Here is a 72,089-nt window from a genome sequence, read left to right as displayed (position 1 = left end):
AAGAAACTGACTTGGTGAGAAGAGCTCAGGGTCAGATCCAGGCCTGGGCTTTACCCAGCCCTTATCTCATCTGTGGGGGCACTGAGATTGCCCACTCCAAGCTCCTCACCAGAGTGTCTCACATCAGTGCCTCCCCCAGAGCTTAAAAATCAGTTCAGAGCACGGACATATGAGGATTGAGATGCACTGTGGACTTCCTCTCCTGACAGCTTTCATTTTCACTGATGCTCCTACCATCAGACCTCAGAGCCAATGTGGTGCGCAGATCCTCTCCTCCTCCCCTCTGGGGACAGCCCGGACTGACTAGCCTCTCTCTGTTCATCAAACAGTACTTGACTGACAGCTACTACCGCACAGACTCCCCACACGGTGCTTTTAGAATCACTCTTGCTGGGGTTGCGGTGCTTCCTATCTTCCTATTGCTCCTTACCACGCGGTTTTCTGGCTGGCTTGTTACTGGCAAGAGTCCTCACAGAAAGGGAAATGCCTATGTCACATTACTCCTTCTAGGAAAGGATGGCATTCAGGAAGCAGGGCCACTGCATGCTGACTCACCAGCTTCACGTCACTTCGGAGCACCTGGCACTGCCTCCTATGATCATAACCCACCTTTTCAGACCAAGTGGTGGACATGGCGACAATTGCAAAGGACTCTAGAAATCGGGATAACTACTGCCAGCCTTGCTCTTCCCTACACAGAGTTTGAACCTTGTTTCCTGTGGTAGTTACATGCAAGGGTCCCAAAAATCCCTGAAGGAGGACCCCAGAATCAATAGTACGTAAAAACAGAGTGTTTATTCTGCGGAAGCAGCCTGCACGCAGGGGTCAACCATCCATACAAAATGGCGGCCACCCTGAGGAAGAGCTCTCAGGCTCTTTTAAAGGCTTCTGGGGAATCTTATCTGAGGCTACGTGACTCCAGTTGGGATTGGCCGGTGGTCATGGAGCCTATGTGACTCGAGCCATGGACCTTTTAGCAACGTCAGATCATCTCAACATGACCCGTGAGGTCATTCGGTGGCCCCCTAAGATGCTTGCAGGCCATTAATGTCATCTGCAGTAGGGACTTCTGCATGCTGATGAGGTGACCTGACCTGAAGTAAGTCCAGGGAAGGGGGGAAAGTTTGGACACTTCAGTAGTTTGGCAAGCTTAGCATGAGGACTTCTAAGTGGGGTCTCTGTTGAGAGCAAAACAAGCTGTGGGAACTAACTACAGTAAAATGAAATGGTAGAAATCCAATAACTTCCTTCCATCCACTGGCACGCTCCCGCATTAAATGTGTGTGGGGGAGGGGGAGCTTAATATTGATTTGAAATATTATGCTTTATCTACAAAAGGTTTAAAAATATAATACTCTAAAATCATTTATCATCAGTCTGCATGACTTTACTAGAGACCATTTCCAGTTAAAAGAAAAATATTCAGGAGTTAAATTTTAGAATTGTGTGTGCATGTGTGGTGTGTGTGTGTGTGTGTGTGTGTGTGTGTGTGTGTGAACTGTGTGTGGTGCGTACCTGTGTGTACATGCCGTGGCGTGCATGTGGAGGCCAAATGATAATTTGGTGAAGTTGGTTCTCTCCATCTGCAATGTGGGTTTCAGGAACTGAATTCAGGTAAGCAGCCTTGAGGTGGGTTTTCTTACAATGCTAAGTCATCTCAGAAGCAAGAGTTTTTTAAAGGATTCTAAGGATTAGTTTCACCCTATGATGTTTCATTTTTATCTCAGTTTGATGGCACAGGGAGCATGGATTAAACTTTTTTTCTGAATGTGTTGTGAATGTTCCTGGATCAGATTAGTGTTGGAATATGAGGAGTCAGCAAGACGCATGACACCCCACAGAGTGACTGTCACCTTCCTTTGAAAGTCTATAGAGGACAAAAGATGGAGGAAGCTGAGGTTTAGCCCCACAGTTTCCTGACTGACAGCTGGAGTTGGGGCACCTATTCTTACAAACACTCAGACTGGACTTCTACTGTCACATTCTTTGACTCTTGGGTTGGAACTGAACTACACCACTGGCTTTGCTGGGCCACCATCCTGTACCCTGGCATCATAGGAACTTTCAGTTCCAAAATCACAAAAGGCAGTGTATATGTCTATGATATATACGTTTCTGTAGCATTTTTGTTTGACTCTGGAGAGCCCTGATGGATACTAATTTTTTTTTAATTGAAAATATAATCTAGCTTAGAAGAAGTTTTTAAAAGAAAAGATCATCCTTCATAGTTTCCTAACTTTGTAACAACTTGCTTCCAAGTTTGAAAATCTCTTCCAAATCTTTGTTTATAAGGCAGTAAGTGGACTGGTCCAGCATCCGGCTTCATAGCCAGACAGGCCTCGGTTCGAATCTCTACTCTTACATTGAGCAATCGTGCCACCTTCCACAAACTGTGTAATTGTTTTAGGCTATGCTTTCATCTCGAGTGGCAGGGTTAGACTGCAGAACCACATCACAGAGATGTTAGGAAAACACAAGGACACTCATTGGAGTAAGATGCCAGACATAGTGTTGGGCATGCGGGAGCCATTTTACATTTGATGTTCGGTTGATTTGTTGTTTTCTAGAAGAGGGCATGAGGGATTACCACGCTTCTCAACTTGGAGCAGACAGGAAGAGTCAGATCTCGGGAGATGAATTGACGTCTTTGCTGTAACTGACTCCAGAATCCCACTTCTCATCTGGCTTTTTTTTTTTTTTTTTTTTTTTTTGCCCCACAGACAGTGATAGGTTTCCCAGCAACTCCCGCAATAAACTTCCTGCAAACTGTCGTGTCCGTCCAAAAGAAGCCCCAGAAACAAATGGCTAATTGTAGGATCTATTAACATTCCAAAGTTCACACTATGTTAGTTCATTAAGTTAATTCATTAGCTAATTAAAACTACTAGATACTAGATAAATAGGCTTCAGATACCTTTTCAGTCCTCTTTATATGCAGGGGAGCAGGCCTTAAGCGTCACTCCTAGAGCTGCTACTGTCAGGTCCAAGTACAGTCTACCTTACTACCAGACTTTAAAAAGCAGGTCTCAGAAGCAAACTTTTATCATTCTTTTTTTTTTAGTATTTTATTAATTTATTCATATTACATCTCAATTGTTATCCCATCCCTTGTATCCTCCCATTCCTCTCTCTCCCACTTTCACCCTACTCCCATCCCCTATGTCTGTGACTGAGAGGGACCTCCTCCCCCTGTATATGTTCATAGGGTATCAAGTCTCTTCTTGGTAACCTGTTATCCTTCCTCTGAGTGCCACCATGCCTCCCCATCAAAGGGACGTGGTCAAAAATGGGACACCAGAGTTGGCATGAAAGTCAGACCCCACTCCACTCAACAGTGGAGACTGTCCTGTCCATCAGCTAGATCTGGGTAGGCATTTGAAGTTTGCTGCCTATATTGTCCTTGGCTGGTGCCAAAGTTTGAGCAGGACCTCTGGACCCAGATCTGTGTGTCATAATGTTCTTCTTGTAGGTTTCTAGGACCCTCTGGATCCTTCTATTTCCCCATTCTCCCATGCTTCTCTCACCTAAAGTCACAATAGGCTGTCCTCCCCTCTGACCCACTTTCCTGGTAAGTGAAGACTTTCATGGGACATGCCCCTTGGCCTAGTGTCTTGATATAAGTGAGTATATACCATTTGACTCTTTTTGCTTCTGGGTGAACTCACTCATTATGATAATTTCTAGTTGTATACATTTGTCCACAAATTTCAGGAATTCCTTGTTTTTAATAGCTGAGTAGTATTCCATAGTGTAAATGTACCACAGTTTCTTTATCCATTCTTCCACTGAGAGACACTTAGGCTGTTTCCATATTCTGGCTATTATGAATAAGGCAGTTATGAACATGGTTGAGCATATGTCCCTGTTGTGTGGTGGAGCATTTTCTAGGTATATTCCAAGGAGTGGAATAGCTGGGTCTTGAGGAAGCCCTATTCCCATTTCTGAGAAAGCACCAGATAGATTTCCAAAGTGGTTGTACTAGTTTGCATTCCCACCAGCAATGAAGGAGTGTTCCTTTCTCTCCACATCCTCGCCAGCATGTGGTGTCACTTGAAGTTTTCATCTTAGCCATTCTGATGGGTTCTTTTACCATTCTTTTAGCTAAAAGACGGTGACTTCTCACAGCAATTTCACCTATGTCTGGTGATAAATAATTAGATAAGGATACAGAAGTTTAAGTTAAAAAGAGGAAAGCTCCTAAGAAAGTACTTAAGGTTGGTACATGCAAATTATGAATGTTTGAGGGTCTAAGATGTTAGAGAGTCTAAGAAGATGTTTTATCTTTTTCTGTTGCTATGCTATTGCTGCACTGAGACTATTAATATTAATCACTGGAGCTCTGAATTAATACTCTAAATCTGGTAAAAAAAAAAAAATTCTACTATATGATCCACTATCATAGTTCCAAGCTGAAGATTTTAAATTTCCTTTGGTTTGTCTTTTAAATATCAACTTAAAATATTACCCATTGGGCTTGAATTATATACATCTATGCTTCTGAATATGTTATGTAACCATACTAAAATTAAGATCAAATGAGCTTTTGCCCCATTCCACTTCATGGAAGACTTCTGCCTTTCCTAAACTCACCTCAAAGAGTATTCATGCTTCTAACCCAATGTTTTTTCCAAGCCTCGTCTATGCTATAAAACATAAATGCATGTTTACTACCTTTTTCTACAATGTGTATTTCATTTCAGAGTACAAACAGTGGTAATGCTAACATGTCTAAAATTTATCTCCTTTTGTAAACTTAAAAGGATTCTTGTAAGCTACAGGGAATCCACCTCTCTGGTCAAATGGAATCCAGATAAGTACTGCCAATCAACAGCCTAAGTCTCCCACCTATCACCCATCATAGACGATGGGACTCCTCTAACTATCCAATTGCTACATTCTTGCACCCAACACCTGCTGATTGCGGAGTCTTCCCTTCTGGTTGACGTTAACACTTCCTGCCATTCTTGCCAACCTACATCCAAACCTTTTACCAAGAACCTTCTCCCTTGGATGAGATCTCCCTCTACCAGCATGGTTGCCTCCCTCCCCTTTCATTTGTGTTTGAAACCTTAGCACCAGGTGACTATGTCTCCTGGGGCCAGACCCTTGGACTCTGACAGTGCTGTTGAGATGCTGGAACAGATAGCACCAGTTTCGTCCAGTCAAACCTTGCTCTGGGAGATGCCCCAACAGGTCACTGACTTCTACTCTCCCCATGGGAGTAGTCCATTTGCCACCTCTCCAGGCTCCTCTGGGATGCCTTCTGGAGAATTTCAAATCCCTACACCCACATTAAGGGTTGTTAGCTTAAATGCCTCTGCAAGTGAACTTGGACAAATCCAAAATAAGACCTTTTTAATTACTGCCAGCCATCGGGTAAACGCAAGGTTTCCGTGTTCAAGCTTTTCTCTTCTTCACTCCAAAGCTTCTGTCTCTGCTCACTCTCCCAAAAGTTTCAAATATTCACCAAAATGGAGTTTTTCTCCCTAACCTTCTTAACTTTATTTTCTGCCCATATATATGTTCCAGTATCCTGCCATATTTCCAACATCCAGGACAGCACCAAAGGGAGGAATGTTGACAAGATAATCGGCCTGCTTCTAGATTGCTTAGAAACCTCTGACATCATCGCCTGCCTGCGCCTAGGTGTGGGCCCAAGGTATGAAAGGACAAACCCACCACCATTGTTTTCTTACGTTGTCTCTCTTACTCTTGCACTTTCTCTTAGGGTCTCTCTCTCTCTCTCTCTCTCTCTCTCTCTCTCTCTCTCCCCTCATAGCCCACTCAAGTCCCAACTCCTCTCCATTTCCCTTGTCCCCAAATGAATCTTTTCATATCCTTTCTGTTGTGTCTCACTATTTACTTTAAAATTCTAACACAGAGTCTATTGTTTGAGAGCCTGGCCAAAGATATCTCACATACTTTAGGGGTAGGGGCATTAAACCAACAGTGTATAGAAAATACCATTTTATTGCTAGTTTCATTGTCTTCCTTTTTGACAGAGGCCTTCCCATAGCAAGCAGTGTTATTTTCTCACACCAAATCAAAGCTCTCTTTCGTATACAACTAGTTCAACACATTCTCAATAAAAATCCATTCATTTCTTGATGGAAGCCAACAAAATTTTAAGCAGGTGAGTGACTTCTTCCTATTTTTGTATAAGCTGACAGTTTCAGTGCCAAATGTATAAAATGATTACATGACTGCCTCAAGGTGCAGGTAAATGAAAAAAAATTTTTTTTATTGTAGGCATGAGGGAGAGAACATCTGGAGAATCCAGAACAGAAAGAGAAGGCATTAGATTGTACATGGCCAGAAGATAGATTAAGCCTGGCCAGAAAGGAAGAGAAAGAAGGGCAGAGTGAGTGAGGAAGACTAACAGAGCCGAGAACCAAGAGAGAGGAGCAAAAGAGATAGGACAGTAGAAATAGCAGGGCTATAAGGAGAAAGGAATAGTTGTTGGGGAGGGACGCTCCTGGCTGGAGAAGGCTACATTAGGAGAGAAGGTAAGAATAGCTAGGTACTTGTGATTCTGCTGGAGCCTGGAGGCCAGCATGTGCTTTGGCATGCTAATAGGTACCACAGGTAGCCATTTGTCCCTTCTACCAGTGATAAGGGCTCATTTGTTAGAGAGAACAGGCTTTACAAGCTCCTGAGGGATGTTGGCTCTTGTCTAACCACCAGGATTTGGGAGAGTGGAGTTTCCTTTGGGCCTGACTTTGCTTTAGAAAACTTACTTTGAAGAACATCGTGATGGGTGGATCGGGGCCCAGGGGGTTCTGCTCAAACTATTGCACTAACCAAGGACAATACAATAGTAAACATCGAACCCCTACTCCGATCTACCCAATGGACAGGACATTCTCCACAGTTATGTGGAGAGGGGGGACTGACTTTGGCATGAACTCTGGTGCTCCATATTTGACCACCTCCCCTTGGTGAGGAGCCTGGTGGCACTCAAAGAAGTAATAAGCAGGCTACCAAGATGAGATATGACAGCCTATGACCATATAGAGGGGGAGGAGAATAGGGTGAAAGCGGGAGGGAGGGAGGAATGGGAGGATACAAGTGATGGGATAACAAAATAATTTTTTTAAAAAAAAGAAAAATTACTTTGGCCACAGTAATAAAGAGATTTACATAAAACTAAAATCTGGAAGAAATAACGCTTTCCCATTAGCTACACTGGAAGAATTAATGACCTAACTGAAAAAGTGTCCATTGGATGGGAGAAGCTGTCCATAAGAGAGTTATTTAGTTTGCAGACTTGGCAGGTGTGTATAAGAGAACACAGTAAAGAAACTGCAGATATGACCACTCCATGGTATGGATAAGGTGAAGGCCTTTTATCATATATAAGAGGGAGAAAATATCCAGAGGTATCTGGAAGAGTCCAGAGCAGATAAAGAAAGAAGTAGAGTGAACATGACCAGCAGGCTGGACATTGCCAGGGCTATTATGTACAAGAGAGGGAAGGAGAGTAGGAGATAGAGAATAGAGAGAGCATAGTAAGAGAAGTAGGAGCAGAGAGCATAGAGAAAACATAGTGAGAATAGCAGGGTTATAAGAAGAATTAGCTCAGGGAGGGGTGGGGGAGGGAAAGGCCAGGAGACTAGTGTGGAGGCTTTGAAATGCACAGCAAGTACATGTTAGCAGGGGCTGGGGGAACGCAGAAGCCAGCATAGACCATGATACTCTGATAAGTGTTATGGGTATACGTTAATTGGAGAGACATTATGCCCATCTTGTCAGGGATAAGGGGGATGACTCTTTTGGGCTGGTGGAAAGCAGCTTTACAAGTTCCTGATGAATGCTGGCTTTCGTCTAACCACAAGAAATCCTCCAGGTTCCTGGATATCCAAACTGCCTCTTGGAGTTTGGAGAACTGGAGATCCTGGCAGCGGGATTTGCTGTCTCTTTGGGTGTTGTCCATGAAGGACAATACCCTGAAGACTATAGTCATCAGCTGTGAGGTCTCCAGGGAAAGGAAGCAGAAATTAGAAAAAATTTTGGGTCACAATTAGGAGCAAGGAATATAAGGTTAGTTGTTAGTTTGAGATATGTCTAGTTGAAGTATTTATAACTTATTTAGATGGCAGTTACCAGGAAATATTTGAATATATAGACTGACTTTAAGTGAAGAATATTCTAGAAGCAGAACCCAAAAATAAAACAAGCTTAGAATTCACCTTTTGTTGGCTCTCCCACCTCTAAGCTAGACTTAGAAGCTAACACCTATAAGGGACTTACCATGAAGTCAGTTTTTGCAAATATGTGACCAAAAACCATATCTCTTGGGTTGGAGCCAGTGTGACCCAACTCCTGATTAAGTTCCTTTTTCTGTCTCTCTCTACTTATTTCTATTTATCTTCATGCTTCCCGAGTATAAGAATGTCTGACATAGAATATTGCTAAATGTGTTTGTGAAATGAATATACTAATTATATCTATTCTTTGGTAGTAAGGTTGGTTCCTTCTATAAACATCATTACTGCAATTATATTTTAGAGGCATCTTGGAAGTCATCAGACCCAGGGAAATCCAATTTAGCCACCAAAATTTGCATTTTACCTCTCTCTGCTTCCTCTAAGAGCAAGGCTTCTGTTCGGGTCATGACCACGGGAAGGTTTAGTGCTAAAATCCTCTGATGCGATTGAGAAACAAAAACATCAAAAGGAATGATTTGAGTACAGAAATCATGGAATCAGTTCTGTCGTATTTTATGCTTGGAGGAACTCAAGCTAAGAGCTCTTATCTTGAGTTAGACATTCTAACGTCCTGAACCAGGAAGAAAGAAAGTAGCAGTGTGACGCAGAAGAAGACAGCATACTAGTTAAGCCCTTACTGTATGCTGGACCTTGAATTGCATGAATTAGAGCAGTTTTCTCCCTGAATATCCATTTTTTTTTAAACATCTCCATGGTTTTCACACAAGGCAAGTTTACTTTTCCTAGAGTTCTACTAGTGGTAAACAGTAGTTTTGGAACATAAACTCCAAATTGTCTGACTCCAGAGTTCATACCTTATCCTCTGTGCCATAAAGTCTATAATGTGCAACCTCCTAGAGGTTTCTAGTACCATTCTGAGCTTTAGGTGTAAACCTGGAGCCCAAAGTACCTGTTCTGGTACATTCTCTAGAAGCCAGTGAACCTGCCAATCTTGTCATCCTAGCAAGGTCTGTACATTTCTAGGATTTCAAAGAACCCAGCAGACTTGTGATACAGGGGATGCCCAGTGGATGTCAGTAAAAGGAGGAATTATGCTGACCTACAGCCTCAGCTTTGGGGGTAACTAGTCAAATGGCCTTGAGCAAGCCACTTACTTCTCTGATACGGTTTCCCAAGATTGAAGTAAATACAGAGAAATGTAAATTTTGTGGGCTTCCCTGTTTGCTTTCCAAGCCTCCTCTGTAATACTCATCTTTGTCATGTAGTAGGTAGAAAGAGTTGGTAGACAAGGGACCGTGAGTCTCTTCTAAGAAACGTATCCTGGCTTTGGAGAACAATTGCTTTGAGTCTTACCAAATGAGTAAGATCTCATTGGATTGGTGAGGAAGAGGAGGAGGGGATTCCAGGAAGTGCAAAAGCTTGAACAAAGGCACAGGGTGATTTCCCAGGAATTGCAAGTGTTGAAAAGTTGCAGCAGTATTTGGTGAAGAGGAGGGTCTAAGCTAGAAATGAGAGAGGAGAAATCCACAGAAACCAAGTCATGCAAGGAGCCCTGGCTCTTAGGATATCTAAGGAGCTCATCTCTCAAGGTTTCAAGCATGACGGTGTGGTCAGCAAACTTCTGCTTTTGAAAGGTCCTTCTACTCCGTGTTCCTGCTTTTGGCCAAAGATGGCAAGGCTGAGAGAGGAGCTCCTGCTCTTTAGGAGGTAAAGAGATGAGCAGAGGCGCAACACCACCAGATTATAGCTCTTGTGTATTTGCTACTTAAAGTGGTTGATCCTGACAGTCAACTCCATGGGACCTGGAACCAACCTCTGGCCAGTATCTAGGGGCATTTTCTGGAAGAAATAACTGAAAGATAATATGTAGGGTAAAAAAAAAAAAAAACAAAAACAAAAACCTGAACTCACATCTGGGTTGTTAAACCCACCAACTCCTAAGCTATAAACCACACCAATCCCAGGGCTCAAAAACCCACCAACCCCTAAGCTCAAAATCCCATCACGACCTGAGCTAAAACAAAACAAAACAAAACAAAAATCAACTCCTGATCTTGAAATCCCACCAATCCCTGGGTTTGTGCCAAGCTCAAGCTTCAAAATCCCACCATTCCTCACCATGGAACTCTCTACCCTGGAAAACGGCACCTCCAAGAAGCCCTACATAAAGCCTGCCTCCCACCCAGTTTCCTGCTGCTTCTTGAGGGAGCAGAGACAGCCACCATCTTGTGTCTTTCCCAATAATTCTCTTTCATGAGACTTGTTGTGCAATGTGACTTTGCGGTGTCCTATGGCAGGATACCCACCAGGATACCTTTCCCTTCAGAGCTGCAACACTTAACAAAAAAGACCCTTCCCTTGAGTCAGTTGAACCTTCCACTGGGTTCAAGCATCTAAAAGTCCAACAAAAAATTCTGGTGCACACTGACCTGCCTAGCATTATTCCTTGTTTGTGAGTGTATGTTCTCTTTGTTGCTGCCACCACCCTGCACTAATCTGCCTCCAGCTTCTTCAGCTTTCCAATATAGACAGAAGGCTAGGACACCCCAGCACTTCAGGCGAAGATTGGGACTGCTGAAGTACACAGCCTCATGGGCTGAGCATCTAATGGGTTCTCAGCCTCTCTAGCGTGCAGACAGTCATTGTTGCACAGACCAGTTCCCCATCTTTAAGCCAGTCTATGATGTGTACACATTCCAGACAACAAAGCTAGCACACTACGCTGGGGCGCTTTGTTCATTTCCCTGCTCCCTCTTTCCTCTCCTTGTCCTGGCCCTCACTTTCCTCTCCCTTCAGAGGAAAAATCTCCCCATCTTATCCAAGTTGCACAGGCCTGTAATTCTTTTTCCTGCACCTCTGGAACAGCTGAGATCACAGACTCAAGCTGCTATGGCTGGACTTTGTTTAACTTAATCAATGACAAAAAAATTAATCTGTCCTCTTCTAGTTGATAATTCAATGAGTGTTCAGTTGAAAATGATTATTTGCCCTGAGAGCCCAAAGGTCTATAAAAGGAGGGTCCTATATGGGCAAAACAGAGGAGACAGTGTATGTGAATAAGGACTCAGGATTTAAACGCTCATCAGTGAGAAATAATCAAGGCAGATCATTCGTGAGTTCATCTCTCTAAGGCTTGATTTAAAAACAATGTCAAACTTTAAGAATATTAAGAAAACTATACAGAGAACACCCTTATGCCAAGACACAGTGGCACACACACACACATGTAATGCCAGGACTTAGGAGGGACAGACAAAATGATCAGAAGTTGAAGTCCTGCCACAGCTACAGCAAACTCAAAGCTGGCTGGAGCCACGTGAGACCCCATTTCAATACACAGGTCTAAACAACAACAGAACCCACCCCCAACAAAGATTCACCTGTATAACCTGTCTACAAGCTTGTGAGCTGGCTGTGACTGAATACCTGTTTTTTAATGCTTTGTTCCATTTTAATTCTCTCCCCAAACACTACGTGTGCATGTATTATATAGTATACATGTATGTGAATATGTATAGGTACTTAGACATATACAGACATATATAAGCATATACGTATATACTAGTTACTTTTTCCTTTACACTGAAGAAATACTTGACACAACCAACCTGCAGAAGGACTTACTTGGGCTAACAGTTAAAGGTACAGTTGAAAGCGGCAGGAGTGGCTCAGCAGTGGAAGCTAGCAGGAAGGAGTTAATTATGGGCACTGAAGCTGCATTCACTCACTTTCCTTCTGATTTCCACCAGGGTCCCAGACCATGCGGGGAAGTGGCACACTTTCAGGATAGGCCTTCCTCCTTCTTCAGTTAAGCTTTTCTAGTCAATCTCTCATGCACATACCCGGAGGTTTGTCCCCTAGGCAATTTATTCTAAATACCATGAAGTTGATAATCAGGATTGATGATCATAAAACAGGTGTATTTTCCCTAAACTGTTGAAGTTTATGTGTACCCTGACCATTTGTCCCTAGCGTTTGGTGTGACAGTCTCTCAGTTGAAAGCAGAAAAATGGGCAGTTTCAAGTTGGCAAGGGTGTGCGGTTTGGTGTTGTAATAAACATTTTAGTATTGTACAATTTAGAATAAGTATTTTAGTGTTGTCATAAGCTGCAAGTTACTTCCACATTTAGTCCACCTTGCTTTCCTCTTTGTGAACTGTGTCCCCACTCCCCCACCTTCTCATCCCCCACCCCCTGCAGAAGCTTGCAAGACTTTCCATAAGGCTTTGTGTGAGCCATTCTGGGCTCACTCTCTCTTCTATTCTCCTGTCAACTGTTACCCGTACTTGTATGAAAGAATTCAAATGTTCAGGCAAGTGCTCAGCAGTCAAGGAGAGTGACGAGGACATTTGCCAACTTACTTGCTCTCCCCCACCCCCCCTTTTTTCCCAGAAAAGTGTCATAATAGATCCCTAGTATTGATCAAAAATTATCGATCAATGTTAACTGCTTAATCCAGGAGGTAATTACTGAAGTATAATCAACTTACTTTTCAGCACAAAATATTATGAATTTTGAAAACTCTACAAGACCGTAAGCTCCATTTAAATCATAATTAGCTGAGTTTTTATTTTTAAGCTTCAGATGTCTTCAGGTCCCGTGGTTGGATTTGGAACTGAGGCCCAGCTACGAGGGGATGAGAGGGCATTTAAAGACCGCTCACAATGAGTTCGTTCCTGTGGAACTGGCTGCTTTGTGAGGAACTGACTCACTCTCACTGCACACAGTGATAAGTGGAGTCTTCAGAAACCAGAGCAAGTGGTTAATCATTTCATAACAGCTTTACAGTCCTGGGGAGGGGCCAAGGAGTCACCGTTGCTGGGAGCTTGTCTTTTAGGAACTTAGAATGGGTACCTAGCACAAAATGGACCTTTCCTTAGCTACCACAATATATAATATTTCAATAAAGAATGACAGAAATGGCGACACTGATTTATGAGTTTACCTTTGACATCTCCTGTCCTTGGATAAGAATAAACAAACATCATCTTCACTGCTCAATTAGCACTCAGTCTTGTCATTGCCTCATAAGTCTAAAAATGGAAAAGATTGCAGTTTTGAGGCAAGACTGGTTACAGATTTGGTACCCAGGGTAGGCTATGGCTTGACCATTAGACAGCAACCTCTTGGGAATAAGAACACTTCAGCCATCATTTAAGAGTGCTCAGAATATTGGTCTTTTGGTTTTTGGTACTCACTGTAGGTAAGGAAAAATATTTCCCTGTGAAGACTCCCAAAGGGAACTTATCTGGAGACTGAGAGATGCTTCTGTGATCAAGGGCCTTTTCCACAACCAGCAGGAGACCCCTTCTGGAAGACAGAGAGAAGCCACATGCTGTAACCCTGGAAGCCAGTGGCTCTCTGAGGACCTTTGTGGAACTTTTCTAGCACCAGAACCTGGGCTTGACAATGTCCAGGTCCCATTAGCATGTTTATCTACATATCCATTATGTTTATGTTTTCCTTTGTGCAAGAACTTTCTTATCTTTTCCTCCCTTGTCCTCTTGACAGAAGGTTCTCAGAGCCAGGGCTCTTTGTCTTGTTTCCTTTCTGATTTAGGGAGTGGAGATGAAGAGTGTCTGAGAGAGGGTATCTGCAGGTTAAATGCCTTAATAGATACTCAGACTAAAGAATTCCTATGTGTGTCTATCTCTGGAGGCCTCCTTGATGTACTAAGCCACACCTAACCCAACCTTACAGGCTAAAACAGGAAAGCTTCAGAAAGCTCAAGAGAGACATCTTGTATAGAAAGTGAACTTTGCTTTCTCATGGAAAGGAAAAGTTAGATCAAAAGACTTTGCCCACGTAAGGCACCAATCTGTGACTTATTGACGTTTTAGTTGGTCACTAGCCCTAGTGTACAGGGTAGTCAGAAAACAGTTTCTGGGAGTCAGTTCTTACCTTTTGCCACCTTGTTTCTGTGTCCCAGGGATCAAATACAAGACATTAGACTTGGCCTCAACTACCTTTATCTTGCAAGGCCCTAAGTTAACATTTTAAAACTCCTTGTAAGAGAAATGTTCATTTGTAAGGGCAGCTTCCTCTCTGTTGATGATCTCAAATAGCGACAGACATCAACTTAAGGCTGCAGAGCCACTGTCACCTTCTTACCTTTTTGTTTTCACTGGCTGTTCCTTGAGCCATTGTCAACATTTGGGTCTTTGAGATGTAAATCTGAGATGTCATACCTTCAAAAGTGGAGATTTAGGGTCAAAGACCACAATGCTGCTGCACTGCTATTATTAGTCTAACTTTAAAAAAAAAAACTGACAAATGATGAATCTAAATGAAAGCTATAGAAATCTCGGGAGTTTGTCTGTTTTGGGGTGGGATACGACTGTGTGAATATGTCTACGTTATGTCTACATGGGTTCCTCCTGTTCGCATGCTACCAAGTTGGCTTACAGTCGTGCAAATTAAAACTGTTACATCTTCCAAAATGTCCTTTCATTCACATGACTTAGGTAAAGCTGTGACAGACAAGTTAATATAATGTGTTGGTAAGCCAAAGCAGAAATGTCTCCAGGACTATTAACAAGTATTTTACCTGTGTTTATATTTATGTCTCTGAGATGTTTACAGTACAAGGCCTGTCCCTCTCTCTGTTTCAAATGCAGCTTTCTGAGTCTTTATTAAAATATAAGATTGCTAAGAACTATTTCATTTTATCAAGAATATGGATAATTTTTTTATTTAAACTTGGGAATTTATTTAAACTTGGGAATTTATAAAGGAAAAAAAGGTAGAAAGGTAGAAAGGAGGCATTGAGTAGAAGGAAGATATTTAAAAGTTATACACGTGAAAACAAATTTTTGAGAAAAGAAATCTAAATAGGAAAGGAAGTACTTTGCGGGGTGAGAAAAGAGTTCACATGCTAAAATAGGTGGGGCTTTTTTTTTTCTTCTTCTAAAAATTTTTTGAAAATTTTGTACATAAGTACTGTATTTACATCATTTATACACCTCTTCACCCCTCCCAACTCCTCCTTAGTGGATGAACAAAAAGAAATAAATACAAAGTAAAGGACACACCTGCTCCTAGGTATAGTGGAGGAGAAAGTTTTCTGTAGATATGTGGGAGAGCATAGGCAGAGGCAGAGACATCTGGAAAAGCACAGCCAGGGGCAGGGACATCTGGCAGCGGCCAGAGAGGACACAGCAGACTGAATTGGGCCACGTGAGGAGAGAGCTGAAGAGGAAGGAGAGGGGAGAGAAGAGAACCAGGCAAGAGGTCCAAAGGTACAAAGAGAGCAGGGAACCGGAATGGTTGCACTCGATAGGGAAAAGCAGTCCAGCCCTCTGGGCGGGGAAGTTTATGGTAGGGAGCAGGGTATGCAGGCAGGAAGGCCCTAAAACTGATACAGACCTAGGAATACTGGCAGAGCTCGACAGCACTGTCTGCTTTGCTATGTTAAATAGGCACCTCAGCCATTTGTCCCAGGTTTGAAACCTAAAACCTAGTCTCCTCCACTCCCTCTCAAATTCATGACCTCTTCTTTAAACATTGTTGTTACATATGTGTGTATAACATCTATATTTGTATACACAATAAGTATATAAAATACAGCCTGCTGAATCTATTCAATATTGATCATAGGAGTTACACAGTGAATTCAGATTGGGATAAATAGTGAAACCCTGTCTCGTGAATAAATTTTAAAACACAAGTATTTTGTTTGTTTTAACATTTTTTTTTTTTTACATTATTACTTAGTATGTTGATTTGAATAGGAATGGCCCCAGATAGACTCATGTGTTTGAATGTTTGGCCCATAGGGAGTGACACTATGAGGAGCTGTGGCCTTGTTGGCATAAATGTGGTCTTGTTGGAGGAAGTGTGTCACTGTGGAGGCACGCTTTGAGGTCTCATATGTGCTTAAGCCATGCCCAGTGAGACAATCTCCTGCTGCCTGCAAATCAAGGTGTAGAACTCTCCACTCTTTCTCCATGCCTGTATGCTGTCATGTTTCCCACAGTTATGGTAATGAACTAAACCTTTGAACTATAAGCCAACCACAATGAAATATTTTCCTTTACAAGAATTGCTGTGGTCGTGGCGTATCTTCACAGCAATAGAAACCCTACCTAAGACACTTAGTAATTCTGGTTAAATAAATAGCTATTGTTTGGGGTTATTACACTTTATAACATATACATATACATCTGCAATTAGAGATGCATGTACCTAAGAGATTAATATCCTGTGGGGTCTGAGCTTTGTATAAATGTTATGTAGAAAACTGTAGAATTAGAAGTATATAGGATTAGTGCATGCAAACAGTGTTGTCTTTTATACAATGCACATTGTATCTATACCTTAAATACATAAAATGATTTTTTTTTTAAATCCTTTGGCATTTCTGTCATTGTATTTGGTACAATAAAAGTAAAAAAAAAAAAAAAAGGGTTCCATCATTTTGTCAGTCCTGCTATTTAAAAAACCTGGTCTGTATCTATTTGTGTTAGCTAAATTGGCACTTCCTGGTTGTATAAGAAAGCCGGCTGAGAATGAGCTATGAAGTTAGCCAGAAAACATCAAGTGCTGGGATTACCAGCATGCATCACCATGCCCAGTTTCCTCTGGGATTAAAATATTCCATCCTACAGGGAGGCCCGTTAAACAAAAAGGTAAACAACTCAGAAAAGCTTCAGGGAGTTCCTAAAACTGACCAGGTTCACTAGGCTCCTCCCTGCCAGAGTAAGCAATAAAAGCTGAGATTCTCTCTTAGAGGATTGGAGCTGATCAGCAAAAAGATTCAGACACACTAAGCTACAAAGAAGACTCTTGAGGCCAAACCAGCTGCCTGGAAGAGATTTAGATCAACTGAGCCACTTGGGAAGGACACCTGCACACTCTTGAACTGCCTGTAGGTTGTTCAGTGTGCTCCGGGTCCCCAGTTTTTGTAAGCTGTCACCCATATTACTATAAGAGGAAGTCGGACTTCGGTGGTATCTGTACTTTGGTCTCTTGTGGGATCCCTATCTGGGCTGAGTACATATATGCATTATGTCTCTGCAGGGAGAGTTTTGTCACACAACAAAGCTACACTCGCAGCCTCTTTTTCCTTCATGATAAGAACACCAGCTGACTGCTTGCACCACCCTCTTACCATTACAGTCAGAGGTGCTCTCGGCCACCATCACTTCCTCAACATAAACTGGGAGCCAAAATGCACCTTTCCTCCCTTAAGCTGCTCTTGTCAGATATTTTGGACCAGTGGTGGGAAGAGCAGCTGGCAGGGAGGGTACCTTATAAGAGATCGGTATTGGCTCAGGAGCCCCAGGGCCAAGTTCTCAACAAAAGGAGATTTGTTGGCCCCAGAGGGACAGAGAGCAAGGAGTAAAAGACAAAGACAGGAGACAGAGGATGAGGGAGAAAAGGAAGGGAACAAAGGGGAAGGAAGAGGGATAGTTGTAGCTGGTCTTTGCTACTTTGTAGGTTCTTCTTTTTTCCTATCCTTTGTCCTCTGACTTTCACCCCCACCACTAGATAGGAGAAAAAAGGATAGAGGGGAGAGATAGAGATAGAGATCCCTGAATCTGATTTTTTTACTTTTGTTTCTCCTTTGGGCACAACTACTAACAAACCACAACCATTAAACCCTACTCCACCCACCCCCAAACAAACCAATAACCATCACCAACACCTCTAGGGCTCTAGCATTTTATATGCCCTCTGAAAAGTTCCCAGAATTTCTAACGTCATACAATTGCAGAAACTACTGGAAGCTGGTAAAACCACACCTCTGTTAGAGCATGAGGCAAATCATAGTCAACTGCTCCAGACAATCTGACACATAGGAAAATGACGGTTCCTAAAGGGAAAAAAGGGAAACTCCCAGTTAGGATGTGCCAGGTCTGTGTCCTGTCTATCCAGAGGCAGTTCTTTGTCTTCTGGGACAAACACCTGTAGTGACAATTCTGGAATTTTGGCTTCTTTAACAAGCACAGAACTATTATTAAAAATTTGCTTTCGTTTTAATCCCAGGTCTAGTTTTAATTGGGCATGTTAATCAGGTGTGCCAAAGGGGACTTTAGATTGCTGGACTTCAATATCTTGATAGCTGGACCTTAGTAGTCAGCCTTGGGAGGAGGAAGTGGCCAAATAAAGGAATAGACCTTGGTGGCTAGCTTTAGGAATGAAATCTAACAGTTTTTAAATCTTTAGCAAGGCAGAGGGAATCGGGGAGAAGGGCAAGGCTGGCCAGAGCCATGACTGAGCAGGCTAATGTCCCTCTATGCCCCTTGCATCATTTTCGTTTTCCTTGAAGACTCCTCCTCACACAGTCCCCTGACCTGCCCATCACCTCTCATTTTTCAGTCTCTAGTTTCAAAGGGAGGTCCTCTCTGACTGTAAAGTCACATTCAATCCTTGTTTGCCTGTTCTTAGTCCTCAGTAGTTGTCTAGCCGGTTGTCAAATTTGACACATGCAGTTGATGTCATAAGGGAAATTAAATTAGTGATGCCCCTCATGGCTGGCTTCCCCAGCAAGAATGAAAGCTGCACAAAGACAAGAGCTATCTTTCTGTGTGTTAAATGCAGAAGGAAGTTTGACTCACATCTGATGGTCAGGAAATACAACTAACCCAAATTTTTCAACAGCTGGGTTGTTGAATTTTGTTGGCTGAGAGTTAGTATCAGAGAGCCTTTTGTTCTCCATCCATGTGAGGACCCTGTCTGTCACATCTGCGTTCATTACTTGAGGATGTTTGGGGCAAATCCCTCAGTATCGCTTTTATCATTTCCAGTAATTTAACAGTTCAATGTAAAACTCCCCTGTGCCTCTTCCTGTCACTCACGTTTAAGCTTGTCACATGGTCTACAGCCTGTAATAGGAAAAAGGTGTGATTTGGTCTCCTCTCTCCCATGTCCTTTATCTCATCTGCTTGAAGCTTCTCAAATGATATAGGGTAAGAGGTGAAGACCAGATCGTTGTTAGTTATCTGGCTGTGGGTGGTTGTCTTGATCTCTCTACCTAGTGTTGCTCCATTGTGGCTTCTTCCTGTAGCAAACATCTACCGTTTGCTCCTTCACAAATGAGCACAATGTTCACAGTGAAGCAACAGAAATACGATTCCATTCTGTTATCCTCGACACCTGAAAAGTTCCTTTAATCTTTTGGGGACCTCGATTCAGATCAAACTGGGATCCGTGGCTTCAATGCATAAAAGAATTTCAGAAATAGCAGCTATGAAGCAGAATTTGAGATTTTTCTTAAAGTTGTTTTAATAGAAAAGCGCTCAAGAAGAGAACAAATATGGACTTCTCCAAGAGGAGGTGCTGACAGTAGCACATTCCCAAATGTGGTTCTAGGCTCCTCAGCGGGAGAGGCATGGTTAATTGACTTTAGCGTTGGCTGAAGGTGAAGGGACTCTGGCCAGATTGAGTGTGGGAGGCATGGCTCTAGTAAGTCCTGTCCTTCTCTTCCATTCCCTCTGCCTTGCTAAAAACCATTAGATTATGGTCCTAAAGCTAGTCACCATGGTCTATTCCCTTATTGGCCACTTAATTCCTCCTGAGGCTGACTACCAAGGTCCAGCTATCAAAGTATTGAAGTTGAGCAATCAAAATCCCCCTTTGGCTCACCTCATTGACACTTCCAATTAAAATTATCCGTTTTAGCCTTTACAAACCGCCATTTGCCAGTGGGCCGTATCTGTCTCCGCTCTATGCAGACGCGGTCCTTTGTCCCACTCTGGGACAAATATCCCTGCACCCTCCTCCTTGTTCCCTTTCCTTTTTCCTTCATCCCCTATTTCCTATCTTTTTCTCTTCTTCTCTACCCTTTATCCCTCTGGGGCAAAGACATCTTCGTGCTGAGAACTTGATCTTGGGGGTCCTGAGTTCATACTGGTCCTTACATTGGTTCCATGACTTGGAAATAGGTCTACAGAACACATGCACTCAGTCCCAGTTCTCAAATATTCAAACCTTCAGGCACCTCCCTTCTCCACCCAACAGTGACTAATTGGTGAGTTTTCCCTTAAAACTACCTACACTCAGACACTTCCAATAAGCACATTCCTTTCAGTTCTGCCTTAGCCTCTTCTGAACCTTCTTTATTCTGCTCCCAGGATGATATACTGTTTAATGTCTTGCTGCTGGTGTCTGCCTGACTAGTGACAAAGATGGCAAGACAACCAAAGCCTGGGTACCATCTGCAGTTTCCACTGTTGAAATCCCTACATCTTTGCCCTGCTAAAAAGCAAGTTTGGCAAATTCACTGTCCAACCAGGAAGTAAGTCATCAGTCTCCCTTTCATTGGTGTATCTGGAGCATCTTAGAAGTGCCTTTCATTTGGCATTGTGTGAGGAGGTTTTCACTCTGGGAAGGGTGGAGTGAAGTCGCACAGCTCTCTGCTTCCGAAATATAAATTTGACCCTTCCTCTTCTCTCTCTCTCTCTCTCTCTCTCTCTCTCTCTCTCTCTCTCTCTCTCTCTCTCTCTCTCTCTCTCTCTCTCTCTCCCCACCCTCTCATCTTCTATTTGTATTGAGTGCAGAGTGATGTAATAGGAAAACCAGCTCAACCACCCCCTGGAGCTGACCTTCCCCCCACTACTTTGTAACTCTCCTTAGAATGTGAAGTCTCTCAGTCCTGGTCCTAGAAAAGCAGCATTAACAACAAACACCAGCTAAGATAACCAACCAGTGTGTTTTCTGTGCTGTCTATGCCTTAAGGAGCTTCAACCTAAGCTGGGTTCCAGGTCTCAAAGACCATCAGGCTGGAAGGCACTTGATAAGAAGACCATAACTTCCCATTTCACTCTGGGAAGAAAGAACCCAACAAAAGTACCACTAGCAAGGGCTGTGAAGACTTTCATGGACATCTCCTGAGATTTGGTTATGAGTGCTAAATCCCAGAGCCTACCACAGAGCTACTGACTTATGTTGGGGGCACAGAGGTTCTTATACTCAAAGATAAGTGTAGAAGGAATATATTGAGTATTGTATGGATGTAGTACCTGTTAATAATAAATCTGATGGCCTATAGCCTAGGCAGGACATAGAAGATGAGACATCTGGGAGGTAGAAAGGATTCTGGGAGAAAGCAAGGCACTCAAGACTCACTTGCAACATGTGAGGAAGACAGATGCATGGGACCTGGGCACAGATAACCAGCCCCATGGTATAATATAGATTAGAATAAATGGGTTACTTTAAGTAATGAACTAGCCAGAGAAAAAGCCCAGGTATATGGCCTAAGTATTTGTAAATATACTTTGAGTCTAATGAATTGTTATTTTTGGAGCTTGGGGAACAGAGGGAAAACTACCTGCAACAGATAAGCACTAGGAAAACCGGGAATATTAAACACAGAGAGTTGTTTCTGCAGAGAAGAACTATATAACCTGTTTTATGCCCAGAAAGGTGGGAATGGAGACAACTAATAGCCTGGCTGACCCTGTGCTATCTGTAGGGCCAGGCCACACCTGGCTCACCCAGGCTCCCACAAGCAGGACCACAGGTAGTTAATAGCCTAGGTGGCCTCTGTGCTATCTGTGTAGTCAGGGGCTCCCCCCTAGACTCCTGATAACAGAACTTGAGGTGGTTAATAGCCTAGGTGAGCTCTGTGCTATGTACATGACTGAGAATACACCAAATCCTTCCCCAGACCCTTAAGACAACACATGTAGTCTGTCTATAGAACCCAGCTCCATGGAAGCAGTGACATGTGCATTGTAGAGAGCTTTGGTGTAATTATGCCTTTCTGTGCACATGGGATTGTGCTTCATCAGGAAACTTTCTTTTTCCAAGCTGAACTGTACTTAAATATGCCTAAAATAAACTTCTCATTGTCAGACTAGAAGTTTGAAGCACCAGTGGCTAGTGAGTCACGCTGAACTGGACTTCCATTCTTGCCTCACACAGATTATCACCATGCCAGCCCTGGAGTTTTCAGAGACTCCCCCCCCCTACACACACACACACACACACACACACACACACACACACACACACACACACACACACACAATGCCAGAGTCTATATTTTAAGCAAGATCAGCAAGTGATCTGTTGGTGAGTTACAGTTTGAGAAATATGAGTCCCAAGCCAAGGCTTTAAATTTATGTAAGCTTGTCACAAGGGAGCCAACAGAGGGCAGTGCTGCAGAGCTTATCTGAGCCAATTTCTTTAAAATCTGAGCTTCTCAGTTCCATGAGGCTTCCTGGCTAAGATTTAGGGCAAGTATTGCTTTACCATCTTTGCACATAAGACAGCTACTTGAATTCATTGGAGGATAAACCTACGGAGTGGCTTGAGTTTTGTTCTGTAGTGCTGAGAATAGTGCCCAGGGCTCTGTGTCTACTGTGTAAGTTCTCCATCACTGAGGTATCCCTCCAGTATTTTGGGCTTTGTTCGTTTTTTGTTTTGTTTTTGTTTGTTTTCCATTAGCTTAGAGTTTATTTAAACTAAGAAAAAGGCCATAATGTTTTCATGTCATACTTGCTTGGTTCTTTAAATGACAATTGGGACAAACAATAGAAAGAATTTAAGAATGCTGCACTTGGGGCCTGGGGAGATGGCTTGACAGTTAAGAGCACTTGCTGCTCTTGCAGAATGCCTGGGGTCCATTTCCCAGAATTCATATGGAGGTTCAAAACCATCTGTAATTTGCAACTCCAGTTCTAGAGGTTCTGACCACCTCCTCTGACATCTAAGGGCACTAAGCATACACGTGTTGCACATACATATATACATGCAGGCAAACCATTCATACACATACATTTTTTAAATGTTTAAATGTTGCACTGTGATCCATACAAGAGATCAATGTTTTTGGTTGTACATAATTAAAGAAATAGCTCGCTTTTCAAAATACTGTAACAGCCATACATAGAGGCATGCCTTTATGTGGCTCCCGGAATGCAATTTAGAAAAGCAAAATACCATATTGGAATGATTCAATTTCTTTAAAATCAGTGAGCAAGAGAGCAACATTGAACTTCCAAACTGATTCTATACGGCGTCTCTATAGTACCTTGACTTAAATCCAAGAGCAAAGTTAAGACACTGTCCTCTGTTTTTAGTAAACCCAGATGTCTCTCCTCCTGGATTTTACCTGGGACTGGCCTTTTAGATAATTTATTTTAAAGAGAGCAGGCTCTGCACTTTCATATGGTGTCATCAACTTAGTGTTTCTTGGCGTTTCAGGATGATTCATATTCTTTACAGCAATATAGCATAGGGCAGAATCTCTGCTAAGCCAGCCTCAGATTGCTCCAGTTTACTTTGTTTTTATGACAGTCTAATTTTGTTGGTCTCCAATGTCATTCCCCTATCACTATTTCTGCAAGAATACTGTGAACCTTGTCTACATGGAATGCTCAATACACTCCATAGACAATTTCAAACACATATCTAGTGCATCTACTAATGCTTGAATTAGAACTAAGATGCCACATTCTCTTTCTGAGGAATCCACATGGAGGACAGATACAGTGTCGCATAAAGTCTACAAGTCAGTTTGTTACCAGATGTTCCAATGACAAATCCTCCTTTTAAGAAATTATGAACATTTCCATTTCCCTTAGCTACCAAATAGGAAGCCTCCCTAATGGTTTGCTGTTGTGTCTCCACAGTAGGTCTGATAGAACTGGGGAGCTTTGGTTTCCTGTGGTTGTTAAAGATGGGTGTGGCTATGGTTAATGTTGGGCCAGGCTGACCTAGTAGACACTGAATCTAGGGTAGGGACAGGATGCAGGGTGAGAGAAGGCCCCTGTGAGCTTCACTCACAGATCATACTGGTGCTGTTTTCCAACTTTGCAGTAGGTTTTGATCATATACACAAGAAGCCGGGAACCCATGAGATCAAAGGCTTGACCTTTGCCTTGAAATTTCTAAAGGGAGTTGTCTTTAACAATGGCAGTAGACTTCTGCTCTACTTTCATCTCACTCTGACCCAAAGCAATTTGGGGAAGGAAAGGTTTATTTCATCTTACAGGTTACAGACCATCATTGACAGCAGGGTGGACACTCAAGGCAGGAACTAGAGACAGAAAGCATGGAGGAAGGCTTCTTGATGGCTGGCTCACCAGCTCCCTTCAACTCATCGTTTACATAGCCTTAGGAACTGTACCGCCATAGTGGGCTGGGCCCTTAAGACAATCTCTCACAAGCAAGTCCACATGCAAGCCTGGTACCAATTACTCAAATGAAACTCTTTCTCATGTGAGATTCTTGGCTGTGTGTTGGCCTGTGGTCTGGTGCTTTGTATTTGTTAATTGCTTGCCTGCCTCCTAAGATTGTCACCACAGACTGTCGCATACCCCAAGTATTGCTCTTTAACCTGACCTCCCTAGTTGACTAATAAAGAAAGCCTATACCTGGGCAGGGCTGAAGGAGGGTAGGTGTGACAGAAGTTTCAGGGGCATTTGGGACAGAGAGGATGATCTTGGGAAGGAGAAGCAGACAGATACTGAAGGAGGAAGAAGTAGAGACTTGCTGTGGAACTAAAAAAGAGCCACGTATGCCAAGAGGAGGAGCTCTGAAGTTCCACAAAGAAAGAAATGGCCCAGATGAACAGCCTTAGGAAGTATTTTGGGATTATGGATGGGAGGTAGGGCAAATAGAAATTATTAGAAGCAGATGACATGGGATAGAAGCTAGGTTATAATGGAATGTAGTTTAGGAATTAATGTCTGCCATGCCCCAGGTGATAAGACTATTCTAAAATATATCATGTGTCTGTGTCTTTATTGATTGAGAAAGCAGACAAATAAAACCATCATAATAATTATAAGCCTAATAATAAACATTTATTAGGCCATACCATTAAACTAACAGCAACAGCCGTGCCAGCTTGACAGTTGCTAATGGGGACAATATCCCTCTGTCCATGAAGTACCTCCTGCATTTGTATGCATGAGGGCCTATAATAGGCATGTCACATATGGCCTGATGTTCAGAGGAATACTGCACTTTGAGTTAATGCTCTGTCGCCACCATCTGTAAATCCCCAATCACTTAATCTTTCAACTTGTGTTTTTAAAGACAAATACATCAGGACTGTGAAAAGTGCATTTGAGAGGAGGGCATCCAGGGAAGATGTTGCCTCATTCACAGTATACAGTGTTCATGATTTCCCTCTGACCACAGCATTCTCCTGGGCTCGCAGTGGGAGTGCATTCACACTCAAGTGAGGTTAAATCATTTCCTTTTACTGATTGTTGAGTACAGTGTGTAGGAGTTTTGTTGTTGTTGTTTGTCTAGCATTTTCAGTACTACTGTAAAATACAAATGCATATATAAACTATAAAATATGAATTGGATAATTTAAATGATTTCACATATAAACCAAATGTTCCAAAAAGTGAGGAGCGGGGGGAAGGCTGGAGAGATGACTCAGGTTAAGAGCATTGTCTGTTCTTCCAAAGTTCCTGAGTTCCTAGTAACCAAATGGTGGCTCACAACCATCTATAATAAGATCTGGTGCCCTCTTCTGGCCTGCAGGCACACATGTATATATAATAAACAAATATTTTTACAAATAAACTCAATGTTCCTCTATTTGCATTTAAAAGCAGCATTATAATATACAAAGTAAAATTTATGATAGTAATGTAAATTTAATGTTTCATTGATAACAATATTGTGGGGAATGTAAAATTATCTCAAGTAGAAACTTGTAGAAGGAAAGAGAACTTAGACTTTTGTAACTTAGACTCCTTTATTTATTTAAACACTTTACATCCTGATTGCAGCCCTCTCCCTCCTCTCTTCCTAGTCCCACCCCCATACCCCATTTCCCTCATTCCGCCTCCCTTTCTCACTACCCACCCCTGACTGCCAACATGGGCACCAACCCACCCTGATGCATCAAGTCTCAGTAGGACCAAGCACATCCTCTCCCACTGAGGCCAGACAAGGTAGCCCAGCTAAGGAAAGGGATCTAAAGGCAGGTACCGAGTCAGGAACAGTCACTGCTCCCATTGTTAGGAGATCCACATGATGCCAAGCTATGCATCTGCTACATATGTGTAGGGGGCCTAGGCCCAGCCCATGCATGATCTTGGGCTGGCGGTTTAGGCTCTGTGAGTCCCCATAGGGCCAGGTTACTTTACTCTGTAGGTCTTCTTGTGGTGTCCTTGGCCCCTCTCATCCCTCAATCCTTCCCGCACTCTTCCACAAGACTCCCTGAGCTCAGCCTGTTTGGCTGCGGATCTCCGCATCTGTTTCCGTCAGTTGCTGGATGGCGTCTCTCAGAAGATATTTATGCTAGAATTCTGTCTGCAAGCATAAGCAGAGTATCATTAACAGTGTCAGGGCTTGAAGAGCATTAACAGTGTCAGGGCTTGAAGAGCATTAACAGTGTCAGGGGTTGGCTCCCTCCTGTGGAGTGGGTCTCAAGTTGGGCCAGTAATTGGTTGGCCATTCCCTCAATCTCTGCTCCATTTTTAACCCCTGCACTACTTCTAGGCAGGACAAATTTTGGGTGAAAAATTTTGTGGGTAGGATGGTGTCCCCCTGCCTCCACTGGAGGGAGTTTCAGCTATGGTCACTCCCATAGACTCCTGGAAGCCTCCCCCATTCCAGAGCTACCCCCCCCCCACACACACAGATTCCCATTCTCTCTCCCAGCCTTCCTCCCTCCCCACTCCTGACTCCCACCCTTACTCCCCTCTCCCACCCAGTTCCCTCCCTCCATCTACTTCAGGTGTCTATTTAATTTCCCCTTCTGAGTGAGATTCAAGCATCCTTCCTTGGGCCCTCCTTGTTACTTAGCTTCTCTGGGTCTGTGGAATGTAGCATGATTGCCCTGTATTTTATGGATAATATGCACTTACAAGTGAGTACACACCATGCTTGTCTTTATGGGTCTAGGTTAACTCACTCGGGATATCTTTTCTAGTTCTATCCATTTCTCTATAAAGTTGATAATAGAAGAGAAAGTGGGGAAGAGCCTTGAACTCATTGGCACAGGAGTCAACTTCCTGAACAGAACACCAACAGCTCAGGCAATAAGATCAACAATTAATAATTGGGACTTCATGAAACTGAAAAGCTTCTGTAAGGCAAAGGACACCATCAATAAGACAAAATGGCAGCCTACAGAATGGAAAACACCTTCATCAACGCTACATCTGACTGAGGGCTACTATCCAAAATATATAAAGAATTCTAGAAATTAAAAACCAACAAACCAAATAACCCAATTTTTAAAAAATGGAGTACAGAGCTAAAGAGAATTCTCAACAGAGGAATCTCTAATAATCAAGAAGTGTTTAAAGAAATGCTCAATGTCCTTAGTAATCAGGGAAATGCAAGTCAAAATGGCTCTGAGATTCCATTTTACACCTACCAGAATGGCTAAAATAAAAAACTCAAGTGAGAACACATGCTGGCGAGTATGTGGAAAAAGGGGAACACTCCTCCATTGTTGGTGGGAGTGCAAATGTGTACAATCACTGTGAAAATCAGTCTGGCGGTTCCTCAGAAAATTGAAAATAGTCCTACCTCAAGACCCAGCTCTACCACTCCTGAGCATATACCCAAAAGATGCTCCACCATACAACAAGGACATTTGCTCAACCATGTTCATAGCAGCTTTATTCATAGTAGCCAGAAACTGAAAACAACTTAGATATCCCTCATCCAAAGACTAGATTTAAAAAAATGGTACATTTACACAACGAATACTACTCAGCTATTAAAACCAAGGACATCAGCCAGGCAAAGTGAGTCACACCTATAATCCCAGCACTCTCGGAGGCAGAGGCTGGTGAATCCGTGTATTTGAAGCCAGACTGAAAGGACATCATGAAATTTGCAGGCAAATGGATGGTAATTAGACTTTAAATAGTATTTTTTTCCTGCATTTTAAACAAGGGCTCACATTTTTATGTTTGTGTTGCATAACAGAAATTCTGTATGTGATGATAAGAGACAGGGAAGGCAAGCAAGAGCAGTGCTTGTGACCTGGGCCATCTAAGGTAGGAATTTTCCTCAGATTTCCAAGATACCAGAATAGATAGAAATGTAGATCTCAGAAAGGTGTGGCTGTCTCAGCATCAGAGTTGGATGCCCATTTGTGATATACAGAAGCATTCCTTTCTCATTAATGTTTTCCCAAAGTATGCTTTTTCATACCATTCCTTTTCTCCAACCAGGAAAACTGGAGGTAAGAAAGGTGCTACTTCCAGAGAGGAGGCTGAGATAGCCCCATTGGAGGAGGCAGTCAGCTGTGATCTGAGGTCAGAAAAGGACCATAGGCTGGGCTGAGGGAGAGAGAGCAACTGTCTTCGGAAACACAGGCCTGCTTCTGATACCAGACAAAGACCAGGCCTTTTTATTTGTATTTGCAACGCAGATGATGCTTCTCCAGCCTTCAGTGGTTCAAGCCCAAGCTTCTTGCATTAGCTCATTTTGCTTCCCAGATGGTCACATCAATTCCCTACTTTCTGTTGACTAGAAGCAATCATGTGACGGTAGCTGATGCAAAGAGAAAAGACAGCTGGGTGAACAAGTAGAATAGTCTTTGACAATAAGGGGTGTGAAGAAGAGATGTGAAGAGGGGCTCCCGGTGAGCACAGAACACACACAAAGACCAAATCTGCAGTACGAAGGAGATGTATTACTTGGAGGGGGAGTAAGGGCTGGGCCTGCCTCTGGGTCAAGGCAAGGACAGCAGCAGGTGTTTTTGTAAGAAGCGTGTGTTAGGATAAGTTGGAGGTCCTGATTGATAGGTTAGTCAGTATAGCCAAAGACTGAAGTTAGATCACTGGAACTTGATGTTTTGATGGTTGGATCTTGGTCAGTCTTAGGAATGAGTCAGTGGCCATTTAGGGACTGGACTTTGGGGGCTAACTTTAGGAATGTAGTCTAGCAGTGTGGCAAGGGAGAGGGGAGCACGAAGAACTCTGCCCCCATGTTTGCAATGCTCGGACCTGTTAGAGCACCCTTCAGGAAGGGATTCATTGGTTGGTTGGTTGGTTGGTTGGTTGGTTGGTTGGTTGGTTGGTTGGTTTGGTAGACAGTAAAAGGAGAGGTGAAGGAGATTGATCTAGCTAAGCAGAACATGGCGGAGAGGCTTCCTGCAGGAAGACAGGATCCTTTAGTGACCTGTGAGCCCCAGGCCCCTTAAAAATGAAACATAAGGAAAAAAATCCTGGGTGTTGCAGCATGGTCTGGTGCGTTGTATTTAATTAATTGCTTGGACCCCAAGATCTTTACTGTTCTACAAGCAAATATTCACATATGCCAAGTGTTTGCTGTGTAACCTTGTCTCCAAAATTATCCCTGACTGGCTAATAAAAATGCCTATACCTGGACTGAGCAGAAGAGAGGTAGATGGAGCTGAGGTGTGCAGGCTTGGAGGAGAGATCAGAGGAGAGAGGAGAGAGGAGAGAGGAGAGAGGAGTCAGCGTGGGTTAGTGTAAGGAAGCACTGGGAGGCGCTTGCTCTGGGGATTGGGAGATGGAGACAGGCAGCCCAGATGGAAAACATGTGCAAGTTTTCATGAGAATTTTGGCTGGGAAATGGCTCAGAGAGGAATGATTACAGAAAACGGCATTCGGGTTTGAGCTGGGAGATAACAAAGTTGCCTAGGGGGGTTATTTCTGCCCATCTGCGGTGGTTTGAGGCTGTTAAAAAAAAAAATCTAGCAGGTATCTGTGCCTTTTATTGATATAATAGTGAGTTAAATAGTGACTGCTGCTTTAGTTTGTTATTACCACAACACCTGGGAGTTACTAAAGGGTGAGCCTGGCAGCTTCCGTCTGCTTATAATGGAAGACTGTGCTGAGGACAGTGGGTCAGTTTGATGGTTTTTACTGTATCTAAGGGCACAACTAGTAGCTGAACTGCTGCTCACACAGACACAATGGTGAAAAGACAATTGAGCAATTGTAACCAACAGCATACAAGATATAAAAGAGAAAATCTCAGGTATTGAAGATATGACAAAAGAAATGGATACATCAGTCAAAGAAAATGCTGAATCTAAGAATCTCCTGACACAAAATATTCAAGAAATCAGTGTCACTATGAAAGGACCAAATCTAAGAATAATAGCAATAGAGGTAGGGCCAGCTCAAAGGCCCAGAGAATATTTTCAACAAAGCCATAGAAAAATGTCCTAATCTAAAGAAGGAGGTACCCATCAAGATACAAGAATTATACAGAATACCAAATAGGTTAGAGCAGAAATGAAATTCTTCTTCTGCACATAATAATCAAAACACTAGACATACAAAGAGAGAATACTAAAAGGGGCAAAGGAAAAAGACTAAGGAACATGTAATGACATAACTACTAGAATTACACCTGACTTGCAGTAGAGGCTCTAAACTCCAGAAGGAGCTGGGCAGATGTGCTGCAGACTCTTAAGAGGCCACAGATGCCATCCCTCACTACTATATCCAGCTAACCTTTCAATCACCATAAATAGAAAATATGAAATACTCTATGATAAAGCCAAATTTAAACACAAATCCAGCCTTTCAGAAGATTCTAGAATGAAAACTCCAACATAAGGAAGTTAACTAAAGCCATGAAAATGCTGGGAATAAATAATCTCAGACAAGCAAAATTTTTAAAAGGGGGAAACACACACACACACACACACACACACACACACACACACACACACACACCAAAAGCACACATATACCACCACCACCAACAACAACAACAACAAAATTATAGGAATCAACAAACACTGCTCACTGATATCTTTTAATATATTTTATTAATTTATTCATATTACACCTCAATTGTTATCCCATCCCTTGTATCCTCCCATTCTTCCCTCCCATTTTCCCCTTCCTCCCCTCTCCTATGACTGTGACTGAGGGGGACCTCCTCCCCCTGTATATGCTCAAAGGGTATCAAGTCTCTTCTTGGTAGCCTGTTATCCTTCCTCTGAGTGCCACCAGGCCTCCCCATCCAGGGGATGTGGTCAAATATGGGACACCAGAGTTCATGTGAAAATCAGACCCCACTCTCCACTCAACATACAAGAGGCCTACAGCTCACTGATATCTTTCAATATCAGTGGTCTCAATTCCCCCAATAAAAAGACACAGACTAGCAGCATGGGTACAAAACCAGAATCCATCCTCCTGCTCCATCCAAGAAACACACTTGACTATCAGGGATAGACATTACCTCAGAGCGAAGGGTTGAAAAAAAAACACTCCAAGCAAATAGACCCAAGAAGCAAGCTGGTGTAGCCATTTTGATATCTAACAAAACAGACTTAAACCAAAACTAATCAGAAAAGATGGGAAGGATACTACATACTCATCAAAAGAAAATTCCACCAAGAGGATATTGTAATTCTTAACATCGATGCCTCAAACACAAGGATACCCATCTTTGTAAAAGAAACACTAGTACAGCTTAACTCACATATTGACCCTCACACGCTGATAGTGAGAGACTTCATTAATAAACAGGCCATCTATACAAAGACTCAACAGAGAAAGAAATTCTGAAGTTTAACACATGTTATAAACCAAATGGATCTAACAGATATTTATAGAACATTTCAACTAAACACAAGAGAATATACCTTCTTCTCCACGCCTTATGGAACTATCTCCAAAATTGACCACATCTTCCAAGACAAAGAAAGTCTCAAAAGACACAAGAAAACTGAACGAACTCCCTGCATCCTGCTTGACTACCATAAACTAAAGCTGGACATCAACAACAGGAAGCTTACAAACTGATGGAAACCGAACAACTCTCTCTACTGGATGAAAAATGGACCAAGACAGGAATTAAGAAAGGAATTAAAGCCTTTCGAGAACTGAATTAAAAAGACTACACAGCCCACCTAAACTTATGGGACACATATTTGCTGGGAGCAATGGCATGCTGGACTGGCAAAAGCGAGCAAGTGAGCTTCCTGGAGGCAGCGCACTCGCTCTTGCATAGCTGATGGATGGATGTATCCCTGGTTTAGGCAAAGCCCCAGAGATGTTGCCTCCAGACTGCTTATTGTTGCTATGCTGCCTCTCCCTGCTTGTCTCATATATCTGACATGACGGAGACCTCACTGCCTGTAGCATAATATTATTCCTCCATAGGTGCTACTCTCTGTGTTGGGCAGATTTCCTACAGATGATTTTATAATTCCTGATAATGGTTTCTAAATCGATTCAAGTAACTTTATACTATCCTGCAATATAGTAAAAACTTATGAGCTCTATGAAACTCCATGTGAATTACACCAAGAGGGAAAATAAGATTGAAACAAACTAATAAACAAGGAAATACATCCAATCTAGGTTTAGTGCAAGGATAAGACCCAGATGTTCACAACAATAAGAAGGACCATATTAGTAGGGAAACAAAGAACAAATAGTTAGCTATATAAGAAAAGAGAGATGCCTCTTTCTTAGAAAAATCTTGACATAAGAAACTATCCTTTGAACACATAATGTACCTATGAAATAAGATAAAGCTTCTGTTTTGAACTCATTATAAGCATATAGATAAAACCACTGCTTTAAACTTATAGTGAGTATCTACTTAGATATAGTTCTAGTGAAAAAAAACTTAAAATCAACAGTCTGACTGTAACTCCTTTTTATGTAATGATTTGTATATATTCTTGAATGAGGTAATTTTTCTTACATAGAAAACCTTTGTCTTAGCGGGAATAAAATCTAGGACAGAAATAAAGTTGCTGTTGGTTGATTGGAGTTTTCCTTCATCCGCCATACACCAAATATATGTCTGACTGTCTGTGTATATATTTACATGTATGAATATCTGATTGCCTGTCTGGATGTCTGGATGAATATATATGCACAAGTGTGTAAATATCTGTTTGTGTACATGTATGTGTGATGGGGGCCCCCTTGAACGTGTGTATGAATGTATATATGTCTGATTGTTTGCCTGTATGTATACATGAGCTGATACTATGGAATGTGTGGGAATACATGGTTTTCCTTCTCTCTCACTTGCTGGCTCATAAAGAGTTAGTGAGCTTCTGAGCCTCTGAGCCCTGCAGGGGCTCTGCTGCTTATCCCAGAGTAAAAGAGCCAGAAGCTTTTCTCTAGTGTAAGTAATTAAGTTGTAAACCCTCAGAAAAAAGTCTGAAGAATAATTTATCCAGCTAACTCTGAGTACGCTCCCTTTCCTTCTGAGTCTTTCCCCCCGGCCTGTCAGAGCTGGACTTTGACACATAATATAAATATCTGTGTTTCCTGATGGTCTTTGGTGACCCCTGTGAAATGCTTGTTCAACCCCCAACTGGGTTGTGACCTACAAGTTGAAGAACCACTTTTCCAGAGTATTTGGTACAGGAAGGTACTCTACAAGCTTCCAAAAGAAAAACAAAAAAAAGCAACTCAGCCACAAAACCTTTGCTCTATAATCTGTCCTGCCTACAAAATATGCTAGGGTGATGGTGGTACAAAGCTTGTGGGAGTAAGCAACCAATGTCTGCTTTGACTTAATGGCCACTCTGTGAGATGTAACCCATACCCACCACTCCTTGGGTGACCAACAACCAGAGACTAGGCAGCCTGGAATCCTATGGTAAAACCAAATACTTCTGATAAAAAAAAAAAAAAGTAACAATAAAGTGACTCCTAATGATACTCTGCTATAATCATAAATCAGTCTCTTTTTCAGTCATCATTAGCGAAGCATTAGACACATACAGAGAGACCTTGGAACATACAGATCTACATGGGATGTCCCCATCGAATCCCTCCCTTCAGGGCTCAGGGAATCCTGTGGAGGTGGAGGTGGAAAGGGTGTAAGAGTCAAAGGGGATGGAGGGCACAGGAGAACAAAACTCTCTAAATCAACTGAGCAGCAGTCATACGAACTTACAGAGACTGAAGCAGCGAGCACAGGGCCTTCCCAAGTCTTTACCAGGTCCTCTAAATATGTACTATAGCTTTAGCTTAGCATTTTTATGGGACCCCTGAATGTGCAAATGCCTTTTCTTGGGGTGCTTTCCCTTCTGTTGGTTTACCTTGTCCAGCTTTGATGTGATGTGTTTTGGTTCAGCTTTTTATATTTTATTTTCTTATGTTTTGTTGTTACCTCCTAGAAGCCTATTCTTTTCCAATGAAAGACAGAAAAAGAGAGGACCTAGATGGAAGAAGAAGTGGTGACAAACTGAGAATCGTAAAGGAAGGGGAAACTGTAGTTAAGATCTATTGCATGAGAAAAGGATCTATTAAAAAAAACATTTGCTACCAAGAAGAGACTTGATACCCTATGAGCATATACAGGGGGAGGAGGTCCCCCTCAGTCACAGTCATATGGGAGGGGAATAAGGGGAAAATGGGAGGGAGGGAGGAATGGGAGGATACAAGGGATGGGATAACCATTGAGATGTAATAAGAATAAATTAATTAAATTAAATTTAAAAAACCATTTGCATAGTGTAGTCACATATTTTGGTGAAAAGAATACATTTATCTTTAATGTATGTTGGAAAACAACTAGAGTATGTAAATTAAATATTAACCACAGTTTTTTTAAAGGGTTAATTAAAAACTGTTGAAAAGGGCTGGGCACACAGGTCAGTGGTGGAACACTTTCAGAGCATGCAAAAAGTCCTGGGCTTGTTCTGTAGAGGATACATTCAAACCCTCACAGATGTTCAGCAGCACTTTTCTTTGTCCCATAAAGCCAGAGCCACTTTCCAGGTGAGGAGCACTGATGATGATGAAGATGCTGTGGCTTCCAAGTTTCATTCTTGAGTGAGAAGAGCTCTTCTCAGGTTAGCAGGATGACATGGATGATGGGTGCCATGACCACTAGCCAAGTTGCAATCCAATGTGCTCCAGAGGATCTGCCTGAAAGAAGAAGAAGAAGAAAAACAAACCCAAACACTTAGACCTTGGTCATTGTTGAGAGGGCGGAGAAGAACCAGACATTGGGGTGGCACTCTTTAAACATGAGAAAACTATTTCTCCCTGAACCTGATCCCAGCTGCCTGGGGAAATCCTCCTCCTTGCAAAAGCTCAACATCTTCAGTTGTGAAGAGTTTGGAAATCCCTTAAATGCCATTGACTTGGCTGAGTCCTGTGATGAGCACTTACCCTGACTTATCCCTGGGACCAGGAACAAACTAATCCCATACACTGGAGAGCACTGAGGTAAGACCATGCCAGGTATAGGTAGATGACCTTTAAAATGTGCACAGTTGACTTTAGGGACAAAGGAACCACTTCTCTTTGTTTCTCTACCACACTAATCATTTGTACTAACTAGAAGGGAGGAAAGGAGATAGGAAAGAAAGAAAACAGGTGATAATGAAGGGAAGGGAAGGAGAGAGATCATAGGATGGGGACTGAGTGATGAAAATGAGAAGGAAAATTGGAGTGCCTTCTAGGAAATTCTGAGTGACCAAAGAATGTCAAGATTGGGTTGGCCCGTCTTCAAAACAACCGAGGGAGCAGCAGTGTTATTTTCTCTGCCTCCACTCCCACTTTTAAAAGGATAGGATTACTCTTTTTCCTTTTTCCAGGCCTCAGAACATTGCATTGATAGGAAAATGGCCAGCCTAATTGTGGTCTCATAATCTGATGTTTATCACACTGGATCTGGAGTGAGAGAGCATGTTAGGAAAGGATGAAGAAATGTGACCAGTTAGCTGAGGAGGGAACAAGAACATACAGGACACACAGGTTCATGGCCCATGTGCAGAAGTAGAGGCCAAGAAACCAGTCCAGGAGGCCCAGCCCTGAAAAACGCAAAAGAGCAGTGTCTCCAGGGCCCATTGTCTCTGGTGATAGGATGTTACGGAAGTTGCTATGGTCAGAGTCTGGGCCCTGGTAACCCTAAGAACCTAGAGTCAATTTAATAAGCCAATTAAAGAAGCAAAATAATATCAAAAGCATAAAAGGATTTATTAAATAAAACTACATTGGGAAGAGGGAAAAGAGGTCCAGTAACATCCCCATTACAATCCGTAGTCAGGTCCTAAGGGGAAGTTCAGGTTTAAATAGAAGGCAAGAGGTGGGCATAAGTAAGCAGTCCTAGTGAAAATGTGGTCCCAATGTCATTGTCCTGGTTTTAATCTCTCCTTCAAGGTGTTCTGGCAAGTTGTGATAACTATGGGAAATCTCTTTCCTGGAGACAAGTTCTTCCTCTGACTGGTGCCATGCTTTAGCCCCTTTTCTCAGCTAATATCAGACTCCTGGAGAAATTCTGACTGCATGGGGTCTGTTTTAGTGTTCTATTGCTGTGAAGAGACACCATGTCCATGGCAACTCTTATAAAGAAAAGCGTCTCACTGGGGCTGTCTTGCAGGTCAGAGGTTTAGTACACATCATAGCATGAAGCGTAGCAGCATGCAGGCAGACATGGTGCTGGGGAAGGAGCATGCATCTGGATCAGTGGGCAGCAGGAGGAGAAAGATACAGGACCTAGATTGAGCATTTGAAACCCCAAAGCCACCTCCAGTGACACACTTCCTCCAACAAGGCCATAGCTCCTAAGCCCTGTCAAGTAGCACCACTCCCTAATAACCAAGCATTCAAATACAATAGCCTATGGAAGCTGTTCCTCTTCAAACCACCACAGTGTCCATTGTTTTAATGGTCTGATTATCCAAACGGAAGGTTATAGTATCTCTTTATTCAAATATCTTTATTCCTGCCAAGATGGTTACCTTACCCTACTCTTTGTTTTTATACCTCAGGCTTTTCTTGAACTGAAAAAAAATATTTTTTCATATAGTATATGCTGATTTATCTTTCATCTCTCCTCAGATCTTCTCCACCTTCCCATCCATCCAACCCCACATCTTCATTCCCCAGCTCTTTAGAAAACAGGCAAACAAACAAACCAGAATAAAACAAACAGCAAAGAAAAAGCATGAGAAACACACACACACACACACACACACACACACACACACACACACACACACACACATGTAGACACATAAAATCAGAAAACATAATGCGTAAGCGAAAGGCCAGGAAAGACAGATAGATAGATAGATAAATAAATAAATAAATAAATAAATAAATAAATAAATAAATGCCCAAACAAACCTTTATGACACAAAAACAAAAAATCTCCAAAAGTACCATTGAATTTATTTTGTATTGGCCACCTACTGCTGGGCATGGACCTGCCATTTAGTGTGGTTTGTATATATCCAGTAAGATTCCATTGGAGAAAGCTAAAATTTCCTTTGCAAGCAGTTGACACTTAGAATTAGCTTCTTGGTTAGGGATGGGGGCTCATGTCCACTTCTGCCTCTCAGTGCTGGGTCCCCATCTGGCTTGGACCTGTCCTGGTCCTGTACATGCTACCATGGTCTCTATGAGTTCATCTGTGCATCAGACCTGTTGTGTCTAGAGGGCACTGTTTCCTTGGTGTTGTTCCTCCCCATGGGCTCTTACACTCTTTCTGCCTCCTCTTCTGCATAACACCCTGAGACCTGATACACCTTGATCTTGAGGTAAAATATGCTTGCATCTGAAGCAAATACCATGAACAGAATATAAATAGGAACCACAGTCAGAAAAGTGATGAGGGTGGCCAAGAATTGCACAGAAGGGTTAACCCCTTAGCTTTAGTTATTTTTGGAAACATTAGTACAAATGACTCCTGTTTTTGTTGTTGGCTTTTAGACAAGAGCTCACTATGAAGACTACACTAGACCTAAACTATTTTATCCTCCTGCCTCAGTCTCCCACATGCTGGGGTTAGATGAGCCAGCATGCTCTATTTTCAACTGTTAATATTGAAATTATCTGTCCCCAAATAAGGAGCATGTGTGTATCTTTAGAATATCTTTATTCTTGCCAGGAAAGTGACATGAACATGACATGGTCACAGAAAAACATTGTAAACACAGGAATGAGCTATTCTGGGGGGGGGGGGGAAAGTACACATCAGTGCTAAAGGAAGCACTTTAAAATATGGAAGATACAGGGGGCTGAGTTCTGGAGATTGTAAACAAATTCATTAAGGAGTCCCCCAAGTTCAGTTGTCTTCAGAATTAGAGGAACCAAACCTAACTTGGATGCTATTAACTTACCATTAACTAATTAGTATTTTTCATTTAAGATGAATTTGCCAGGATCAGTGTTAGATGGGTTGCAGGTATCATTTGTTTATTCCTTAAGGAATTATATAAGAACTGTTATTTTGTTTTACATTTAAGATAAAAAGATAGCTTGGAGAAATTAAGCAATTTAGTTGGCCACTGACCATGATGGTTAAACTCAGTTGTCAATTTAGTGAGCTATGGAATTGCCCAGGAGATGCACATTTGAGAGTATCTGTTAAGGAAGCTTTTAAGAAGTATTTAACCAAGGGAGGATGATCTACACTAAATATGGACAACCTCATCCCATGAGCTGGACTCTCCACCTGAAAGAAAGGTGGGAAAGAAGAAAGCCTGCTTCCTGTCTGTGGACATGAAACGCTATCTCACATTTTCATCGCAACGTCTTCCCTGTCACAATGGACCATATTAAAACCTTTTCTCTCTTAAGTTGTGTGTGTGTGTGTGTGTGTGTGTGTGTGTGTGTGTGTGCATGTGCGTGCGTGTGTGTGTTGTTATGCAAAACCAACAATAAAAATAACTAATACCATGACTATATCAGGAGTAACCCCAGATGCTACTGACTAAAAGCTTGGACTTTGGTGGCACCTGCATAGGTCTGAATTAAAGGGGAGTGGCACCATGTGAATGGATGCTCCTAGGCAACACAGAGAAATCTGGAACCCAAAGCCTAGAGTTTGTCTTCCTACCTTACCAAGGAGCATAATATAGGTACAGTCTCTATCCGAGGACAAGATTCTCACTCCTCTTCACCAGCCTCTCTCTTGCTCATCCACTTTTCCTTACTTCCTTGCCTGGACTGCTCTCCCACTTTCCTTCTTTCCATAATTGCCCTGATGTTTCAGACTGTCCTACAATTCCTCAGGACTCAGCTTTTAGGAAAGATAAGGTAAACTGGCTGGTAGGTGGCTATAGAGTCAGGTAGATGGCAAGTCTCTGAAATGTCAATGACACTTTTGAGATTCTCCGCCCTGTTCTTTGTCAGAAAGTGGAGTAGGAACACCACACCTTTCTTCACTCAAAAGAAACCAGTCACCTTGTGCCCACCTCAGCTCCCTGGAAGATGGTTCTTACCCAGAGAGCAAGGTGAATGGAAGTACACCGTGTCATTCTTGCTGCTGACAGGATTGCTGACTTGGCAGGTGTAAGAGGAAGACTGGTTCTGTGAAGTGGTGGTGATTTCAAGCACATCTCCTGGATTCTTCTGGGGGAAAGGACTTGTGTCTCCATACCAAGTGTAGTTAACAGACTCAGACCGGTCTTCTACTTCACATGACAGCCTCAGATAACAGGAGTCTGTCAAATCTTGAGTCTTAATGATTGCTATGGAAGGCTTGGACACAAGATCTGAAAGAAGTTTGTTAGGAAACAATGGATTTATGCATTTGTGGGGCACTTATGATGCAAGGTTTAGACAACAGACTACAAAGGGAACCAGGGAGGTGCCATGACTGCCATTCAAGATGGCTGTGGACAACAGACCCCTACAGGTGGAGCTAGGAAGCAGCTTTGTCTTCAAAAGGCAACTTTTGGCGGTGATGCTAAGATAGATCCAGAAGGGGGAGCCATTAGGAACAAAGTGGGGGTGATGGTCACCTGTGAGCCAAGTACTGGTAGGGAGATCAGCTGCCTTCTGACTAAGTTTCCTGACTATCTCAGATAGTCAGGGCCTGTTCTCCATCAATAACCCACAGCAAGCACCAGTGAGCCACCTGTCCCTCAAGAATTCTGGAGTTCAGATTCAGGAAGAATCCTGAAGGGTCTCAACCCATGCACAGCAAAGCTCTCCACTTCGTCCTTGCCGGATGCTTAGCCCTATAAACCTGCCACCTCTATCTCTCTTGTGAATCAGAAGTTCATAAAGAAAATGGATTTGTTTAGTTTGCCCAGATGATGCAAGGTTTTTTTCTACATGACTTTATGTCTAAGTACTTAATAAACTCATTAAGTTTGCTTCATTCTGGCTCACCGTGAATTCTTTCCTGTGGGGTAGGCAAGGGCTCAACCTTACCTGAGCGGAAATCTCCAAGGGGAAAATGACCTCTTTAGGCCGTTGGTGGCTGTTTAGTAATCCCTAATGCCAAACACACCTATGGCCATCTTACAATTTGTCGAAAGCTGTGAGACAACAGCTAGAACACATAAATTTAACTGTAAAAATCAATCAAACAAACAAAACCCCAGAGTAATTGGTCCTTTCCTGAAGAAAATGGACCCTGGACCCTGGGTTGTTTCTGAAACTATTTTTATTGAATTTTGTGCCAAGGAAAATGTGGTTTTAAGCTTGCCCATTTTGAAAGAGAAAAGAAGATGTAGGGCTCCCACTCATTCTTAGCCTCAAATTTCTTTGTCCTTAGCTCTACCAGTGTAGCAGGGAGACACACAACAACATAGCCAAAAATGGCCTAAGAAGTTTCCTGTCCCTTTGGAGACCTCCATTTGGGTAAAGCTGGATTCTTGGTGGTTCCAAAGAAAAGAATTCCATGATGAACAAGAACTAAGCAAAGTTAGTGCATTTACTAGGTATTTAGACAGAAGAAGACATTACACAGTCTAGGAAAACTGTGGATAAATGCATTTTTCTTCATGGGATTCTGATTGGACACAGAGTCCAAGCATTGAGAGTCAAGCTATGGTAACAGCAGGATCTGTGGGTGCCTGAGGCCCAGGCCTCTGAGCTGGGCCCTATTCTCCGTCTTCCTCCTCTTAGCTCTTCTATACTCCCCTGAATTGCTCTATGGAGTTTCTTAAAACCACTTCTCCATTTTTTGTAAAGGTACAAAGAGTTGGTTTCTGTCACTTCCCTCCAAAGAGCCTTACCTAATATGGGCAAAGACATATTACTATCTTACACCATGGTGCCACAGCTACTTAGCAACTGACCAGAGGGATTTAGGTCATTACAGAGGTGTTAATGGACATACAATATCTATATATTGGTATGGTACTTGTGATAGTTCAATATATGCATGTAATAATTACATCAAGAAAACTGAGATTTGCCTCCTCAAAAATTTATCATTCCTACATATTGGGAATCTTTGAGGTGGTTTTTTTTTTCAGACATTTTGAAATGCTATTCTATGAAACCCCAGAGACAACCTCTGCTATTTAACTGTATGTTGGCATTCATTACCCAATTTCCCCCTAGCAACTATGAAATCAACTTTCTTAGTTTTCACAGATAAGTCAGAGACAACATGGAGAGTTTGTCTTTCTGTAGACACTCATTTCATGGAATCAGAGCTTTAAACCTAGGTCTCTCTGACTCTAAGGATAATGTGTCAAAGTCTTATTTTTCATAAAACTGATTAAGCCAGAGCTGTAAGTGGAAGTTTTTATCATACTCAATCTGATAGAATTCTCCATGAGAGCTGTCTCAATTTATCTCTTTAATGTCTTTTTTTCTATAAGTCTGATGAAGCCTGAGTTCAGACAGAATTAAGGTACATTCAGAACTAATTTAAGTTGCTTATGGGATAGAATAAAGTAGATAAAGAAGAAATGGTCTTTATTGTTTTCAGTCTGGTCTTGTTTCCTCCTATTTGTGACTCCTCAGAAAGGTCTCCTGGTGAAGGTTTGGTAATTAGTGGGCAGTGCTTGCAGAAAGTGGTTGGTTCAAAAAGCTCTGATCTCATCAATTGATTGATGGATGAATTCATAATTGAATGGACTATTGGGACATGGTAGATATTGGAAGGAGGGACCTATTTGACACAGTTTCACTAGGAACATGTCTTTGAAAAGCATATCTTGTCCTCAGCCCTTCATCCTAGCACCTCTTCCCAGCCTGAAGTGAGCAACTCTGCTCCATCATCCTCCTCTGCCTGCCATGATGCTGTGCCTCCCACATCCCATAGTAATGGAGCCAGTTGTCCATGGACTACAACCTCTGAAGCTGTGAGCCCAAGTCAACCTTACCTTGTCTGTATTCTTTCTCTTGTATATTTTGTCTTAGTAATGAAAATCTAACACAATTTCTCTTGAAATCTTAGACTTGCTTCAAAAGAGATTTTTTAAGTCGGCAACAGTTATGAGCTTTGACGTCTGCTCACTCACAGATAGAAGTGTCTCGGGGAAAAATGAAGTCTGTCCTACTGTTCTTTTATCCCTCTCTCAGTCAGCATCTCCCAACTCCCAGTAGACTGCCAAGGTCCCTGAATGGGCATTTGTCCCTGGACTCACAAACTCACCAAATACTTTCAGGCTTATTGCCATCTCTCGTTCATCACCATACAATACTCTCATGTAGTAGGTACCTTCGTCCTGTTTCCGGACCTTATGGATATGGAGCGCACCATTTGTATGTTGAAGAGCAATCCTGCCCTTAAGTGAAGAATTGTAGATAGTATTTTGACCACTACTGTAATATTCTAAAATCTTCTGTTTGCTGGTATAAAGCCAGGTGACACGTGTGTAGGGTTCATGCTGTTTCTTGAGAATATTCAGGGTTATGTTCCCGCCGGCTTCGACATTTATGGTTGGTACTGAATGATCTGCCAATGAAAGTCAGAATGAGATCCATCCTGGAGAAGGCAGTGCTGTCCAGTGGCCCAGATTTAGCTTGAGCTGGTAGACGAGGAAGGAATTAGAGCCCAAGAAACAGGGTGGGGCAGAATTTACTGATTATAATCCCAAATTTCTTCTATCAGACATTAAACTGATACTGATACTTTCTTGTAGTCTCTCTCTCCCTCTCTCTCTCTCTCTCTCTCTCTCTCTCTCTCTCTCTCTCTCTCTCTCCACCCCCACCCATAGAGTTTCAAATAAATTGATCCTAAGTCTCTCTCTATGGATCTATTTCCTGTTTGTTCAAGTTTTATTCAATAAGCATATTAATCATAGTCATCCATACTACATAATTATACTTTAACAGATTTAATACATAGGTATGAGCTGAACATAAAAACAAGCCATCTTGGGCTGGGGGCTGTAGCTTACTTGGTAGAGTGCTTACCTGTAATCCTACCCTTCAGGAGATACAAGCAGGAGGATCAAAAGTTTAAGGTCACCCTTATCTACATAGTAAACGAGGCCAGTGTGGGCTACATGAGACCCTGCCTCAAATAATTAGCAGTATAATATCTTGTTACTATAGTAAAGACAAGGACAAGGTGGTGTGAGACTAAGCCACTATTTGGCATATAGAATAGTGGATGGAGGAAAGCTGGGAAAATTTCTTTGGAGCCATGGCCACTAATGTGATTTAGAAGATGTTTAAAAGCTAATTCTTGCTGAGAATCATGTGTCAGGTGCTATATGAGGAAAATTCCACCAGTAGGACATTTCTATACAGCACATTTGTAAAAGAAACACTACTACATTTAACTCACATATTGACTGATAGTGAGAGACTTCAATAGGCCAGGCTCATCAATAAACAGGCCATCCAGTCAAAGACTCGACAGAGGAATGTTGAAATTTAACAGATGTTACAAACCAAATGGGCCTAACAGATATTTACAGAACATTTCAACTAAGCACAAGAGAAAATACCTTCTTCTCCACACCTCATGGAACTTTCTCCAAAATTGAACACATACGCAGAAACAAAGAAAGTCTCAAATGATACAAAATAAAATTCAACTAACTTCCTGCATCATATTTAACTACCATAAATTAAAATTGGACATCAACAACAGAAAGCTTATAAACTCATGGAAACTGAACAACTCTCTACTGAATGAAAAATGGACCAAGACAGGAAATAAGAAATGAATTAAAGCCTTTGTAGAACTAAATGAAAATAAATACACAACATACCTAAACTCAAGGGACAGAGTTAAATTCTAAGAGGCAAGTCCATAGCATTAAGTGTCTATATGAAAAATTTGGAGCAATCTCATACTCTTAACATAACACGGACTGGATGGCAAGAAATAATCAAAGCCGGGGATAAAAATCAATAAAATAGAAACAAAGAGAACAATACAAACAATCAATAAAACAAAGAGTTGCTACTTTGAGAAAACCAATGAACCCTTATTCAAATAAACTAAGAGGCAGAGGGTATATACCCAATTTAATGAAATCAGAAAAAAAAAAGGGGGGGCATAACAACATACAACTGAGGAAATCCAGAAAATCATGACAGCATACTTTAAAAGCCTATAGTCCACCAAGTTAAAAAAATCTAAAAGAAATGGATATTTTTTCTGCATATTGCCCTTAACAAAGTTAATCAGGATAAGATAAGCAATAAGACCTAGTGAAATAGAAGCAGCCATTAAAGGTCTTCTAACAAGAACAAAAACAAAACAAAACAAAAACGAAACAAAAAAAAATTAATGGCCAGTTGATTTTAGCTCAGAATTTTACCAGACTTTCAAAGAAGATATAATGCCAATACTCCTCAAATTATTCCACAAAATCTAAATAGAAGGAACATTTCCCAATTCTTTTTATGAAGCAACAATTACTCTGATATTCCATCTACATAAAGATGCACCAAACAAGGAGAATTACAGACTGATTTCCTCTATGGACATAGATGCAAAAATATGCAGTAAAATCATTACAAAATGAATCCAAGAGACATCAAAAATATCACCCACCATGATCAAGCAGGCTTCAGAGATGCAAAGATGGTTCAACATACATATATCAATAAATATAATCCACTATATAAACAAACAAGAAAGAAAGAAAGAAAGAAAATCACATGATCATCTCATTAGATGCAGAAAGATCTTTGACAAAATCCAACAACCCTCCATGATAAAAGTCCTGTAAAGATTAGAGATAAAATGGACATAGTAAACGCAGTTTATAGCAAGTTCACAGCCATTGTCAAATTAAATGTAGAGAAACATTTCCACTAAAATCAGGAATAAGACAAGGTTATCTACTCTCTCCATGCCTATTTATCATAGTGCTTGAAGTCTTAGCTAGAGCAATAAGACAACTGAAGGAGATCAAGGGGATACAAATCGGCAAAGAAGACGTTCTCCTGTTTGAAGATGAATTGCATGATTATGGAGTTTCTAGCCTGAGTGTGAAGATTAGAGTAATGCCTTCCAGCTTCTTTCTGCTGCTGCGGTTTTCCCTGAGAATTGGTGAGGTGCTCATCAGAATGAACAGCACAAGGCTCTACCATGAGGCTGACAAGACCTACATATGACAAGAATATACATCACGAGAGAGAAAAATTGCTAACTTAATACATGTTCCACCTTCCCTCTTAACGGAACCTAACGAAATATCACAATATTTACCAATCAAGGAGGCAGTTTGTGAGAAGCTACTATTTCCAGAAAGAATTGATCCTAACCCTGCAGACTCACAAAGTACACCCTCGGAATAAAATGAGATACAGCATACTGTCCCTGTGGAACCTGAACGGACATCTTGGCTATTTGTAGGGGTATTCTTATTATGAGAATTAATTTCCTTGCTTATGTACAGGTTTTCTGTAGCCTTAAAGGAAAATAAAAGATTGCTGCAGGCAGGTTCCACTCAACTCCTATTTATACTGTCTGTTTTCAAATTCCTACTCCTGAGATATATGCTCCGGAGCTAAAGTTGGGTCCCTAAATTTTCACAAATTGTGACCTCAGCAGTGATGTGTATGTGTCTCATGAGGGGGGACATGATCTGCATCCATGTGAAGCATTGTCGTCACCGTGAAGAGGCTGGCGTGTAAATTCCATCACTGACCCTGATGCCTGTGACCTTCAGAGGACTCTGACTGCATGTTGATGTGCTGCACAGGCTGCGGGCTTTCTGGTGTTTATCGCACTTCTGGAGAGCTGTGACGTGTCACCTGGCAAATCAGTCTTGCTGTCACTTCTGGAGAGCTGTGACGTGTCACCTGGCAAATCAGTCTTGCTGTCACTTCTGGAGAGCTGTGACGTGTCACCTAGCAAACCAGTCTTGCTGTCACTTCTGGAGAGCTGTGACGTGTCACCTGGCAAACCAGTCTTGCTGTCACTTCTGGAGAGCTGTGACGTGTCACCTGGCAAACCAGTCTTGCTGTCACTTCTGGAGAGCTGTGACGTGTCACCTGGCAAACCAGTCTTGCTGTCACTTCTGGAGAGCTGTGACGTGTCACCTGGCAAACCAGTCTTGCTGTCACTTCTGGAGAGCTGTGACGTGTCACCTAGCAAATCAGTCTTGCTGTCACTTCTGGAGAGCTGTGACGTGTCACCTGGCAAATCAGTCTTGCTGTCACTTCTGGAGAGCTGTGACGTGTCACCTGGCAAACCAGTCTTGCTGTCACTTCTGGAGAGCTGTGACGTGTCACCTAGCAAATCAGTCTTGCTGTCACTTCTGGAGAGCTGTGACGTGTCACCTGGCAAACCAGTCTTGCTGTCACTTCTGGAGAGCTGTGACGTGTCACCTAGCAAACCAGTCTTGCTGTCACTTCTGGAGAGCTGTGACGTGTCACCTAGCAAATCAGTCTTGCTGTCACTTCTGGAGAGCTGTGACGTGTCACCTAGCAAATCAGTCTTGCTGTCACTTCTGGAGAGCTGTGACGTGTCACCTAGCAAATCAGTCTTGCTGTCACTTCTGGAGAGCTGTGACGTGTCACCTGGCAAACCAGTCTTGCTGTCACTTCTGGAGAGCTGTGACGTGTCACCTGGCAAATCAGTCTTGCTGTCACTTCTGGAGAGCTGTGACGTGTCACCTAGCAAATCAGTCTTGCTGTCACTTCTGGAGAGCTGTGACGTGTCACCTAGCAAATCAGTCTTGCTGTCACTTCTGGAGAGCTGTGACGTGTCACCTGGCAAACCAGTCTTGCTGTTATTCATTAGTTGGAGTTTCCGGGCAACATCGTGTTGTGTGTGTTTGTGCACACATTTATTTTTAAAACTTTTCATTTAAATGTCTTTGTCTCTGAGTAGTGTTCAATCACTTATTTTGGTAATTCATTGTTAAGAATTGTGAAGAATTAAAATAATTGACCTTTCAAAAAAATAAAATAAAAGTTGGGCGGTGGGAAGGATGAGTGTTTTCTGAGGATTTTATTAGTGTTTCCTGGGAGGAGTACCAAGTGTGTCTTCGGCCGTTTCTAAATATGACATATGCCATTTTATATTTATTTGTCCAAGTGTGTTTTGTAAGAGGAAAATAAATAATAAGAATTTTTTCAAAAAGAGTCAAAGAGAATAGAGGACACCAAGAGAACAAAGCCCTCTAAATCAACATGATCAAATCTTACATAAACCCAGAGAGGTGAGGCAGCGTGCATAGGACCTTCACCAGTGAGTGCATCAGGTCCTCTGTGTATATATTATGTTTTCCAGTTTAATGGGAGTGTGAATAAGTGGGTCTTTGAGTCTTGTGCCTTCTCTTGGGCTCCTCTCTCCCTCCATCCCTCTCTCTCTCTCTCTCCCTCTCTCTCTCTCTCTCTCCCTTCCTTTTTTTCTTTTCTCTTGTCTAACTCAATGTGATAGTTTTTGTTTTATCTTACTATATTTTATTTTGTTGTAGTTTATGATTATCCTTTAAAAAGCCTGTTTATTTCCTAACAAAAGATAAACATGGAGTAAATCCAGGTAGCAGGGAGGTAGTGAGGAGTAGGGAGAAAGGAAGTCACAACCAGGATATATTATATGAGAAAAATCTGTTTTCAATAAAAGGAAAAAGTAGTTAAATGCAATAACTAGATGTCTTATACAGTATTTAAGGCATAGATGACTGCTATGAAAAAGAAAGCAGGATTGTGAGTACAAGTGGAGAGTTAGGTCAGAGAGATGTCCTGCAGAAAGGATGAGTTTGTTGCATCTCAGCAAAGGCTTCAAAGACAGAGGAGACCTAACAGATACTGACAGTGATCCAGGTAGAGGAAGGCCTACAGCAAAGGCCCTGTGATTGGGAGTGTGCCTACCATGTTTAACCAAAAAAAAATCACAGTGGGTGGTATGGAGTTAAGAAAGGGAACGGGGGAAGAAAAGGGGTAGTGAAAGTGTTGAAGACAATCAATAAAGGTATTTTTCTTTTACTAATAATTTTTTACTTTTGCTAAACAAAAAAAAACAAAAACAAAAACAAAAACAAAAAACAACCAGGTATAGGGGACTGTAATCCCAGAACTAGGGAGGCCGAGGCAGGAAGATCACAAGTTTCGGGTCAGCCTAGCTATAGAGTGAACTTCAGGCTATCGTGGGCTACATACCAAGACCCAGTTGACCCTATGCCGTATGACCCCAGAGCTTTCAACATCCATTCAACCCTTCATTTCAGAATGCATCTTTTCAGTCTACCTGTCCACCCAACAAACGTGTGTTGATAACATATCTGTTAGGTGACAAAGCAGGCCCCTAAAAGCCAGTGCTACTGGTGACGTCCTAAGATGATGGCCAGGGACCAACCCAGATAGATGGAAGAACTTTTATCAGGTGAATTGGAACTTAAACTCAGCCTGCCTCAGACACCTTGTGACTGGGTCTCTGTTTATCAGAAAAGCCACGATTTCCCTTCTCTGTCCCTAATGGTAAACTACTGGGCAGGCAAAGTGTACCTAGTTCCCAATGAACTCAAACAGACCCCCACTCTGTCATATAAAATCTGATTGCTTTCCTGACAAGCCACTACTCTCTACCGTCTAACAATTTGTCCCGTAATAAACCATTTCTACCCATGGAGTAGTCTAGATTGGTGGTTTAACTGCATGTGCTTACACTGACTGCTCTGGGCTTTTGTCTATGCGGACATACCCAGACACTTGTTTCCAAGTTGCTTATGGGTCCAGGCCATATTTCACTATGCCTCTCAAAGAATAATTTCAGTCTAAACTACAGATACCAAAAACAATATGCTCCGATACCTCTGGCCTTTGATAGCAGCAATGTGTGCAAGTTCCTGGCCTATTAGAAAACACAGCATAAAAGAACATTGTCACTGAGCCTTTTGTTTTAGCTGGTTTGAGATAAAAGTGTCATGGTGCCTAGGTTGACCTCAAACTCACTATAGAGTCAAAGATGACCTTAAGTAACAGATTCTCTTGGCTTAACTTCCCAAATGCTGAGATAACAGCCATGTGCCATCGTGTCCAAGATTTGAAGTCTTTGGATACATATTCCACATTTATTCTCATTCTTTTTTCAATGTGAATTTAATATGTGGCCTAAGTCAGTGATTTTTTTCTATTGATATTTTGGCATTTGGGGTCAAGTGGACTTTTTTTTTTTTTTTGGTAGTGGAGAAGTCTGTCTGTGGTTCTAAGAATACAAGGTTCTAAGCAACCCTGGCCCCTGCCCAGTTCCACTTCCTTATTGGACATAACCAAAAGTGCGTCAAGCATTGGGACAAAAATTCTCTACCCTCATCCATGAAGAACTAACGTAGGTCATCCTGGACAGCCTCTCTGACGAGCCTCAGATGTACACTCAGAAGATGGAAAAGCTCATGATCTGACGATAGAGGAAAACAAGCCTTAAACTCTTCCCACGTGGGAGAGAGCTGAGAAGCAGTTGTGAACAGGATGTTGTACTTTCCTTCTCAAGCATCTGAGTGTAACAGAGCTAAAAAATAAAATAAAATAAGGCTGACCTAGTCACTATGTTCAGCCACTTAGGAAAATTAGAAAGTGGTTCGTTGGTGATTAAATGTTGCTATACCTTCTTAATGGCTATGGTTGCTTTTTACAAGATGAGACAAGAGTAAAGGGAATGATTGTTGGTTTTAATGTAATACAACAAAGCAGTTTGTGCTGTGTCTAGATACTCAAGACAAAGTAATAGTATTTAACTGTAGCTTATAAGAGGAATACAAATGATCCTACTTATGTCCATTCACGTAACATGGGTGCTGGAAAAGCATAATTGTATCCATTGTGATAGCATATGGCTGTCTCCCAGTACTTGAAAGGTTGATTCAATCAAATAATGAGTTCAAGGCCAGCCTGTGCTACATAGCGAGCCCCTTAAATCACACACACACACACACACACACACACACACACACACACACACACACACGGAGGTGGGGTGGGGAGCAGCAAGAAGTCATAATCTCATATGAAGGCATTACTCAGCAAAGAGAAAAAAATGTTCTAAAGAAATTCTGATGACTAAAAACATAAATCTTGTAATTTTAGTAAAATTCTTAAAGAAAAAAAAAATGGAGATGAGTCTTGAAGTCATTGGTTTGGTATCACCTGGAGCTCTCAAATGAGACCAAACATTTAACAAGTCTATATAAACCTGCTTAGGAACTAACTTGGCAAGAGATATTAAGACCCTAGATTTAGGTCTCGGTGACAATACGAAAGAGGATCTTTTCTGAGACGGGGACCACAATGAGTTTAGTAGGCCGTTTTGACATGGGCTCTGAAGGTAGAAGAAGAAACAGAACTACAGTGCACATGGGAAAAAGGATGGTAGAGCATGTGAAAGGACACAGAAGGCAAAGAGGAATTTTTTTTTTTTTTTTTGGTCTGTTTGCTTGATTTAGGGACTGACATAACTGAAATTGTCCTATAGAGTCAAGGTTCTCTAGAAGAGCAAAATTGATCTAATGATGCATGAGAATAGGGAACTCATTGGCGTGGCTCACAGGCTGAGGCCCAGCGAGTCCAACAATGGCTGTCTCCTGATAGAAAAATCCAAGAATCCAGTAAGGTATTCACAAGGATGAATCTCTCAGCTGGTCTTCAGTATACATCAAAATCCTGAAGAAGTAGGTTCTAATTCCATTGCAGGAATGGACTAACCAACAAGAGTAAGGGTTAGCAATCAGAGAGCAAAGGCTCCCTCCTTCCTTGTCCTTTATATAGGCTGCCACGAGAAAGTAAGGCCTGGTTTAGGGCAGCTCTTCCTGTCAGTAACGCTCTGATTAACTAATGAGAACATCTGGCATTCCAGGACGACAGAGGCAAGATTCATCTAAAATGAAATGAGCACAGACTAGGTGAGGGCAGGAGGTGCCTGCAAGATGATACGTGAACTCCCTGCTCAAAATTTCGGCTCTCTCGTTTGCCAAAGCAGGTACTGAGAAGTTTCACTTTTCAAAAAGTGAACTCAACTGTTTTAGAAAATTTACATCAATGGCAGTCTTCAAAATCAGCTGTGTACAGAGAATGAACCAACAAGTGCTACTGTTGGTTAACACCACAAAGTGGTCCTTTGATCCAGGATGAAAGATAATGGATGTGGACAGACTTGCACATATCCGGTTGTGAGAGTCAAGGCAAAGGAAGGAACTGAGGATAACTACCAGAATCCTGGCTTGAGAGACTGAACAAATGGACCCTATTCATTGGGGCAGACAACAATGAAAGAACAGAGAAGTTGGGGGAGGAGAGATACTACAGAGCATGCGCTTTTGGTTTTGTTTTATTTTGTTGTTCCTGTAAGACAGGATCTTTCTATTATCTGGCAGTCCTGGAACTCATTATATGGAACAGCCTGGCCTTGAGCTCACCTGAGTGCTGGGATTAACGACATGCACCACCATGCTTGGCTATGAGAAAAAAAATTTTTTTTAAAGTTGGGTCTGAGGGTATAGCTCAGTGATAAAATATTTGATATGTCAGAGACCCTATGCTCAAGTTTGCATTTTAACACTCCTCCCATCAGTACATCTTCCCGGGTTTCTGGAATCCCAGCAGTTGGGACGTAGAGGCAGTAAGATTGGGAGTCCAAGGTTGTTCTCAGCCACACAACAGATACGAGGTCAGCCTGGGTTACAAGAAACCCTGTCACAAAGAAACAGTAACAGCAGCGTCCCCTTCTCTTGAGGACTGCCTCAGTGAATGCATCCTGAGGTGCATTCTGCACTCGCAGAGCTAGGTGAGAAACTTTAGGCAGTGTTGGCTGGTTCGTCTTAGCTGAGTGCAGGAGGCATTATGGTCTAGACTCTGGTCATGTGAATGAAAATGCCTTTTGAATGACTCGAGGCCCCACCATGATATCACTGCAAGTAAGAGAGACGCCTTGAATGAAAAGTACCTAGCCAAACCCACCTTCAACTCATGAGTGAAATTAGTTGTAGCTATTATTTTCAGTGCTAGTGCTGTGGGGACTCACCAAACAGCAATTAAAAAGTCAGAACAAGAAGAGCAAAAAAAAAAAAAAAAAAAAAAACAGGTGAGCCGAATTTTGAACACGTGTCTGGAAAGTCTAGAATAGATGCTTAAAAATAGAACAGAAATTCAGATCTGGGGTCCAGGCAAGAGTTTGGGGCCTCAGAGTAGTTCATTTATGCATATCCTCCGCTCCCATTTGCCTCATGCCACGTGCGTTTCCTGAATGTATCTTCACATTTTAAATTTTCACTGACTCTTACTAGAAGTTCCTCAGAGACATAGAAAGTATGATATCATGTCTGTTTTAGGACAGAGGAGACTGAGTCATAAAAAAGCCTTGCAGGATGGAGCCCAGGCAGAAAATGGCTCTTCCCCCCCCCCCCCCGCCCCCTAGACAGGGTCTCTCTGTGTAGCCTTGGCTGTCCTGGACTCGCTTTGTAGACCAGGCTGGCCTCGAACTCACCAAGATCCACCTGCCTCTGCCTCCTGAGTGCTGGGATTAAAGGCGTGAGCCAACATGTCCGGCTCAGAAAATGGCTCTTTATAATGGCCCAGTATTTATACTGGGGCCAAGCTCTTGCCTCAAGGGGATAGAAGCAAATGAGTCATAAACTACAATCTGAGCCCCTGCCCCAGGGTTTACAGAAGGAAGATGCATGAAAAAAGCCCATGGTGTGCCAGGACAAGCTGAGCACGCACAGAATTCTAGAGAGGCCTAGAGTTAAGAAGGATGCTTCTTAATTTAAGTTCGGCCATCTTGATCTCAACAGTTGACCAACGTTTTCTATCCGCTCCGATGTCAATGGCTCTAATACTGTCCTATGAGCTAAATCAGCCCAAAGTGGTCAGCGTAGTTACAGAGGGCCCTACAGAGAGGGTCCTGCATTCCTAGCCTTGGAATCAGTCTGTACCAGGGTCACCAGGCCGAGGAACTTGGCCTGAATGGTCAGTCAGCTTTGCTTCACACAGGGCTAGCTCATCTCTCTGAGACCTGCACACCATCCCGGGCTTACAATGCTCTATAACTTCCTCATTTGTGTCACTCATTTTCATGGTGCTGAAAGTAAAACCCCTTACGTGAAAAGTATTTTGGGGAGAAATAGCTTGAAAGCAAGTGTCTAATTCCAGCTGGCCTGGGAAGAAGATGACAAGGCAACTGCAGTGGGAAATGAAACTCAGAGCCTGAGGAGTGCACTGTTAACAAAAATCGGTTATTTTACACTCCTTTTTAAAGGAAGCTCCGTTACTTCTTCTCATGCTCTCATTCAGAGACTCCAGACAGAACCATCCCACTGCAACTTTGCTGCGACTCGGATCTGTCTCTAATATAGTCAAGTACCTTTTACTTTAGCTCAGGGCAGGGACTCCTTACATAAACCAAGTTTCCAACACACAAGGGGACCCATTGCTTCTGAACATAAAACACGGCAACTTGAAAACCAAACCAAACAACAAAACAAAACAAAAAAAACGGGGTTCCTCCTAGCAGAAAGCTTCCTCCTACTAAAAATTTGTTCCGGTAATCTCACAGGCCCCCAGCCGTGAGGTGCAGGACAGGATTTCTACTTCTCCATCTCCCTGGGTCCTGCTTCTCATGCCCCAAGTCAAAAGAGACGGGGCTTGACTTTCCAGAGCTAAGTAAGGGATGCTCCCAAGCCTTCCCGCAGCAGCCCCACTGCCAGCACAGGAGCACCCAGCCCAAGAGCACACTCATTGCCAGGGCTGAGCTACATCCCACCCCCCACCCCACCCCGACCCCCATTCCCGACTGGCCACGGCTTCAGCGCACAACCACAGGCAGACGCTTGGTGGAAAGTACCTTGAGATCCTGTCACCAGAGGCAGCAGGAACAGTTCCAGGACCAGACACCATTCCCGTATTCTGAAGTACATGCTACTTTCCAAAGTTTCCCTGGAACACTGGAGACAATTGTAAGGGACCAAAGGGCACGTTTCAACCGGAAGCAGGAAGTTGTATGTGGTGGCTTTTTTTTTTTTTCCTCTTGAGGCACACAGGACCTCCTCTATCTACCACCGCTTCTGACTGTTTTGAAACTTGCTTTCTAGACCAGGCTGGCCAAGAACTCAACAGAGATCCACCCACCTCTGCCTCCCTAGAGCTGGGATGAAAGGCATGCATCACCAGAAATCAAAGGTATACATTTCCCACCAGATACCCTTAATCCTTCCTGAGGATTACTGCTCAGAAAGCCCAATAGAAACTATGAACTTTCTCTTCACACAAAAAGCACTGTATTTAATATAATATGTATTATTATACCTCTGCTTCTCATAATCCAATCATTATGAGTCACTCAGGAGCTAAAACATAGAGGTGCCCATCTGAACATGGGTGGGCAGAGCAAAGTCTGTGAGACCAGAGCCACATCATGGTCTGTTTTTCCTGCCTATAGGTCTTTTTTCCTTCATGGTAAGTTGATGGGGTGAAATTTTAACTTCTCTTACCCACTGGACAACCTCAGGAGCAATCACTCAGCTTAAAAGAATGGATTTCTCACCCTTGTGGTGTTTGAGGTTGGTCTGATGTATTTTTATGCTAATTACTGCTTGCTGTCTCTGTGACCCACCTTGCCTAAAACCAAGGTTTAACCAATAAAAGGCCTTCATACCTGGGCAGGGGAAAATAGGATAGGTTGATGGAGTGAAATTTTAACTTCTCTTACCCACTGGGCGCCATCAAGAGCAATTATTTGGCTTAAAAGAATGGATTTCTCACCCTTGTGGTCTCTGGCATTTTGAGCCCATTTCTCATTCTAATCCATTGAGTCTAAATGAACTCTCTTCTCACCTAGAACACTATAGGGGACTCATGAGGTGAGTTAGAGTTCCCAAGACTGCATATCTGTAGTCATTCCAGAAGTGAGCATCTTTCTGATTATCAGAGTGGAGGTAACCAATAAGACAGCTTCTCTTCATCCTGTGAACTCTTGCAACTATCATCCCAAGGGGTCCACAGGAGGGGACATGAAGTCAACTCAGTGCCTGGCATTGGGGATGGTGGTTCATTGTCCTGGTCACACAAGAAGCCTGTGAGGTGCCTATGGCAGGCATCAATACTTGCATTTAATTGAGTTAGACTTTGCCTGTCACGTTTCAACTATAGTGAACTCCCCATGTAGTATCCACGTGCTGAAAGGTATCAAGATTACGAGCCTGATCCTGTTAGCAATCAGTTCTGGCTAGCCTCCAGCATTTTTCTTATGTCTCCTTTCACTGTGCCTGTTGTTTTCTGTGCCCATCCTTCAGCTTTGAACTACAAGAGAAGATACGGCAGGAACAAAGGAGCAAGGTTTTAAAGTGGATTCCGGTAGGGAAGGTTTTAGACAAACATCAAAAGGGAACTGAAGAAGAGGGGGTGGGGTGTAGTGAGAGGGCAGGAAGAACACAGGAAATAAGCTAGATGTGGTTGGTCCAGCCCTGGGTTTTCTCAAAACCATTTCCCCACCCATCTTAGCAGAGTGTTCCCAGAAGCGGAAGAGGGTAGGTTCGCAAAATTAGGAGAAGAGCCTGTGTGGGAACTGTCTGAAGCCTTTCTCAGTACAAAACATAGTTCTCGGGCAGCAGAGATGTCTCAGTAGTAAAGACGTTTGTTCTTACAGATCACCCAAGTTCAATTTCCAGCACCCATGTGATGGTCAGAACCATCTGTAACTCTAATTCCAGGGGATCTGATACCCTCTTCTCCCCTCCACAGACGTTAAGCACGTGCATGGTGCACGTATACACATGCAGACAAAACAGTCATACAATCTAAAAGTAAATAAACCTAAAATTTATTTTTTTTTAAATACAGTTCTCAAGCCGAGCACGGTGTTTCACCCCTTTCATCTCAGCACTTGGGAGACAGAGACAGAGGCACATGGGTCTCTGAGCTTGAGGCCAGCTTGATCTACAGAGCAACTTTAAGGACGGCCTGAAATACACAGAAAAACCATGTCTCAAGAAAACAAAACAAGACATAAGAAAGAAAAAAAATACAGTTTTCACCTCAAAGGGAATAAGAAATACTTTGCTCTTGAGTCAAATATTAAAGACCATAGCTCAGGAACATGAACTCATACAACCCTCAAGAGCATGTGCAATGTAGAAACTGTTTATAGAAGTTTTGCAGCTACATATAAAAGAAAGCCACAAATCAAAGCCCTTTTAGAATATATTGGTGGAAATAGGGTAACCCCTGCAATGCTCTGTTGGGGGTTGGTATGATGTGTTTTGATGCTAATTAATAAAAGGCCTTTACACCTGGGCAGGGCAAATGAGCTAGGCATGGCTAAGGATTCTGGGCTTGGAAAGACAGGGAGAATTTTGAGAAAGAAGAGAGACCTGAGGAGAGGAGAGGAGAGGAGAGGAGAGGAGAGGAGAGAAGAGAGGAGAGGAGAGGAGAAGAGAGGAGAGGAGAGGAGAAGGCTGCTATGGGTTAGATGGAAAAGAAGCACATGGCCACCATGGATAGAGGACTTGGCCCAGATGAAGAACATTAGCAAGGATACGGGATTATGGATGGGAGGTAGGTTGATAGAAATTATTAGAAGCAGATGGTATGGGATTCAGGCAGGTAAACAACAAATGTGTATTAAGGAGACTAAAAATCCCCCAAATAATTTGATTTTGGAACTGCATGGTTTCAAAACTCCAAGTTCCATCCAGGCAAGAAGCACTGTAAAGCATGTACCATAGGCATTCCTTTTCTTCTGTGAGTTTCATTCACATGGGCTAGAAGAAGGCACCCAAAGGTGGCCTCACTTTGAAGGAGAGTGTGCTGGAGGGTGGAGGACTTCTGTGTGTAGGGCATTCCTGTACCCACCCCTTCCTTCTCTCCTGCCCACTCACTCCAAGATTTCCTGTGCCCGGAACCAACCAGTGCAATGTGTCATGTGCCCCAGGGCTGACTCTCAAGTTCCTTGAGAAGATCCTGTAGGATTTGACTAGTCTAAGAATCTAAGCTAGAAAGGATGAACATAGCAAATGAAGATATGTATGGTTTTCAAGAGACTCCAGTGAAGGTAGGCAATAAAATAGGATGCTAGTGAGCTTAATAGGTTAGTAGTTATCTGTCATTTGTTGTCATTTGGCCAACTTATTCCATCAACACATACCTGCACCGTCATGGGTACATAGCCTACAGTCCATGAGGAAACCAGGATTAGAAGTCTGGGCCAAGTTCTGAGTTCTGCCTGGGCTTCAGTCATCTTCTCTCCTGCCTCCTTGCTTTGCTCTCTGTCTGGCATGCCTTTGTCCTCTACTCGTCATCTGGGTATCCCTGAGCTTTGTCCTCACTAGAGATTCAGAATCACCTTCCATGTTCTGCCTCCTTCTTCTGACTTCCCTGAAGTCTTTCACTTAATAGAAATTTCAAGTCTAAAGGGATCAGTGCAAGATCCAGGATAGAATGAAGGCAAAAAGATTCCTAATGAAAATGAATATGTGACTGTGGTGGTTTGAATGGGAATGGACTGCACAGACTCGTGTGTGTGTGTGTGTGTGTGTGTGTGTGTGTGTGTGTGTGTGTGTGTGTCTGTGTGTGTGTGTGTGTGTGTGTGTGTGTGTGTGTGTGTGTGTGTGTGTGCGTGTGTGTGTGTGTGTGTGTGTGTGTGTGTGTGTGTGCATGAGAGAGAGAGAGAGAGAGAGAGAGAGAGGGAGAGAGAGAGATTGTGTGTGTGCTTGGCCCAGAGGGAAGTGGCACTATTAGGAAGTGTGGCCTTGGCCTTGGCTTTGGCCTTGGTGGAAATAGTGTGCTGTGGAGGTGCACTCTGAGGTCTCATAAGCTCAAGTTAAACATAGTGTGGCAGTCTTCTTCTGCTGCCTGTGGATCAAGATGTAGAACTCTCATCTACCTCTCCAGCACCATGTCTGCCCGCACGCTGCCATGCTTCCCGCCATGATAATAATGGACTAAACCTCTGAAACTGTAAGCCAACCACATCGGACATGAACTCTGGTGTCCCATATTTGACCACTTCCCCCATGCTGTGGAAGCCTGGTGGCACTCAGAGAAAGAATAAGCAGGCTACCAAGATGAGACTTGATAGCCTATGACCATGTACTTGGGGACGAGGTCCCCCTCTGTCACAGAGGGGATGGGAATAGGGTGAAAATAGGAGAGAGGGAGAAATGGGAGGGTACAAGGGATGGGATAACAACTGAGATGTAATCTGAATAAAGTACTAAAATAATAATTTAAAATGTTTCCCCTTATAAAAGTTGCTGTGGTCATGGTGTCTCTTCACAGCAATAGAAACCCTAACTAAGACAATGACTAATGTAGAAAACTTAACCTCCAAAGATAAAAAGGGTGAATTTTAAAGTAAATCATTTATAATGTCCTTAGCCAGGGAGAAAAACAGTACTATTAACTCTCCAGATCTCAATAGATCTTCCTAGTATGGTCTATGCTTATGTCCATGCAGCTAGACAACTTCATGTGTGACTTTTTGTCACTTCCTCTGATCATTGCCCTTGGATACTAGGCTTTCCTCACAAAGAACAAAAAGAAGACATCAGCTAGAAGCCCAATACTTGCTGGTGTGGACACACAGCACGCCAAGCGTTTCTTCTCTACTGGATGTCTGGCTTGCTTCTAACTTGAATTTTCTCAGAGATTCTTTGAAGACTAGTGGATGACTGTCTGGATAGAACGAAGAGAAGGGGCTCTATCTTGTTTACCATCTCAGTTTAAGAAGGGAATAATTCCAGTAGGAATTTCATATTTTTGTATTTGTAATTTTGTATCAACAAGGTGTGTCATCTTAAGAAAAAAAAAATCTCTGTTTTTGTTACTGGAATATTTACGGGGAAAGCCTGGCCTCTGAGCCCCCAAACAACTAGGTTGAGCTGCTCATTTTTCAGTACATCCATTATAAATAGAAACAATAATGAAAACCAGAGAAAGGAGATTTCTTCACTGTGGCTGTCATACTTAGAGTTTTATTATATGACGAGATACCATGACAACAGCAACTATAATAAAGGAAACGATTTAACTTGGGCTTCCTTACAGTTCAGAGGTTTGGACCATTGTCATCACGGCAGGAAGCATGCATGGCATTGCCCAGACAAACACGGTGCTGGAGAAGGAGCTGAGAGTTCTACGTCTCGATCTGCAGGCGGCAGGCAGAGAGAATAAGCCACTGGACCTGGTTTGAGGATCTGAAACTTCAAAGCCCACCCCTGTGACACACTTTCTCCAACAAAGCCACACCTCCTAATCGTGCCACCCCCATGCACTTAAGGGGGTCATTTTCATTCAAACTACCACAGTGGTCACATTGAAAAGAGAGACTGAAGGTGTCACATGATCCCCAAAGTCTGTCTTTGGAAACATTGTTATGAAGTTTAGGTTTACCTAAAGGGCAAGAGGTATACACAACTGCAGAGTCCAGGACAACATGTGTCCCTGCCCATCACTGACCAATTGTCTTAGCTTCATCATCCTGCCAAGAGGTCCAGTTGATTGTTGGTGTGGTGTAAACATCTTCCTGTGAGGAATGACCCTCCTCTGGATGACACCAGGATTTCAACCCCCACCTCCCATCCCCTAGGATTCTTAGGGAATTTTAATGGGAGGGAGAGATCTTTGTTTTAATAGTCTAGTAGCTAGCCTCACGTTCACAGAAATCTCCTCCCCCCCACCTCTGCACCACCACTGTCCTAGGCTGACTTCCATTTGATATGGCCTGGTGTTAAAACAAAGGGACAGAACACAGACTTAGCCCAAGAAACCTTTGACGGACCATCCTGACTCCAGCTTAAGGTTGGAAGCCATTTTGTTAAAAGGTCAGGATAAGTTTATTTATTCCTGTTTGTTGCAAATTTTGAGCGTGGGTGTGCCTTGACCTGTTTCTGGAATCGGACACGGTCCCCACCCTATAGAGTTTGACTCACATCTTGAACATACCTTGATAAGATGCCCTGTCAAATGATTTTGAAATATTCAGCCAAGTTCATACATAACCACAGCTGTCAAACTCACTGTGGCCAAGATATGCCTAGAGGAAGGGCGGCAGACATCTCTTTTGTCACTGTGTGCACGTTGATTGACTTCATCAAGTGAATTTAAACAGAAGCTGAAGTATCTGTTTTTTGATGTTGTATTATTCAATGTTCTCTAGAGTAACAGAACTTATAGAATATAATACATGTATATAAAACACATAAATATATTTATAATTATATACACTTACCTATGAATAATAGGATCCTGTGAGGGATTTTTTTTCTTAGCTAATCCACTTCTACTCCAGATGTTTGATTTGGAAAGACATTGACTTTGATCTCAATCTTAAGATGGGAAGACACATCTGTTGCGATACATTATGTGAAGGTGTGTCTCTGTATACTCAGTTGTTAATTCTGTATCCAAAGAAAGCTAAATACTGGAAGGATTCTCATATTGTCGTTTCTTTGGCCCTCTACCAAGATTTCTATTTTGTAAATGCTTGTTCTTCCACCTAGAACCTAAACCCCTCTATGCCTGAAGGCAACCTAAGGATGTATCATCTGACCGACTGTAGTAAAGAACTGACTGCCAACATCTGGGCAGGAGGTGGAGGGTAGATCTTATAGGCAGAGAAAGGGTCACTGGGGGAAGAATGGAGGGCAGGAGATTCCCCAGTAGATACAGAGGTGGAAGGATGATACAGGGTAGAGTAGGACCTTGCCACGTGGCAAGACATAAAGCCAGGATTAGTCAAGATAGAGCATAAATGTGTGTACATATGAGTGCTTTATCTGCAGAAGAGGGTATCAGATTACATTACAGATGGTTGTGAGCCACCATGCGGTTGCTGGGAACTGAACTCAGGACCTCTGGAAGAGCAGGTGGTACTCTTAACCACTGAGCCATCTCTCCAGCCCCCCTACTTCTTTAAAAGGTAAATAGTCCAAGGATGGCCTGGAACACAAAGACCACCTCTGGCAGAGATCAGCAGTGGAAGGTCACAGCATGCAGCCTAAGCACGGGATTTCTAACATGGCAGAATTTGGCATGGCTTCCCACAGAAGATGAAAGCAACTAGGAAAAGAGCAAAATCTTGCTTCTTCCATGTCCTTATATAGGCTTCCAGCAGATGCTGTGGCCCTGCTTAAAGGTCTGTATAGTGGGACTACCTCAGACCCAACATCAATATGAATAGTGACATGAAGGCTTATTCATATTTTAAAGTTTGAGTTGCCAACTACTCTATCCTGACTAATCCTGGTGTTACATCATGCTATATGGCCAGGTCTACCTCCCTGCTCTACCCTGAATCATCCATCCACCTCCTTGTCTACTGGTAAATCTCCTGCCCTCCGTTCTTCACCCAGTGACTGTTTCTGTGCCTGGAAGATTCTCCCCCCACTTCCTGACCAGATATTGGCAGTCAGTTCTTTATTACAGTCAATCATATGAGACGATCTCTGACACACCCTTAGACTGCCTTCAGGAATAGAGGAGTTTGTGTTCCAGGGTAGGTAAAAGAACAAGCACTTGCAAAATAGAAAGCCACAGGCTGGAGAGAAATGGCTCAGTGGTTAAAAGAATTGACTGCTCTTCCAAAGATTCGAGTTCAATTTCCAGCACCCACATGGCAGATCACAACTGTCTGTAACTCCAAGTTTGGACAGCCTCACACAAACATACATGCAGGCAAAACACCAATGTACATAAAATAAAACAAAATAAAATAAAAAATAGAAAACTTGGTAATGGGTCAAAGAAATGACAATACTAGAATCCTGGCAGTTTTTAGCTCTCTGTGAGTACAGATTTAACAACTGATTATACAGAGACAAACCTACACACAATGCATCCCAGCAGGTGTGTCTTCCCACCTTAAGATCCAGGTAGAAGCCTACTTTTTAACTAGAGATCAAAGCAAAGGGATCTTGTAAAAAAAAAAAAAGATAAAAGTAATCAACTAGATAAACAGGGTGCTAAAATATATTGACATCTCAAAAATCCAAAGGATCCCAACACTAAGGAGAACATCTAATGCCCTCCTTTGGCCTGCACATGCGTGCATGCATGCATGCACACACATGCACACACATGCATGAATACACAATAAAACAAACAAATGTAAAAACCTCTAAGGTTCAGCTAGGGAACATTTACACCACCAAATAAGTCTTTGGTATTGACCTGAAGATGTAAGAAGACAGAGCTCATGATAATTGGAGTAGAGCTATGACACCCAGGACTGACACAACATAATGGGTGAGAGAATGCCAGCTCACTCCAGTGAAATTTCCCCAGAGCAGAGAGAGCAAGCAAAGGCAGAGTTTACCTCCCAACAAACTGATAAGAAAAACAAGTGAGTACACTTGCACAAGAGACTCTGTCCCCTCAAAGTCCAAACACCAAAGAATAAGAGAAAAAAAGCCAAAGTTGAAGACAAGAAGGAAAAAACAATATTCCTCCTTTTGGAGTTTTCCAAAAGACTGCCACCTGATGTCTGGTTGAAGCATTTCAGGGCTCAACAAACAGAAATATAACAAGTTATTGTCAACTCCTCAGAGCCTAGAACCCTGCTGGCCTCTCACTACTTCAGTAGGGGGCAGTATAACACAATATTTTCTGAGGTTTATGCATAGAAGAGAATCCCACTGAGAGACTAAAATACAGGGGCCAGAAATGGTATTTTGGGGGTAAATCTAATTTTTAACTAGATATCAGAACAAAGGGATCTTGAAGAAGAAAATGAGAATAATCAGGGAGACAGAAAGGATACTAATAGAAATTCACATCTCAAAAATACCAAGTGATGCCATCCCTAAAGAGATAGAGGCAGGAGAGTAAGGAGTTCAAGGTCAATATCACCTACACAGAGAGTTCTAGCCCAACTTGGAACATGTAAGACCACGTCTCAAAAAAAGTCATAACTGTATGTGGATTAGCAAACATTGTGTCTATGGCATTTAGCAATTGTATACTCATGAGTGACTTTGACCAAGTGAGAGCCATTTTAGTGAAAGCAAAATCAAGGCTCTCCTTCCCTCTTCTCTCTCTTCCCTCCCTCCCTCACCCTATTGAAAATGTCTTCATCTACATCTGGGGATGAAAACAAGCAAGCCTGTGCAGCTTCACTGAAGAACACGGGGAAGCGTGTTACAGTGTGAAGGTTAATCTTCATTGTCAACTTGGCTGGATTTTCTTTTTTTTTAATTATTTTATTTTTTTTTTAATTAATTTATTCTTGTTACATCTCAATGGTTATCCCATCCCTTGTATCCTCCCATTCTTCCCTCCCTCCCACTTTCCCCTTATTCCCCTCCCCTATGACTGTTCCTGAGGGGGATTTCCTCCCCCTGTATATGCTCATAGGGTATCAAGTCTCTTCTCGGTAACCTGCTGTCCTTCCTCTGAGTGCCACCAGGTCTCCCCCTCCAGGGGACATGGTCAAATATGAGGCACCAGAGTACGTGTGAAAGTTATACCCTATTCTCCACTCAACTGTGGAGAATGTTCTGCCCATTGGCTAGATCTGGGTAGGGGTTTAAAGTTTACGGCCTGTATTGTCCTTGGCTGGTTTGGCTGGATTTTCAATTGTCCAAGAGACACTACTGAGGGTATCTCTGAGGACATTTCCAGAGAAGATTACTAAGAAAGGGACACACCTCCTCCAATAAGGCCACACCTCCTAATCCTTCAAACAGCACCACTCGCTGGTGACCACGCATTAAATCTATAAGCCTATGGAGACTGTCCTTATACCAACCACCACATTCCACTCCCTGGCAATCCTTAGGCTTGTAGCCATATTACAACGCAAAAATGCATTTAGTCCAACTTCAAAAGTCCTCGTAGTCGATCACAGTCACAACACTGCTTAGAAGTTCAAAGTCTCCTCGGAGACCCATGGCAACCTCTTAACTGTGGCCCCCTGTAAAATCAAAAAAAAAAAAAAGTAGATCATATACTTTCTATATACAACAGCAAAAAATATATTACAACTCCAAAGGGGAAGAAAAGGAGAAAATTGAGAAAGCATTGGACCAAGGCAAGACCAAAACCCAGCAGGGCAAACTCCAAATTCTGCATCTCCATGTCTGATGTCAAAGTGCTCTTCCCATCCCTACCTCTTCCCAGCTGTGTGGACTGCAGCACACTTCTCTCACTTGGGTTGGTTCCACACCTGGTCTGCAGCTTCCCTCGGCATTTCCGCAGGACTCTGGCATTTCCAGCATCTAGGGGTTTCCAACACAATCCACACTTCATCTTTACAGCTTCACCCATGCAGGGAAACCCCCGACTCACGCCTCGCCTCACAAGCTTTCCTTAGCCATGAAGGGAGGTTCCACAGCCCCTTTTTTGTATCTTTGACTCTAAAGCCAGAACTACATGGGCCAAAGCTGGCAAGTTCTACTGCTTACTGGGGCTGGAACACGCCTCCCTCATTCAATTATATCTGTATCAGCTTTCGATTGTTGATCTTTGTGCTGATTAAGCTTTTCTTTAATTGCTTTTGATAAACTGGAAACTTAGCTGGATGGGGTCTTTCCCCATGGTCACTACTCCCTTTATTCTGTTTAGTATCAGGTTTTCCCTTAAGCTTCTTATCTTCTTGAACACTGGACTTAGCTCTATATACACTTCTTGGTGTTCTGTTTCTCTTTAAACTGTACATTTTGTATTTCTTCTTCTCCAGATTGCTCCTTTTTATTATAGATCTGCATAAGAGTGACCACTAATAACCACATGGCAGAGTCAATATGAGGCTTTCTTGAAATTTTCTCTGCCAGTGTGTGGTGGTTTGTATAGGTTTGACCCCCATAGATTCATGTTTTGAATTCTTGGGCAGTAGGGAGTGGCATTATTAGGAGATGTGACCTTATTGGAGGAAGTACGGCCTTAAGAAAGTGTGCCGCTGTGAAGGTGGGGCTTGGAGGTCTTAATTGATCAAGCTATGCCCAGTATGAAACCCCGTCTCCTTGCTGTCTGCAGCTTACAATGTAGAACTCTCGGCTTTCCCCCACGCCCCCCACCCCCGCACCATGTCTGCCTGCGCACTGCCATGCTTCCCACCATTGTAATAATGGACTAAACCTCTGAAACTGTAAGCCAGTCCCAATTAAATGTTTGCCTTAGTCACGGTATCTCTTCACAGCAATGGAAACCTCAACTAAGAAACACTGCCATTAAGACAAAATTCTTCAATTTAGCTTCAGGCTAAATTTTTTTTTTTTTTTAATAATGACAGAAAGCAGCCACACATTTCACAAAAATATCAAGAATAGTCTCTAGGCCACTTGCTAATATTCTTCTCTGAACTCTCTTGACGCAGGCCATCATAACCCACATTGCTCTTGACATCACTGTCTTCCACATAACTACTAATTTGGCCCATCAAGCTTAAAGCACTCAACTGCTTTCCTAGCCCAAAGTCCAAATTCCAACCAGACAAGCAGCATAGCCAGGCTTCTTTCAGCACTGCCCTGCTCCCTGGTACCAACTTCTGTCTTCGTTACTGTTTTATTGCTGTGAAGAGATACCATGTCTATGGCAACTCTTACAAAAGACAGCATCTAATTAGGGGCCTAGCTTGTAGTTTCAGAGGTTTAGTCCATTATCCTCATGGCAGGGAGTATGGCAGCTCACAGGCAGACATAGCTGCTGAGAGTTCTACATCTGGATCCAAAGGGAGCAGGAAAAGAGAGATCCTGGGCTTGGCTTGGGCTTTTGAAACACCTCAAAGCCTACTTCCAGTGACACACTTCCGCCAATGACACACTTCCTCCAGTGACACATTTCCTCCAACAAGGCTGTACCTCCCAATCCTTCCAAATAATGCCAATCCCTGGTAACCAAGCATCACATCTATGAGCCTATGGGGGACATTCTGATTTAAACCACCACAGCCTGCATCCCTCCCCACTGTAAGCTCACCTTCTTCATGGTGCTTCTTGTCAGGCAGTTGGTCATAGCAACAAGAGAAGTTAACATCTGAGAAGTTAAGTCTTTTCAACAGTTGGAAAAATGAAGGCATTTTAGAGTGGCTGAAGCAGACACTAGCTTAGGAAAGAGGGACTGGGTGGTTAAGGGTTTTTTGTTTTTTTGTTTGTTTGTTGTTTGTTTGTTTTGTAAATTAGTAAGAGTTTTGATCTGGTCTTGGAGGTTTGTGAGGGAACATCATTGGCAGATTGTAAAAAGATGAATGGTGATAAAGGGAGGAATAAAAATAGATTCAAGGAGACATTATAAGGCTATGGGATAGGTTCACCCTAGTTATAATAAAGATATTAACAAAATCATGGGTGGTTAGGAATAGAATGGGTCACATGCGCATAGCTTGATACTTGGTTTCGTATGGGGAGAAGGGGGGGGAAAGGTATCTGGTTTCTGCCTTGAATGATCAAAACACTGAGCAGCATAAGAGATAAATTGGGACCTGAAACACGGTAAGTACAGTTCTTGAATCTGCTAATTTAAGAAAGTTTAAGATACAGGTATGCATATATGGGGGGGAAGAGAGAGGAGAGATCTGAATTACATATCAAATATGTGAACAAATTATGGTCATGTCATACGTATGTATGGTTAAGGATTTCACTTGGAAAGAACGTATGAAGTGAGGGTGGTTAAGGAGGAAATCCCCCAAAAATACCACCATTCTAAGGGTGACAAGGAAAGAGACATGTAAATGAAGTTGGTAGTGATTTGCAAAGTAGGAAGAAAGCTAGAACATTTTGAAGGAAATTGCTAGAAAACTAGAGGATTTGAAGACCTGAGAGAAAGAACAACAGTAAATAGTAGACAAAGACAAAGGGAAATTCAGACATACCGAACTCTACTTATGGAAGGAAAAGTAGGCTCTGACACAGAGCACCCAACAAAACAGTAAGGAATGGAGAGAATCCTTCCAAATGGGACTATGAGAAATGCCTTAGGTGCTTCATGGACATACCATGTATTGCTGTGAGAAAATAAAAATTAAGATGGAAGATGTGTGGCCTACAGAGCAAGCAGGCACTAGAGAAAGCCCCCATCCCCAACTTCTCACTGATGTCATGGAGAGAGGACATTCTCATGGGAAAGGCTTTGTCATTGAACCTCTGTCCAAGGAAACAAGAAGGACATGCATTTCAAATCTCCAAATCACACAGGACTTCCATTCTGAACTAAGTACGTGACTACTTCAAAGATAGATATGGATCTGGGAAACTAGTTGTGACTGGATCTCAGATTCTGGGACACCAAGGGCTAGCTGTACTGTGCCGCACGAGGATGCCAAGGACAAAGACATGATAGAAGCTGAAGCTGAAACTCAAAGAGAAGAGAAGAGAAGAGAAGAGAAGAGAAGAGCACAGCCCAGCATGGTAGTACTTATGTACTTTTGACCCTAGCACTTGGAGGCAAGCCTGGTCTATACAGAGAGTTTCAAGTTTAGCAGGGATATATATAAAGATGTACATATATATATGTATATATGTGTGTGTGTTAGAAAAATGATAGATGATAGAAAGATTGATCGATTGATCGATAGATAGATAGATAGATAGATAGATAGATAGACAGACAGATAGATATTAGAGACCAGACAGATGTATATGAAGAACTGAGATGTTGTTGCCAAATACAGAAATGAGATGTGATGAGCTTATGGAGCTCTGTGCATTGGGATGTATCTAAACAGTCAATTCATAGAGTAGTGTAATGAAACTAGTGTCCTGAATCTTATCCAGAGTAAGTCCACTTTGCAGCAAGCCACCATTCAGAGTCTCCATGGACCAGGCTTCAGTTAAACAAGCCATCCTTCCCACAGTTTTACTATGTTTCCCAAAACCATCAAGGTCTTTGACTAGGGAAGAATGGAGAACACACATGTGTACAACTTACCCAGAGCCTGGTTCTATCTGTGCAATATGTTATCCTAACTTGGAGTCACCTCTGTTGCTTTAAGACTGAGTAGTACTGTGAGCAGAGACGTGCATCAATCCTGTTTCAACTTAGAATCATATAAAATGAGAGGTTAATAGCTAGAGGAGTTGGTGGCTTGAGGAAAATGCAGCTGTCTGGTTGCCTACTGTTCTCTAACTCAACCCTGATAACTCGTGTGTGATTCATTCTTTGGGCTATTGGTGCTATCCCTTCGGAATCAGATCTTAACTTCACATGCCCCAGGGAAAGTCGCACAAATAAGAATAAGAAAATAGCCAGGAAACATATGAAAAGCACTAACTTATATTGAAAAATTTGAGAAATGCAAATTAAATATAATTCCCTTCAAGTTGGGAAAAAATAAATGAATTAATAGATTACAATGGTGGCAAAAATAGTGAGACACCACACACACACACACACACACACACACACACACCTGATAAAAGCATACATTCATGTCATTTGGAAGGAAATATAGTGTTATCTGAAGTTTTCATTATACGTTACCTTTGGTAATGCATTCTACTTGCAATAAGTTACATACAAACAAAGTAACAGACCTAGAAAGCAGCTCAGATGGCAAAATGCCTGCTGTATAAACATGAAGACCTGAGTTTGGATCCCCAGTGCCTACAGTGCAGTGGCAGTGAAGGTCTAAAACCCCAGCCTTTTTTTTTTTTTTTGAGAGCAGCCGGGACAGCTGAGCCCCCAGAACGCATTGATATGAGCTAGCCAACTAGTCCACTAGCCTAGTTGAATTGCTAAGCTTCAGGTTCAGTGGAGGAAGAGGAGAGTGATCAAGGAAGCCACACAACATCAATATACAGCCTCCATGTGTACACACACATACATGCAATACACGTACATATATACACAGAAACACACACACATACATAGAGAAATATGCTGCACAATTGCACAAGTACACCCTCACATACTATATTCATGTTTATGCTTCTTTGTTTGTTGTTTGTTTGTTGAAACAGGGTCTGTCTATATATCTCTGGCTGTCCTGGAACTCACTATGTAGACTAGGATGTCCTTGAACTCACAGAGACCCATCTGCCTCATTTGGTGTAGTTTATAGTGAAATTGAAAATGACCTACAAATACCAAGTGGAGGGAGGATAGATAAACAAATTTTTGCATAGACAAGGACTTTTAGAGTCTTTCCAGAGGAATGTCTTTCATGAGTTATTGGGGAAAAGTTGATAGACAAATCCATATGACACTCTTCTTTTTGTTAAAATCTATGAGTGTAGAAAATGTTGTGTTTAATATGGTTATGTATGCACTGAAAGCACCAATGGATTTGCATAAAACTGGGCACTAGTTTCTAGCTCAGGATTGTGCTATAAATCTTGAATAAAGTTTTAGCCTTTATTGTCATTTTATTTTTTTCACAATAAGCATTTTTAAAGATTTATATATTATGTGTAAAGTGTTCTGCCTGCATGTATGCCTGCAAGCCAGAAGAGGGCACCAGATCTCATTATAGATAGTTATGAGCCACCATGGTTGTTGGAAATTGAACTCAGGATCCCTGGAAGAGCAGCCAGTGCTCTTAACCTCTGAGCCACCTCTCCTGTCCGCCCATAGCAACTTCTAAATGCTTGTTGTGATTACAGTTCTTTTTGTTCAGGTGCATATGTGTACTTTGGGTTCATAGCTACTCCTATAATTATGCTAGATAAAATTTTGATATTTTTTTCATCAGTATGTTAGAGCTATCCCTTGCATCTACTACCCATTACATGCCACCGGCACACTCCGGGTCCCAGTTGTAATAACCCAAAATGTCTCCAGAAGTCATCAGATGTTCCTTGTAAGGCAAAATCACTCTCAGTAGAGGACTGTCACATAGGCTTCCATGTTAGAACAATGACATCACTAGGATTTCAGATGTGATAACAGAGACCTGTAATCTTAGTGATGGAAAGGTGAGGCTGGAGGTCAGAATTTCAAGGCCAGTCTGGCCTTTAAATCACTGGGGTTGTTTTGTTTTGTTTTGTTTTGTTTTGTTGGGAATTACTTTTGCTGTTTCCTAGAGGGAGAACTTTTTTTTTTTTTTCAGTTATCCAGTCTTGCTATTGAAGATCTGCTTCTGTCTGACTTCAGACACCATGATTGCTCAAACAACATGGACTTAATAAAATTGGGTGTGTCTTAAAAGACTGGTGAGAGCTACAGTCTGTAGAAGAGCTGATAGAGCAGTGCTGGAAAGGAAGGAAAGGAAGGGGGTAGTTGGGAGAACAAGTTTCTAAACAAGGCTCTTCGGGCTTCCCAGGCTGCCATTCGAGCTGCTGAGCCGTCTTCTAAGCTCTGTTCTGACTTTTTTGAGGCAGCAAATAAAAGTACCACCTTGCTGGTGGTACTCCTGGGTCTCTGAGTGAATCTGGAAGCAACCTTTACACTCCCCTCACTTTCACCAGATCTACACCACTATGTGTCTAACAAGCTGTTCTGGTTGGTTTTATGTCAACTTGGCACAAGCTAGAGTCATCTGAAAGGAAGGATGAACCTTAACTGAGAAAATGCCTCCTCATAAGATCTGGCTGTAGGGCATTTTCTAATGAATGATTGATGGAGGAGGGCCCAGCTCATTGTTGGTGGTGCCAGCCCAGGGTTCTATAAGGAAGCAGGTCAAGCAAGGTATGAGAAACAATCCAGTAAGCAACATCAGCCTCTGCATCAGTAACCTCCAGGTTACTGCCCTGCTGAGCTCCTGTCCTCACTTCCTTCAGTGATGAACTAATGATGTAGAAATGTGAGCCAAATATACCTTTCCCTCCCCCAAGTTGCTTTGGTCATGGTTTCCCATCATAGCAGTAGAAACCCTAACTGAATCACAAGCCATGTGACCCAAGAATGGCTTCCTTCCAGGTCACCAGCACTTGGCCAGGGTTTCACCACTTGCTTTCGATCTCTCCCATGGCAGCAGGGGAAACTAGTTAGGGACTGGATCCAAATCTCCTATGCTTTCATTCTAAATCAAAACTAAACCTCACACTCTAGTCTGAGTGATTCCACCTCCTCCATTCATCTGAAGAAATCCTAACCCTCATAGGTGATGGTCTCAGGGAGTGGAACATCAAGAATTGATTAAATCATGAGAGTAAAGGCCTCATGAAGAAGATTAACGCCCTCATGTCCTCATAAACGAGGCCCAGAAGAGCTCTGACCTTTTCCACCATGAGGTTCGGTGACAAGGCTTTATCTATGAACACAGAAGTTGGCCTCACCAGACCCTGAATCTACCAGTATCTTGATCTTGTACCTCCACTCCCCAAACTGTGGTAAATAAATTTCTATTATATATAAACGATTCCATCCATTGCATTTTGCTTTAAAAAGCCAAATGGCTAGAACAGGTATATTTCTGACCTTTCATTCAATATGTTTTTAAAGAGTTTGTGTAGTAAAGAATATTACCTTGGGGCTGGGAACGTAGCCCAATGGTAGAGTCAGTGAGGAGAGGGGGAAGGGAGAAAAAGTGGGGGGAAATAGAACAAGGAAGAGGAGGAGAAAAGGTAGGAGAGGAGAGAAGAAGAGAGAAAAAAAGAAAAGTAACCCTATAAATTCATCCAAAGAGAAAACTAACCCTTGTCCCTGGATTATGAGAGATGACATAAGAGTCTTTGAAATAGCATGCCTGAAAGATTTCTGTGTGTTTGGCAGAGAACTGCACCAGTTAGCCAGTAAAACGATTTGGTGTGAAGGGTTTAGATCACATACAATAAAATTGAGACCAACCATAAGCATCTAATCATTCCCATGTGAGAGCATCCCAACAACAACTCTAGACTTTGATGTGCTTTCCTATTGGACAATACTCAAAGTGTACCATCACATGTCAATGAGAAAAGTTAAAACTCTCGGTGAGTCCATAGGCAGAGAACAATTAGAATGTGTGTATCTGGAATCCTCCTGGACTCGGCTCCAATGTCTTTTCCCTTCAGTAGCTTTAGTCGTTACTTTATAACCATCCTCTGGTTATAAACTAACCCCATTAAGCCTAACCACAGTATCGGTTTTCTGTAAATCATGTGAGAGCTTATACTGAATTATGT

At 42.4% G+C, this 72,089-nt stretch overlaps 1 protein-coding gene and 1 pseudogene across 1 annotated transcript; both read right to left on the bottom strand.

Moving 5' to 3' along the window:
• Positions 1-23,192: 23,192 nt before the first annotated feature.
• On the bottom strand, positions 23,193-24,251 carry LOC127191137 (AP-3 complex subunit sigma-1-like; annotated as a pseudogene).
• Positions 24,252-34,551: 10,300 nt separating this feature from the next.
• On the bottom strand, positions 34,552-54,151 carry Cd48 (CD48 molecule). Its single transcript, XM_051147931.1, has 4 exons — positions 53,960-54,151; positions 42,365-42,667; positions 39,246-39,518; positions 34,552-34,938 (listed from the first exon to the last, which is right to left on the bottom strand). The coding sequence occupies exons 1-4, from the start codon at positions 54,030-54,032 to the stop codon at positions 34,859-34,861; spliced, it is 729 nt and encodes a 242-aa protein (XP_051003888.1). The 5' UTR covers positions 54,033-54,151; the 3' UTR covers positions 34,552-34,858.
• Between the last annotated feature and the right edge of the window lie 17,938 nt (positions 54,152-72,089).

This window comes from Acomys russatus, chromosome 6 (assembly GCF_903995435.1).
Source record: "Acomys russatus chromosome 6, mAcoRus1.1, whole genome shotgun sequence".
NCBI lineage: Eukaryota > Metazoa > Chordata > Mammalia > Rodentia > Muridae > Acomys > Acomys russatus.
The sequence above is the reverse complement of the archived record's forward strand: the minus strand, read 5'-3'. Positions and strand labels throughout refer to the sequence as shown.

What these genes read in the sequence shown, in the direction of transcription:
- Cd48 (XM_051147931.1), bottom strand. Translation starts at nt 54,032, where the DNA reads ATGTACTTCAGAATACGGGAATGGTGTCTGGTCCTGGAACTGTTCCTG. An exon ending in AATAAGCCTGAAAGTATTTG is followed by an intron (nt 39,519 to 42,364) that starts GTGAGTTTGTGA and finishes AACTTCTTTCAG; the next exon opens with ATCTTGTGTCCAAGCCTTCC. An exon ending in CCATTCACCTTGCTCTCTGG is followed by an intron (nt 34,939 to 39,245) that starts GTAAGAACCATC and finishes TTCTTCTTTCAG; the next exon opens with GCAGATCCTCTGGAGCACAT.